The sequence below is a fragment of the Coptis chinensis genome, chromosome 1 (assembly GCF_015680905.1).
Source record: "Coptis chinensis isolate HL-2020 chromosome 1, ASM1568090v1, whole genome shotgun sequence".
NCBI lineage: Eukaryota > Viridiplantae > Streptophyta > Magnoliopsida > Ranunculales > Ranunculaceae > Coptis > Coptis chinensis.
The window spans coordinates 14,311,927-14,383,056 of record NC_141456.1 but is presented as its reverse complement, the minus strand read 5'-3'; the positions used below and the strand labels follow the sequence as shown (position 1 = coordinate 14,383,056).

The following is a 71,130-nucleotide window of genomic DNA, read 5'->3' as shown; positions in this document are numbered from 1 at the left end:
TAAGCCACAACATGTTTATACTTAACTGCGGTCTCATAGTCAAGATCGACAAGGCAGATTTGGCATATGTTTTTCCTCTCACAGCAAGGTCGGCAGGCCACCTATTTAGTCCAATTTAACAGGTAAATTGAGAACTTCCCATTGCAACTATTTTTTCTTTTCGAGAGGATAGAGGATCTGCACGATTAAAACAACAGAAGATGAATATTTTTGTTTCTTCGTCTTTTGCTACCTCGTTTGGCAATTGCTCGTAATCAGACAGGACGAAGCTGAGACATGGATTTGGTCTACAAATTCTATCACGACTTTACGATTTGCATTAAACCAATTAATACTTTTGTTGTCACCTTCGGCTCCACAAACCAATTCGTAATCGCTCAGCACATAAACGAAAACTAGGAAACAAACCTTAACCTTTCTTCGTATTCATTGTCAAACAACCTTAAATTATTGTTGGTAACAATTGCTGCAACAAGAACAAATTATGAATAAGAAGACTAGCTGAGGTACGGATCAAACGTTTTCTTTAAGGTTGTTTCGTGTCTGTTCCTCTTTATGCAGACAAAACGGTGTCAACCTCTAGGATACAACAGCCAGATAGACTCTTCTTTGTTTATTACAGATAAACCAAAGAAGAAAAGAAGAACCACAATACTGATCTTGTGAAAGCCCTCAACTTAGTATAGAAAATAGTTTTTCGCATCCTTATTAGCTGCTGCTCTAGGAATAAGAATTGGATTCTACAAGTCTTTCACATTTGTTTCCCAATCCATATCCAATTCTATTTCCAAACTTATCCGGAAACAGTTTAAGAAAAATGGTCTACCAAAAAGAAGATAAGGGATCAAAAAGAGCCCACACCCAAGCCCAAGTTCACATATTGTTTTATTCAAAATAACACAACAGATTCCCATAGTCTCGGAGATGCAACTTAGGATTTTCTATCTGTTCCTTCTGGATATGTTGTTTGCTCTAGGTGACGCTTGCTTGAGCACCGTCCAACGCCACTAGTTCGGACCTCATGTCTGCGGAGGGCTCATGCCCCCTGCTGTCTCTACTCAGCCGTGGGGCCTATTGAAGGGCAACTCGGCTTACCCCCAAGTTTGATTCGGACCTCATGTCAACGAAGGGCTCATCCCCCCCCCCCTCCCGCTGCCGCTGTCTCTACTCAGCCGTGGGGCATGTTGAGGGGCAACTTAGCTTGCCCCCAAGTTTGATTTAGACCTCATGTCCGCAGAGGGCACATCCCCCCCGCTGTCTCTACTCAACAGTGGAGTCTGTTGAGGGGCAACTCAACGATAGTAACGTTTTTACAAATGATATTTCCTTCTTAAAAGTATTGAAATATTATTTATATTGCACACAACCATGGTCTTTCTCATTAAACTTGTGTTACATTCAAGTGTAGAACCTTTTCAACAATCTCACATTCCACGGTTGGTCAATTAGTTTGCCTCCCATCGTTCGCAACTTGTAAGTGTCGGCCCCTCTTACATCCACCACAATGTACGGTCCTTCCCAGTTGGGACCCAACTTCCCATCCTTCTCTCTCTTGGTGTTAGGTGTCACTCTACGGAGTACAACATCTCCAATTCGAAACTGTCGCGATTTTACTCTTTTGTTATATTGCCTCTGCAGATGCCTGTGATACTCCTCTAATCTGATACGCGCCGCGTCTCGTTTCTCCTCCACCAAGTTTAAATCTCTTGACAGTATGCCCTAGTTCAATCCCTCTTCCACGCCCTTAGTTCTGGTTGTGGAGGCCACAATTTCAGACGGAATCATTGCCTCTGCCCCGTAAGCTAGCGAAAATGGGGTCTCCTGGGTAGACGTACGTGGAGTAGCTCGGTACACCCAAAGAACATGATTGAGTTCATCGGCCCATGCTCCTTTCTTGTCTTCCAATTTCCTTTTCAGATTGTTCATTATGGTTTTGTTGGACGCCTCTGCTTGTCCATTTCCTTCTGGGTTGTAAGGGGCGGAGAAACCCTGTTTCACCTTGTATGCTTGTAAGAAAGCTTGCACCTTAGACCGGTGAATTGTGTCCCGTTGTCCGTGATGATAGAATGAGGCAGTCTAAATCTACATATGATGTTTTCCTACAAGAATTTGATCACTTGCTCCTCTTTGACTTGCTGCAATGGTACCGCCTCTATCCACTTGGTGAAGTAATCCGTCGCGGCCAACATGAATCTTCTCTTCCCACTGGCCATTGGTAGCGGTCCAACTATATCCATAGCCCACATGGCGAACGGCCAAGGACTTGACACATTATGCAATGGTTCTGCTGGTGCAAATATCAATTGTGCAAACCTCTGGCATTTCTCGCATTTCTTGGCAAACTTAACCGCGTCTCATGGCCGAACGACCAAGGACTTGACACATTATGCAATGGTTCCGCTGGTGCAAATATCAACTGTGCAACCCTCTGGCATTTCTCGCATTTCTTGGCAAACTCAACCGCATCTCTTTTCATATGTGGCTAAAAGTATCCCTGGGTCAGAAGCCGGTGTGTTGTGGTTCTTCCTGCTGAATGACTCCCGCAGTCTCCCCCATGTAGCTCTGCTAGCACCTCCATTGCCCACTGAAGTTCTTCCTGTATAACTCTCCCGCCAGCAATGTGTACCTCCGTGACGACTGCTCCATCTTTCGACTCTCCTTCTTATCTTCCACTACTCTCCCAGACAAGAATTGTTTGATAGACCCCATCCATCCTTCCTCATCGTCCGCAGTACAGTATACCCCTTATGCTTCCTCGGTGCTCAGGACCTCTAATCTTCCCAACTTAATCGTCCTTTCCTCAAATCTAGGGATCGCAGCCGCAATATAAGCCAAAGCATCCGCATGTCGGTTCTTACCGCGCCCTAAATGCAAGAACTGAATTTTCCGAAACCTTGCGGCCCTTTTCCTTAACACCTCCAAATATCTAGCCATCCGCGGACACCGTGCCGCGAAATCGCCATTTGCTTGGCACACCACCAGGTTCAAATCTGAATATATCATAAGTTCCTCAACTCCCAAATCCTCCGCCATTCTCAAACCTGCGATCACAGCTTCATACTCCGATTCATTATTAGATGTGGGGAACCCTAACTTCATCGTTTGCTCTATTATGCTATTATATGGGGTGACCAATACCATGCCTATTCCGCTGCATGCATCGGTTGCCGACCCATCTGCAAATACTCACCACCCGTTCCTCTTATCCCATAGGTCTAGTAGATCTTGCTCCGTACTGTGTTCGGGCTCCATGACCATTTCTTCCCCCCAAGTGGGATTCTCTGCCGGGAACTCCACTAGAAACTCCACCATAGCTTGCGCCTTTTTCACCATTCTAATTTGATACTGGATTTCATAGGAACTGAGCATGACCGCCCATTTTAGCATTCTCCCAGACTTCTCCGCCTTTAGTGCTTGTTTGAGGGGTAGATTCATTACCACCACTACCGCATGTGATTTGAAGTATGGCTTCAACTTTAGAGCCGAGAAGATCATAGCCAAGGCATACTTCTCCAATCTACTGTAACGGGACTCCGCATCTAGCAAGGTTTTGCTCTGGAAATACACAGGTCTTTCTACTCTGTTGACAACTCGGACGAAAACTGAGGTAACTGCATATTCGGTAACCCCAGATACATATACAATTTCCCTCCTTGCTCTAGCCGTGACAACAACGAAGCCCTGCCTAAGTAACTCTTCAGTTTCTGGAATGCCTCTTTGCATTCCGTGGTCCATACGAAATCTACAGTATTCCTCAGCAATCGATACAGCGGCCTGCACTTATCCGATGAGTTTGAGATGAACCTGTTTAGCACCGCGATCCTTCCCGCAAGTCGTTGTACCTCTTTAACATTTTGGGGGGAAGGCATTTCCACCAAAGATCTTATCTGTTCGGGATTTGCCTCTATTCCGCGGTGAGTCACAATATACCCCAGAAACTTTCCAGTGGTTACATCGAATGTACACTTCTCTGAATTGAGCTTCAAATTATGTGCCTGCAGTATGCTGAATGTCTCCCTCAAACCTTCCATGTGTTCTTCCTCAGACATACTCTTTTCTACCATGTCGTCGATGTAGATTTCAATTCCCTTTCGAATTTTTCCCTCGAACATCTTTTCCCCCAATCGTTGAAAGGTGGCCCCGGCATTCTTTAAACCAAAGGGCATCTTCATGTAACAATAAGTGTCACGCCTTCTACCACGAAGGTCGTCCTCTCCTGATCTGGCCCACAACCTGGTTATATCCCATAAAAGCATCCATGAAAGAAAATATTTTGAATCCCGCCGTTCTATCCACTAACTCATCTACTCGCGGCATGGGATAATTGTCTTTCGGACACTCTAGGTTGACGTCGGTAAAGTCGACACACATACGAACCTTCCCATTTTTCTTTGGTATCGCGACGACATTCGACATCCAGTCTGTGAATTCAACCTCTTGAATTATTCCCACCCCTTTTAGCTTTGCTACCTACTCACGAATCCCCTCCGCATATTTTGGCCTAACGCTTCTCATCTTTTGCCTCACAGGTTTCGCGTCCACCTTCATGTGTAAGTGGTGACACGCAGAGTCCAGATCTAAACCGGTAATGTCCTCAATTACCCATGCAAAAGCATCTTTGTTTTCTGACAAAAATTGCACCAGTTTACTCTTCCACTCATCCGGTAAATTGGACCCTATTAAAGTAAATTTCTCTTCGTCTCCCATCCCCAGGTTTACTATTTCGATCTCATTCATTGTCTTCGGACCCATCTCCTGCCCCGCCTCCTCCTCCTTCGGGGTGCTCTGTAGTTGCTAGGCGGACCTCTTCCTGGTGTCTGATATCTCTCCCTTACTTCCGCGGACCATACCCTTCACCATACCTTGATAACTATTCTTAGCCGCCACTTGCTCACCGCAGACTTTGCACGTTCCCGTCAGGGTTGGGAATCGAATAACTTGATAGTAAGTGGATGGTACCGCCTTCATCTCCTGGATCCACCGCCTCCCCAAAATGGCATTGTGTTGTGAATCTGAATCCACTACCTTGAACCGAGAGAACACTGTCACTGGTCCCGTTGTTACAAGGAGCAGAAGCTCTCTCAGAAGCTCAGTCATGCTTCCATTTAATCCATACAAATTTGTCCGCGAAGGTCTTAACTGTTTCTTATCTATCTTCATTTCCTCCATTGCCCCCCTGAACAACAAGTCCACAGTGCTGCCGCAGTCAATTAGCACCCTTTTTATCATGTAGTTACCCATTGCCACTGTGATGACCAATGCGTCCTCGTGCGGGAAATTGACAGCCTTGAGGTCTGAGTCAGTGAATACTATGCTCCCCATTCCATTCGCAGACCATGGAGTTGGCTGCGAAGGTCCTGATACCTCATTGACTTGCTGGATACTTGCAGTTCGCCTTATCTTATCTCGGTGAGCATTGTGACTCAAAACCTCTCCACTGAAGATCACGTTGATTGTTCCCAGTATCCTCCCCTGATTCGATACCTGCTCATCTTTCTTATCCCCCGTTACAAACTCTTTCAGCAATCCCTTCCCTATCATCCTATGAATCAATCAGTTCAGAGCGTAGCAGTCATTAGTCTCATAGTTCTGATAAGATAAGGCGAACTGCAAGTTCGGAGTAGACCATCGATCACCATCATCTCCATCCAATACCGGACTTCACTATCATCATCATCATCCATGACTCCTTGACCTACGACACCTTCATCATCAACAGGTCCATCCAATACTACCACATCTTCATCATCATCAGGTCCATCCAATACTACCACATCTTCTTCTTCTATTTGAACATCATGTAGTATTTCAACTTCATCTCCATCACCCACAATCTCATCAATAGTTCCATTGGTGGCAATTCTATATTCGTCAGGAACGAGCACTGCAACTCCATACGGATTTTGGCTATCAAAGTCATCATAATTAGGTTGATCAAGATCTCCAACACCAGTTTAACCAAAGTCCGCATTGGATTTCACTGTAATATATTAGTGAAGAATATATCAGCAACAAGACTATATGATACTTGAAACATAGAAACCACGTACCTTCAAACAAACCAGGAATTATAGTTGCTTCTATTCTATCTGAAAAGGTTTCCGGTTAAATTCCCGCTTCAGTTGACACTTCCTCAGGCCAAAAATCTATGTTTCAACCAACACTCAGTAAGTACACATACCAATATCAGCAATATGTTCCTTAAGCACATGAGGACTGTAACGCCCGTATTTTTAAATACGTATTTTTCTATTTATTAATTAATTAAATTATTTATTTTAAAAATTCGTCGGATTGGACTCGGGATACGTGGGCCTGGTTTTTGGGCCCGAGTCGGTGTTGGGCTTGGGTTTCGGACCCAAGATATAAAACACATTTTTTCTGAAAATAGGGTTCAGAGAAAAATAAAATAATGAAAATGGAGGCAGAGATGAAAGCTGGATTTCTGGAGGGTGGAGCGCGACGGCTCGGACTCGGAGAAATTCGTAGGAGCTGTTCATACAGGTGAGTAGCTATTTTGCTATTTCACCGAACTTATGGTTTTATGTGTATTGATACTGTTCATTATCCGTTGTATTGGACTTCGTGCCATCCGTTTTATTAAACTTTATTGAATTTCGGATTTGAATTTAACTGTTAAACTGTTGAAACTCGGAAAACTGAGATGAAACTGTCAAAGTTTGATTTGGGCCCGTTAATGGGGCGTGAGCCCAAACAAACAGTGGTCGTCCATGGCTTGAATGCTGTTAAAGGCTTGAATGCTGTTAAACTGTTGGGTATGTTGTTATGGGATTGATTGATGGAGGTGGGGATATCGATTTAAGCTTGTGTTGTCGGGGCTGTTGAGGCTGGAATCCGGCATCAATGGCGTCGCATGAGCTGTTTTTTTTATTGAACCGTTATGTTTTTGATGTGTTAACTGTTTTTATGGGTTGATTTGTGTGGTGGATGGATGATTGGTTGTTGGGGTATTGGTGGACTGATGAGGGCTGTCGATTGAAGCTCGAAGCTCCATCAATGGTGGCCGAAATTTATTTTAGATCTAGATTTGGAGGAGATGGTGGAGTTAAGAGTTGGGATTTTTGGCTTTGTTAATGTTGGTGGGTTTTCGATTTGTGGCATAACCGATTTGATGAAGTGAGGAGTGGTGGCCGATTGTGGTGGTCGGTTTTGGTGGTGGAGTTGCTGGAGGAAGAAGATGACACTGTTCATCTTAGTTGGGCCTTTTTGTTGGGCCTTTGTTAGTTTAGTTCTATGGGCCAAAACTAAGTTTCTAATATTTTTGTTTGGGCCCGATTTCATTAAGTTATTTGGGCCGAAAGCTAACTAGTTCATTTGGGCCGGTTTGGATTAAGTTGTGGACCAGTTTTGGTTTAGATTGGGCCCAGTTTAAGTTAAGTTTTGGGACAGTTCTCTTTGTTTTATTTTGGGCTGAACCCACTTGTATTTTTTTGACCAGTTCTATTTTGTTTTGATTGGGCTGGTTTCAGTTCAATTTTTGGACCGAACCACTTAACTGTTTTGGGCCAGTTTCTAATATTGCTTGGGCCAGTCCATATAATTTAATATAGATCCCATTTGGGTCGGGTAGAATTAATAAGTTGGTTTTTAGATTTTCGGGTTCCAAGGTTTGAAATTTTACGCCACCTTAGGTCCGAACACATTTAACCTTGAACTACTTAACCGACCCATGAACCAACCACGGCTTTTGCCTTACTGGCGAAACACTTTAAACGAATAACTTGACTTCGAGCACGATTTAATTGACTTTGACAATGATGAATTGACTTTGACCATGACACATTGACTTTGGCCACTTTTGACTTTGACCATGACAGTTTGACTTTGACTATGACATGTTGAGTTTGACCTTGACCATGATGTGTTGACCTTTTGACTTTGATTTTGACCGTTGACTTTGACCGATTGGTGAATGTTGACTTTTCCAATTTTTCACATTTGATTATATGGATAAATATATAGTAATAAAATATTGTTGAGATTGTATAACTTGGTTTGTCATTATCTAATTTAGATTTGACGTGAAGTAGTGTGTAAAGCGTATATATATTGAACTTTGATTGTGATTTGCGATTTGTTTATTTGTCTTCACGCTTTTATGTGTATATTATATGGACACATATAGTAATAAAATCTTTGTGGAAGCTAAGATATATTTGGTTGTCATTATCTATTCAAGAAAAGATTTGACATCGATGTTGTGTATTTTTTTACGGCGTGACGATATTGAGGTGTTAGGAGACATTATATTTCTAATATGTTATAATAAAGATGTATCGCGATACGTTGAAGCTTGTGACATGATATAATATCTTTGGGATAGTTATATTAATCAATATCTTGGAAAATGTATATACACATCCATTATTTTATATGTGAGATCTTAATATAAGATCGGTGAATATTTGCCCACCTGGATTGTGGCGAAGTGTAATAATATATTGGCACGTGAAAGAATGAAAGTGACTATGAGATATAATTGAGATATTTCTATATATTGTGGCATAGTGCAATAAGGTAATTGACCGCACGTGATATAGTAGATATGATTATGAGTTATTAATGTATTTACACCGAATAAATTACGAACGAAAATCCTGTAACCCGACTACCACAACTCATGTGATTGGCCCTTCCGGCGTTCGGTTAATATATGAATGGCGCTTCGCGGCCCTTCCGGCGTTCATTTAATCCGAATGGCCTTCGGCCCTCATCAGAAATTTAATAAATAGTTGGTTTTGATTATTCCGTTTCGCAAAATAGAACGATGATCGCATAATATTTTATGCCGAATAGTGGCATTACTTACATAATTGCTTCCGTGTGAGGATTTACGGTGTCGCGCATCCCGCCGGGGTGGTTTCGCATGCGAGTGGTTCATTATGTAAGCGGAGGCATGTGGATGTACATGTTCGGTTGGGTAGCGATTGTGGTAGCCGGGAAACTAGGTAAGACATAGATCTGACGTGATTTTAGGGACGCACAAAGAAAGCCTAAACTAATATAATTATGGTAATATGTTGGTAAATGATATATCTCTAGATAGATGATTTGTATATGGTTATTTGGTTATAGTTTAGTTAGAACCTAAAAAAACCGATGGAGGAACTACATGCCTTATTTATTATGAGTATAGTTTGTTGTTGTGGTTAGTGGGAAGTTAAAGGCCTCGATGGAGGAACTACCGCCTAGATTATTATACTTAAGAATGTTGTATTAGTCGTTGAAAGTTAAAAGGCCTTGGAGGAACTAACTGCCATTATGGTTTGTGTATATATATATGTATAGTATATGTTGTATTTTAGGGCTTACTCACACCAAAGATTTTTATAATCTTCAACCGATTTGCATGTTTGCTTATCGGGTGTGTTCATTAAATGAACATAGTTGATAAGTCTTGACAGTTTAGTGTTGAAGAAGATCGGTTCTTTGGTTGTGGTTTTAGTTAGCGTTGCATCTCGGGATAAGTTTTGTTTTCCTCGAGGTGATATAGATTTTCAACAGATAAGATTATTTGCATTTTCATTTGTAAATTGTTTTTGGTAATGAAGATGACTGTTGTTTAAGTTAAAAAATTTATTGGTTTTTAATTATCCACATATTTTAAACTGTTTATGGGTTTTTGGGAGTGGAGAGTGCGTCACACCTCGGAGATCGAAGAGTCGGGAACAAATAATGTTTTTTCGAATTCTGTCGAAATTCGGGGTGTGACAAGGACCAAGTCTCACCTGCCATGATCTTTTTGAATGTTGACAAGCTGTGAGGTTCAGCAACTTCATGAATCTCATCATATTCCACTTGATGAACACCACTTGTCTATTGCTCAAGGGGATTATCTAGTGAGCATAACATGGTCAACAGAACATTCAGTTCATAACTATCAACAAGCATGTCCTTTACTATCACTAAGTATAATATAAAAAAATAGAATTACGAACCAATTGCTTCGTCCACAAGTTGTAATGGTTTGGCATAGGTTTTCGTACGAGCTAACATCTTTTCTTTCAAAACAGTTTGTTTTTGCGGAGAAGGGCCTGTAGGAATCTCTTTCCTTTCATATGAAATATTTTTATTCATAGCTTCTCTCTGGGAAACACTTGTAGGGATCTGTTCTTTAAACAACCGAATAGCTACTTATTTCTTTTTCATACTCGGTGAACCAGGAGTAGATGTTGTAGCTCTTCGTGGTCCTCGAGAAGGTGGTGTTACAACACACGCTTCCTTGATAAGCCACACTCGCATAGCTTTGGTCGGGTTCTTCTTCTGTCTCGTAATCATGTTGGCATAGTCAGTTTGTTCATCGATTCTACAAGGGCACTTGTTCATCAGGTACCGCAAAGAAAAACTCGACCACCTACTCAAACTTACAGCTTCCACAAAACTAATGAATCTTTCATAAGAAATGTCGTCATCACACACTCTCAATTTCACCTCACCTTCGACATACTTCATCACCCCATGTTTGTCTGCTTTCAATTCGTCTCACCATCATAATGAACAAGAACATCGAAGGAAGCACCTGTAAAAGTTATCGCATTTAATACTGTTACACTTTTATGACAATAATATTCTATAAAAACCTTAACAACAACGAAATAATCAATATGCATATGGAAACCCGAGAACCATTGAAATCAATAATATAATATTTACTTGAAAATAATGATAGAACTTCAACACTACATTGAAACAACCCTAAACAAAACCCAACAAACCAAACTCTACAACCCAACATCCAAGACGAGATATATAAATTTTAACTTTAAAGGGTAAGTTAAAACAAAACCTTTTTTATGTGAATGTGTGATGTTCTCTTCCATTTCAAACAGGAGGGAGGAAGAAAAAAACCAAGAAAACCTTAAACAAAAGTGATACTTGTCAAAACTTTTGAAGGTTGGACTGAATATCGAGGTTCGTGTTAGGGTACTATTCCCATTTTTCTGAAACTAAAATAAGTAATGGGTATAAGTAATGTTGCTGATAGTAGTTATAACAATTGCTACATAATATATCTAACTTAGCTTTGACTACTTCATTTATATTTTGATCCAAATCCGTGGCGACACATATCACTAGGATAATCGAATGGCAAATTTGTTGTGGTTAGTCACAATCACCAAGTACACACAGAGAGAGATTATAGAGATTGCATGTCCCAAAATTCGTTGTGGTCGAGAGAGAGAGAGAGAGAGTAGCAGTTCCACGTCGGTTTTGTCCCAAAATGCAACAAAGTGCAAAATAGTCAAAAAAACCTTTGAATAAGTCAAAATGTGTGGGTGTGGTCTAATTGAGAAGAAATTGACATTATCGTGGTCTAATTGAGAAATTATCCTAAGATATATGTTGGTAAGATATAACTTCGTAATTTTATTTATTTTTTCCAATAAGGACCGTGTCCAATTTCTAGCCCTGGGATATTCCGGAAATACACGAAATTGGCATAAAAATCCTATTTCTTTTCTGGCACCATACCCCAAGATTATATGAAACACATTCACACAATGAGTTTTTTTTTGAGATGACATCTTTAGTAGGCATTCACGATAAATAACCCTGCAACCGACACAAGGTTATATAAATTGCAATATTATGAAACCCGTGTTTAGCCAAAGCCAAAATTTATGATAGAGTAGAGTGGTCTTTTCTTAACAATATTTTTGAAAAACTAGGCTTTAGTGAAAAATGAAGAACTTTTATAAATCAATGTTCATCTTCTGTCTCTTTCAAAGTGTTACTAAATGGATCTCCTTTGGACCAATTCTTCCCCAGAGACCATTATCTCCTTATTTGTTTATTCTTATCTATGAGGCTTTGTCTAGGATAGTAAATAAAGCTGAAAATGAAAATAAGATACATGGTATTAAGATTAGAAGATATGCTCCACCTATTGCTCATTTATTGTATACTGATGATTTTTTTTTTTTTCTAAAGCTTCTCTTAGGCTCTGTTTGGCAGCAAGAGATATTGTATTTACTTAACTATGATTAGGAGATACAAGTCATGAGATGAACTACTTGTTCGTCTGCCCCTTATCCTGTCACATGTTTTACTTGACTACTGTTTAGTTGACATTCACACCTATATACTCATTTTTAATATCATACAAAAGAAAAACTAAAAAAAAAAATCATAAACAAAATTTGCAAATAAAAACTTAGGGCCTGCTTGATAACCCATTTTCCCACTAACAAATCGATATTTTCCCACTTAAACACATATTTGCCGCTGTTTGTTGCGATATATGGGTCTGGCAAAAATAAAACCAATTTGCCGGCAAAACACTCACGTGACCATCTTTTCCCACTGGAAGCAGTAAAAATTTATCCATGTGGAGACGGATATATTTTGCCACAAGAAAATTGACCAAAATTTTTCCACTCCATTTTCTTGTTTCGATCAACCACCCTAGTCTGCGACAAACCCATTTGCTTCTCTCCTCTCTCTCTCAAGGTAAACTCTGCAACTCTCTCCCTCCCTCTCTCTCTAATTTGATTTTATTAAAAAAAATCAATTTTAATTGGTTAACTGTTATTTCAATTTCAATTCAGATTTTGGGATAAAGTTTATTGTGATTGTTCAGAAAGGAAAACAAATGCATGCCCAATTCTTTAAATTGAGAGAAATACTACATTATGGTGAAACTATGTTGAGTTTATCTTTATGGAGGTTTTTATTTTGATCAGGTGTGGAGACAAACGATACGAACATCATTAGAAGTGGTTTGTTCCCGGAAATTTTGAAGGAAGAAGCAGTATCCAGGCTTCAGGAGTTAGGGAAGGTAATATCGAAAGTATTTACAACTAATTTCATGTTTTGAGTAAAGTCTGCATGAGAGTGGTTTCTATAGACTAGAACACACCGATATTTTTATTATATTCTGGCAGTGTGATTAGTTGATGATTAGCATTTATCTTGTACAGGACACTGTCATTGATGCTGGAATGTTCGATGGCTCATTAGGTATAGTTTGTGCAGTGTCTGCAGTTAAGGTTTTGAAGATCGAAGGAAAGTTAGAAAATATAAGAAGACTGATAGTGGTCAGTGAAATATGATGCCACTTCGTGTTTTTGCTTAGCTGTGATGACTATGCCAGCAGTGCACTATGTTGATATATTCCATGTGAATGCTTTTGGGGGTACCTTACGTAGTTTATGAATCATAATTCAAAAGTGAGTCCTGCTTGTTAAAGAAATATATACTAACACCCGTTATAAATAGGTTTCACTTTGAGCACTGAATCGTGGTTATGTTCAGATCCGGCAGTGATTAAATACGTATAGGGAAACTAGACTACCATTTGACAAATTAGACCTTGACTTCATGCTGAGTGTTGTTTAACTTCCTATTCGTAGAGGTAGAACAAACTTACCGTCCAAAGTACTTAAGAACTGGATCACAAGAACAGAAGATATAGGCATGATACAGGTTGTTAGATAAATCTGATCTTTCCCCAGTTATTGCATACAGGTTCACATTTTGTTGAGCTAACATGCATGTCTGGGTTTATAGCTATCCATCTTCAATTTGATTGTTCCCTGACATAATGAAGAGTTGATGCATCACAATTGTTTACTATAACCTGGCTTATTGTTGCTTCACTGCTCGAAACTTGCAGGTGATTGCATTTAGTGATGAAGAGGGTGTTAGATTTCAGACAACTTTTTTAGGAAGTGCTGCTTTAGTTGGAACTCTACCAGTCTCAGCATTGCTAATATCTGATAAGAGGTTTAACTGACTCACTCAATTTATACATGGAATAATGCTTCTCTTTTTCACCTTGAGTTTGATGGATAAAACCTCATTCAGTGGTGCAACAGTCCAACATGCTCTCAAAGAGAACTCATTTGAGGGTACTGAGGAAAGTCTTCTTCAACTCAAGTATAAGGAAGGATCAGTCTGGGGTTATATTGAGGTACTACTGCATATGCTGGCACTCTCACTGCCTATCACCAGATATATGTATATTCCTATCGTTCTCAAAGTCTTTTTGATTTTTGTCTCTTTTTTCCAAAGGTTCACATTGAACAAGGCCCTGTACTGGAATCACTTGGTCTTCCTCTTGGAGTAGTCAACGGCATAGCTGGACAAACACGATTAAAGGTATGTAACATGTTACCTTGTTTTATCTGTTAAATTATTGTTTTAGTAGGTAGCTTCCAAGCTTTGGACTACCTTCGTACTTATCGTTCTGGTACTTATTCTTCTTGGGGAACTACATCCTTTTTGGACTCATTATGGGTTTTTGGAGAAGGTGTTAACCAAAACTGGTCCGTGACACCCATTCATTCCTCACACTTGCAGTCTGCTGATTACTTGTATCTTTTCAGTTCTCCATCCCCAGTGCAAGTCGTGGTGCCTTGTTGGTTTTGTGTGTTGGAAATGGTGATGTTGAAGGTTCGGAGACTTGTTTGGAAGTGAATAGATTGTTTAGTTGTGTTTGTTTAGTTGTAGTGTAACTGTGTGAGAGTGCTTTTAGTTGTGTTGTTATGTTCCAAGTTAAATTTTGCAGGCGGAGTGGAGTGTGTGTTGTGCAGGTGTGTGGGTGCTGCTGCTGCTGACAAGTGTTGCTGCTGTTGACAAGTGATGCTGCCAGGTGATGGTGAGTGGTGCTACGGTGTTGCAGGTGTTGGTGGGTGGTGCTAAGGTGTTGCAGGTAGTGAGTGAGTGGTGCTCCTGAGAAATGCGTAAAAGTTTCACAAAGCTCCTGAGAAATTGTTCGAGTATAAACTGCAACTAGGTGACTTTGTTTTGTTCATGCTTGTATTTTGTAGTAGCTGCACTCTTGAACCCAACACTGTGAAGTGTTTTTATCAATCTTTTTAATCAACAGAACAAAGATGGGTGCAAAGTAAGAAATGTAATTTTCCTTCATGAGATCACAAGTCAATGTAAAAATATTCAGGGGTTCTTACTTGTAGACACGTTACAATTTAACTTCCAATGATATATCACTCTTTCTATCCATATGAACATGAATAATTTAAAGACATGCACTAGTTGTTATGTGTTTTATCTTTTTAAAATGTATGAACCATTTTAAATACAAAATAATAAACTTTAAAATTTATTTGCCAGTGGAAAATTTTGTGTTATCAAGCACCGGCAAAACTGTCAAATGATATTTGCCAGCATTTGCCAGTTGATGCAAATTGTGCAAACAAGCAATGGCAAAACAAAATTTTCCCACTAGGTATTTGTCTGACAAATTTTTAAGTGGGGAATTATTTTCCTATTATTTATTTGCCCAACAAGTGGGAAAATTTATTAAGCAGGCCCTTAAAAACAAATAAAAACTCATAAACAAATAAAAGGAAAAAACTATAATTAAATATTGAATATATACGTACCTAATTGATTTATACAAAAAACATTAAAAAAAAAAAAAAAAAATCCCAATTTGATGAATAATGTGAAGATTTAAACACCACTTTTTAGGAGAAAAAAATGTTTTAATGTGAGAAAATAAATAAGACGGAGAGAGAGAAAATACATAAGGTTTATGGTTCCATTACTAAGATTCCCACATGAAGGAAAGAGAGAGAGAAAGAGAGGTTTATAGTTCTATTACTAGGATTCCCACATAAAAGAGAGAGAGAGGTGGAAAACGACGAACAAAATAAAATTTGAGACACATACTGTGATTGCAAGATTCATAGAAAAAGTTCGCATAGCGAAGTGGATATCGCGTTAGATTCCGAATCTAAATATCGTGGGTTTGATTCCCACTGCGATCATCTTCCTGTTTTTTTAGGTCCGTTCCAGTTCCATGGTGCTCAGTTAGATATCATCACCATGTAGCAATATCTCATACTGTTATTCATTACATTTTTCTATTAAAAAAAAAAAAAAAAATCTACCACCCAACGGACTAAAGTAACTTATACCAAGGTGAGGGATCTTCCCGCCAAATTTTAAGAGAAACTAAATGCCTACATCAAATGTAGTTCCCCAGTACAATAGCTTCAGAAGCAAAATATAAACGCGTTATTGGAGTGAAGAATTGCACACAACTTTCGGTAAATAGTCATGCCATCTCAGTAAAGATCAGAGGGGCCCTTTTTCATTGTGCCCGTCAATGGGCATGATATTTTTAATACCTGACACTGTTATCCTCGCCATTAATTTTCCTGAGTAGCAGAGAGATCCCAAATTTTTGAGACTCACTAAAGTATATAAAAAGAATAAATGGCTGGACATAGAAGCAGTCATGGGCATCAACACAATAGAAGTTCCATCAGCACATTAAAGTCTCGTACATACACATTCCTTTGCCTGTTTCTGTAAGAGCCTCACTAATCACTATGCACATAGTTCACTGTCAGCTTGCAGATGTCTAAATTACAACAAACTTCTGAAAACCACGGATCCAATATGTCAAGATGGTAATGTTGACCAAGCTAGCTACATGGTTGCCCAGGAGCAAAGTATGATGGAAGCCATCCATCTTCCTTTTCAAAAACCTCCACATTGTAATAGTTCACAGTATTTTGCATCTGTCATGTTCCAACAGGAATACTAACGAAGGCTTGAATCCATACATACGCCGTAATTAAATCGTCACAATGAACTAACACCAGCTTGAGTAAAGAAAGTTTCAGCACTTAATCCAGGCCTTACAATAAGTTTCCCAGCTACACAAATCATGTATCATGTTGTTGTATTCCATTTTTACAATACATCCTACCACAAGTTAAATAGGATACCTAGTAAAACAGTTTTCTGATACCAAACCAAACAAAGTTCAGGAATATGAAAGTAGTGGGAAAATCCTTCCACATCCTTTTCAGTTTTAGTTCTTAACTAACTTGACTTTGCATTAAAAGGACTAACTGATTAAGGACCAGGAAACATAAATTTGAACAAGAAAAATGAAAGAGATTCTTGCTGTAATGCTTCTATCAGTTTCCAAAACCCCTCTTTGTGTTACCGGAAGAGGGTTGGAAAAAGGGATAAACAGGATCCTATTAGATGATTGAGCCTCACATTTAAAACACAAAAACAAAACAAATACCTTACTCCTCATCCTTAATATTCCCAGCAGATCCTGCAGAAGTCACATTACTCCGAAGTTGTTCTACTGAATCCTGAGTACCATTCATGGACCCTATCAGTTGTCTTCCATGCTTTTTCTTGATACGCCTGGATGATTCCCTAGTTTCAAGCAATGTACTCCTTTGCTTGCTACTACGTGAAGGACTCGCTGTAAACTGCGATAATCCACTCGAATTTCTTTGCCTACTACCATGTGTCAAAGACCCAGATCTGTGGGAAAAGTCCCTGGAAGAAGTCCCCATAGATCTTTGATAAAATTGACCAGAATGGTTGGTACTAGTTTTGTCCAGCTCACTAGGTTCCGCATAATGGACCAAACTGACCCGGCGTGAAATTTTTCCAACTGCACAAAGAAAGAATATAATCGTTTTTTTCTTTTTTCTTTTATCAGTATGAAGGAATATAATCATATGAAAGAACTATTTTGACCATATACACAATACTGTTGACGATGGCAAAAAGCATAATATTTCCATGGTAAAATTTTCCATTTTGAAGGACTATTCTCTTACAATTTTATACATTCAAGTGTGATTAAAGTTCTTTACTATTCAGGCATTTCTGATCTTTTCCTTGCTTGAATCTTTATACAAGATTAAAAATCATGGGGCAAAAACTTTCAGGTCTTTTGGGTTGCAAATGAGGGAATTTGCCACTACTCATTAGTAAATGAAAAACATGAAATATATCATCTGAATAAAAATCTTATCAAGGGGGAAAGGGCAATATTCTAAATATTACAAGCAAGGTTTTAGAAAATTTTCGTCTTCGTATAAAAGCCAAGAGAGAAAAACTGAGATTGGTAAACTAAATTAGAAAAGAAACAAGGTATAGAATCAAGGACTCAAAGAGAATTATAGTAGATCTCTTCTTATCATAGGAGAGTGTGGATGCCCGACCTTGAAGGTAACTTTAAGGTCAAGTCTGCTCTGGAGGTGATTAGAATGAAGACACAAAAGGTTGGATGGTACCGATACCTATGGAATTCCTATATCCACCCTAGAGTTGCTGGAAATGTGTGGAAACTTCTTCATAAGTGTGCTGCAACTGATGATGTGGTACAAAAGAATGGAGTCAAACTAGTTTCAAGATGTTACATATGCCACAACACGACTGAAGACTTCAACCATCTGCTATGGGATTGCCCATTGGTGCAGGAACTATGGAACTGATTCGAGGGCGTTTTTTTCTGCAACAAAAATTTCAACAATCTCTCAAGCGGTGCTGAAATGATGAAGGGTTGCAACCCTTTGATCAGAAACTTATGGATAGCTGCTTTAATAGGTGGCATGATGGCATTATGGTAAAATCGAAACAAGGTGCTTTTTGAGGATGTCATGTCTTCGATTGTTTTCTGCAAACAGATTGTAAGAGCGGAGGTGCATCACACTTCAGTACTTTCAAAGGGATACATATACTCTAGTGCACAGGAGAGTGACATCTTAACAACTTGGCAGGTTGCTACAAGACTAAGAAGGGCTCTGAGACTTCATGATTGTAAATGCTAACACGCCCCCCCCCCCGAAGCATTCTCAAGCTGAACACTGACGGCTCTTCTCTCGGAAACCCAGGACCAGGCCATTGGAGGTGTTTTTAGAAATTCAGCAAACGAAGTAGTGTTTAGCAGAAACATTGGAGTAGAAACAAGCTATATGGCTGAATGCAAGGCAATTGTGGAGGGTGTGGAAATAGCAGTGGAAAGGAGCTGGAATCAACTATGGATTGAGTCAGATTCAACCTCTGCTGTGCTTTCAAAGCTAATTCCTTACTGTGGCAGCTTCAGTCAAGATGTAACTTCTGCAAGGAAAAGATAGGTAACATCGCAATGACCACTACTTGTAGGGAAACTAATTTTGCAGCCGACACCATGGCCAAGTATGGGGTTACTTTAGTGACAACTAAGATATGGTTGTATGAAGGAAAACCCTCATTCATATATAAATGGGAGGATCCTATGGTGACCTATTTTAGATTTGAAGCATAGCCACGTTTTTGTAAAGGGAAGCTCATAGGCAGCTTTCCTCGTGGCTCATTGTACCCTGTACATTCTTTCCCAATTTCTAATACATTTTTAGCTGACCTAGCAAAAAAAAAAACATTTTGTCGATATCCATTATAATATTATACAGACATATGCTGTCAAACACAGTAGTACCTAACACAATCTAGTCTAGGAGATTAATAGTCTAATTTCATTCAAATTTAGGGGTGTATCTACGCCGCATTGACCAACACAGTAGTACCATCCCCAGTTGCTTGTTATTGGATATTAGGTCGTTACGTTGGGGGGGGGAGAGAGAGAGAGAGAGAGAGAGATTATTTAGGGTGTATCTACACCGCATGGCCCAACATAGTAGTACCATTTGCAGTTGCTTGTTATTGGATATTAGGTCGTGGCGTGGCGAAAGAAATAGATGAACGAGTCTCGCAATAAAAAGAGCCTAAATTAAAGGAAAAGTAGTCAAAATCTATTCCTCTCTCACAGCTTCACATCACTTCGTTTGATGATATAACTGTGCAGTCCCATGCGGATAGCATAGCCTTAAATTTCATAAAGGTATTGAACTTTGTCTCGCAAATTCAATGAACAGCCCTAAATTAAGAGGTCAAATTATGTTCTAGCACTGTAGCACATATATGATCCACCAAGCGGTTTGATCCATCTTGCATATCAGGCCTACCTTCACAGATATTAAGTATTCCCATGAATGCTTCACGTGCTCGACTTACAGCTGTTGACAAATTCAAATTTAAGTGTCCTGCGTGTGACTGAGTTCCTCCACCAAAGAAAACTCTCCAACCACCACTGCAGCAGTACCCACTGGACTTCTACTATTGCTGGAAGAAGATTGTAAAGCCCTGTCATCACCACCAACCTCCCCTCTTTCATCAGATTATGTTGTCTTACTTCTTCCCTAACTATTACAGCTTCTGGTATGTTTTCCGTGTCCACTGACTGACCATCAAGACCAAGAACGTAATATTTCCTCTATCTTGCCGACAGCCAAACCCCATCTTCATCTATCATCACCTTTTTTCTCCGATCAGACCCTCTTCCTTTCTCTTTCAACATCATCTCCTTGCAAAATTTGATTTTCTCTATCACACTCAACTAAACTAGATTGTCACTAACCACCCTCACCTGTCACCTGCACTTCAGCTATGATCGGTTCTTCATTTTCCCCACCCTTCTGGCTGTTTCTCTTACTCCTCCCTTCTGTATAAACTTCTCCCGCCTCACCCTCACCCTCCAATCTACTATTCTCTTCCAATAACTTGTTCACACCCACCCACCCCCCCCAAAAAAAATATCCTGTTTGCCATTGTTTCACAGCTTGAGACCTTCTTTCCTTGCTGGTTTCAGACCTTTGACTGTGATGTAAAGCCACTGTAGAACCTTCAGCAAATTCTTCAAAGGAATGTTGCAATTTTTTTCCATCCTTCACCATTCTTTCCTTCCGGCACACAGAGAAAGACGGTATGACCGTTGCTGGAACACGGGCTGATAGAAATCTGCACATGCTTACTACCATTATTGTTGGTTCTTATTCCCATGTTCTCTACAAACTGACCATCCCTTTTCCTGTTAGTGCAAACATCATCCGTATTCTCATTTGCAGCAAAGGACTGAAAGCTGTTAGCAACCCACAAAGCTGTCTCCTTTGTTAGAATCTCTTTGGTTCTGTAACATGCTCTACTCTCAGTAATTCCAATCAAGCTTTTTCCACTTATACCAGTCCACCCTACCTCAAATCTCTTACCCTAAATAAAGATCATCATCCTCTTTATATGACAATAGCCTATGGACTTCGATTCCTTGGCGGGAGAAAAACTTCTGAGAGAGCACTCTACCGGATGGACAGGAGTAATTCTTACTCGCTGGATCTACAACGATTGCAATTGAGAATTCAAGAGAACACTTTCTAAACGGTAGAAGAACACTTTCAAAAAGGCAGAAGAGAATCAATCAACACTATTTTGAAAAGTAAAGTCCTCTTAAGTCACAATGATTCCTTCTCTTCTGAAACTTCACTGGCAACTATCTAAAACTATCCATCTAAACTGCACATCTATCTAACAAAATTGGGAAGTGTGGGGCCCAAAAGACCCCATCCAATGGTAGATAATCATTCTCACCAAAATATGACTTGGCAGATCCAAAGTTTGAAAGGTTTGTGCAATTTTGTTAAGTGCAATCAATACCATGGGATCTATTAAAAATCAGCCAAAAATCAACAATTGCGGCTGGGCTTATAAACTGTTAGGCCTCCAAATTTGATATGGTACTGCACAATTGGCTGGCCCAATTGATGCTATGGATCAATTGGGCTTATGGATAATGGGCAATTGGGCTGGCCTTCGGCGCGACGTGTTGTTTTGCGCCGAAGGCGCGATGAGTTGTCGTGGTAGCGCCACAAACGCGTCAAGGTCTCGCGGGCCGTAGGCACGGGCATACCTTAGTATAAATATAACCAAGAATTCCTCTTAACCAAGATCCGAAAGAATACAATAACCAAACCTCAGTACGGATTTTCAATTCTCAACCAGTAACCTCAGTACGGTTTTCCTTAAAATTATGCTTTAAGTGCGAGGCTCGTTTCTCTTTCTACCACCGCATCAGGGCCCAATAGCCAATAACAAGCGACTTCTGATGATATAACTGTGCAGTTCCATGCGGGGCAGCGTATCCTTAAATTTCATAAAGGTACTGAACTTTGTCTCGCCAAGTCAATGAACATTCCTAAATTAAGAGGTTAAACTACATTCTAGCACATGTCCTACTGTAGAGTTTGAAAAAGAAAAGTTTATGGTTTTCAAAGAGTTTCCATCAATCTCAACTAGTAGGGCTCCAAAAAACTGCACCGATGGCTAGAATGGCTAGAGAGTTCGTCGTGGCAGAAAGTGAACGGTTTGCAGCGGAGAACTCGGGCAATGGGAAAGTGAAGATATGGGAAAGCAAAGCGGGGAAGACTTTCTGGGCAGTTCTATCACTCAACAGTCATAAAGTTTGGGGAATGGCTAGTGAATACTGCTTTGACGGGTGAAAGAAGATCATCATTTTTCCAGAGTAGGGAGGGGGTTTCACTTCAGTTGCAGTGGTGAAAAAGAATAGAGGAGGTTCATTTGCGTCAATCACTATCGTGCATGCCAACAGGGCCAAATCTTTGTTCATTCCTGCTGGGAGGGACAGAGAAGGATGGAGGAAAGTGGGTACATATTTGGTGGACTTTGGAAAATCAGTGGTGAATGGAGCTACTCCTCGTAGGAATCAAGGTGGTCGACAACCCAACACTCTTTACACGAGGAGCACCGAAATCACTCGAACTTGGAGAGGAGGGACCACAACATTCATCTTCAAGGGGGACCACCATGGATCTGTTCTCAAAACAAACATAGAATATTAATGGGCTATTCTTTAGTTCGTGTTGAAGATGGGGAACCTATAATTATAGCTATCAGATCCAGAGGTGGGTTGGAAACTTTCTCAGTTCTGTCCTCTCAAGAAATTTTATGCTTGATGGATTCAAGGGAAATTGCAACTACTGTCTTGGCGACGGATATTTTGGAGGTCGGGCAATTCTCTATTTCTCTCCACTCATGGGGGTTGGAGGAGGGGATCTCAAGAATTGCAGCTCCATCGCATAAAGAGTTGTGGATCAAATTTTTGGGTTTCCCTTCGCATCTGAAAAAGTTGCAAAATTTCAGACGAATAGCTGACAAGTGTGGAGGGTTAATGGAGGTGGATCAGAGGAGTCTCAATCTTCACCATCATTGGATTCGCTTGAAATGTTATGTTGAAGATCTTGCTCTTCTCCCCAGAGCTGTTACTCTAGAAGAGAAGGAGATAAAATTCAAAATCGTGATTGAACCTGAAATAGAGCTTTTCCCCAGTAGGGTTCAGGTGGTGCCGGGGCTCAGGGAGCGTGGTGGTTCAGGACACCGGAGATCCTGGCGTGATGTGGTTCAACAGCCAGGCAATTTGGCGGGTGGTTTTGAATTTGAATTTCAAACAAATCCTTCTGACAGACACCCAAGGCTTTCTCCTGATAATGCAGTTGGGAGGGGATTGAGCTGCAAACATATGGTATCAACAGAGAGATAGGGACAGTTGAGTCAGGGGGTGGGGACCAGCGGGAGGCAGGTGGCATCCACAGAGAAATAGAGACTTCTGAGTTAGGTGATGTGGATGCAAGTGGCATCAACACAAAGATAGAGACTATTGAGCTGTGTTGCATGGGTACGGGACGGAGTGTCTGGTTTGGACACGGGTACGACGATTTGGACACGGCGAGATCTGAGAATTAGGGTCTGTTTTGCTTGTGTCCGGGTGTCCGTACCAGTGTCCACAGGACACGGGTACGCGATACAGAGGAAATTAGGGCGTACCCATGCAACAGAGCTATTGAGTTAGGTGAGGGGGACCATATGGACACAGGTGGTATTACCAGAGAGATGGAGACTAATGAGTCACGTGATGGGGATCAGCTGGATACAGGTGGCATCGACACAGAGATGAAAAATAATGTGTCACGTGAAGGGGACCATCTAGATGCAGCTTCGAGGTCAGGAGTGGATAATGGGCTTCACTTAGTGGGTGAGGCTGTGAGAAGATCTGAATCATGCACGGTGGTCCCTAATCCTAGTGAGAATCTTGGGCCTGTAATGACCAGTCCAGTCGCTATCACACCAGATCCAATCTGTGATGAGGAAAACCCAAATGCACTTAATGGGGCTCTTTGTGTGGAAGCAATACCTCTTGGGCCAATACAAGAGACTTTGGTGAGGGCCCGTCCTAGCAGATCTTTTAATCCAGAAAGGGGTAATAGAAGATTGATTGCACAAACTGGCACAGTACTATCGAAAAGAATTCTATATGGAGGTGCTTTCTCTCTCCTGCGAAGAACAAGATCAGAGGACGGTAGGCAGTCTACAAATCTCGGTCGTAATTTATATGAGGAAGAAGATGTTTCTAGTCCCCTTAGACATACAACAACTCTAGCTCCAGGTTTGGTGACATTGTCAGTAAACAATTCTGACTCATCAGAGGAGAATCATGTCAGTGCAAGTGATTCTACTGAAGTCTTGCTAAAAGGGATTTGCAATTGTGAGACAACACTCGATATCGGGATTTGGCTTCAAAAAATCGTGTTACCTCTAGCTGGGCAGTTTGGTTTGGATACCTCAATCAGTCGACCAGTCATGGAGGCCTTGATCGGTAGATTACATGCCGGGAATGTGGAATTAGCCAAAAAAGCGTCGAAGATGCAAATTATAGATGCTTGTGAAGTGGATTATGAGAACGAAGAGATAGTCGAGACAGAGGCAGGTGTTCTTGAGGGTGAACAAGATATGGCTGAGACAGCAGGCAGTATTGAGGGTGCACAAGCAGTGTCGGCAACAGAGGCCAGTGGTATTGAGGGTGCACAAGTGGTGGTTGAGGCAGATATATGTGGTATGGAGGGCGTACAAGTTGCTAATGTTGACTAAATTTCTGACATGGAATGCAAGGGGAATGGGGAATGAAGCAACCTGCACGAGTCTTAGGAAGCTTATTCTCAAAACGAAGCCTGATATTTTTTGTGTTCAAGAAACTAGAATAGAAGACCTAGCTTACTTTGTGGAAATGCGAATTTGGACCGACAATTGGCAGTGGATTGAACTCCCTTCTTGGGGTCAATCAGGGGGAATGATTCTTGCTTGGGATACAGATAAGGTGATAGTCGATGACCACTTAGTAGGCGCTTATTCAATTACTATCACTGGTTCTTTGATAAGTGACAACTTTAAGTGGATGACTACTGGTGTGTATAGTCCTAATCAGAACAACAAAGATCTGAGGGACGATTTCTGGCTTGAATTAGATGATACACGTGCTTGGTGTGAGTACCCTTGGTGTGTAGGTGGAGATTTCAATGTGATCAGAGAAGGGGCTGAAAGATATGGAGGCAGTAGACGCACCAAGAAAATGGTAGTTTTTGGGGAATTTATAGACCGCAATCAGTTAATTGGGTTCCCACTACAAGGTGCGATGTTCACCTGGTCAAAGAATCAGGCGCGAACCACTTTGAGCAGGTTGGATCGTTTTCTGGTTTCTCCAGAATGGGAGGGCCACTTTCGAAATGCTAAAGAAATTGCACTACCGAGGTATTCCTCAGACCATAAAGTTGTGTTATTGGACTGCACTGTCAAAGAATCAAGCCCAAGGCCGTTTAAATTTGAATTGATGTGGTTTGATGACAAAGATATTCTGGGGAAGATGGAAGAATGGTCGAACTCTTTTGTGTTCAGTGGGTCTCCGAGTATTATTTGGTGGAGAAAATTAAAAGCACTCAAACAGAAACTTATTGTTTGGAACAAAGAGGTGTTCGGGCGTGTGGATGTTCTTATTGATACACAAGTCAGTATCATTGATGATTTTGACAAGTTAGAAGAGGAAAGGGGTCTTAACCAGGAGGAATTCATAACTAAAATTGAGGCCAATGCAAAGCTCCAAACTCTTTTGAAGAGGGAGGAGGTTTCATGGAGGGTGAAATCAAAAACGCTGTGGGCAAAGGATGGTGACGGATGCACTAAGTACTTCCATACAATGGCCAACATGAAGAATAGGATCAAGGACATCTCTAAAATCCGGGTGGGCAGTAGAATGGTGTCAGATAAAGCAGAAATCAACAATCATAGTGGGGTATTACACTTCTCTCTATACAGAAAAGGAAGACTTTCGTCCAACTTTAGAGGGCCTACATTTTGAGACAATTTCAGAAGAAAGGAAACAGTGGCTAGAGAGGGATTTTAGCATTGAAGAAGTAGAGGACGTGGTTAAGGGTTTCGAAGGAGACAAGTCTCCAGGACCGGACGGCTTTCATGTGGAATTTTACCGCAAATGCTGGCACTTTATTAAGGATGATGCGATGGCTGTTCTGAAAATGTTTCAAGATTCAGCTTTCATTGACTGGCGACCTAGCGTAACAATTCCACGTACATCACTCTTATTCCGAAGCATGAGGGGGCAATTGATATGTCAGATTTCAGACCTATTAGTTTAATTGGGGGCATATATAAAATCATCTCCAAGGTCTTGGCTGTTCGCTTGAAGGTAGTATTGACAGACATAATCTCTAGATACCAAGGTGCTTTCATAGAGGGGCGGGCAAATTCTTGATGGGGTATTGATAGCCAATGAGTGTATTGACTCGAGACTTCGTCAGAATACACTATGTATCATATGCAAGGTTGATATCACGGAAGCGTTCGATTATGTGAACTGGAGCTTTCTTAGATATATGTTATGCAAATTCGGATTTGGAGATAAGTGGAATGAGTGGATTATGACGTGTATCGACAGCATCTTTCTCAATGATGATCGATAGGACTCCCATGGGTAATTTCAAGAGCAATAGAGGCTTACGTCAGGGTGATCCTCTCTCTCCTTTTTTGTTTGATATAGTGATGGAAGCCCTCCAAAAAATGATTCAAAAGGCGGTGCAAGGAGGGTGGCTAGCTGACTTTTCTGTTGGTAACAATAGTCCCGTCATCCCCATGTTACAATTTGCAGATGACACCATCTTTCTTCTAGATGCTTCAGTAGCTCAAGTCTTGGTGCTTAAAGCTGGTCTTCTTTGGTTTGAGGCTGTTTCTGGCTTAAAAACCAATCTAGCCAAAACCTCTATTATAAGAGTGGGGGAGGTGCAAAATTTGGAGCTACTTGCCAATGCTATGGGGTGTGCAAAGGGCCAACTTCCTTGTAAGTACCTTGGGTTGCCAGTGGGTGCAGGTTACAAAAACAAGCAAGTATGGGATCCTGTACTAGAAAAGTGCGCCAAGAGGCTTAGCGGTTGGAAAAGAAAGATGTTGTCTAAGGTAGGTCGACTCACACTCATCAAAAGCACACTTGCTGCCATCCCTATCTATCACCTCTCGCTTCTCACCATTCCAATGAGCGTAGCTAAGAAATTGGAGAGAATCATGAGATTTTCTATGGGGCTCTTCGGCAGAGAGTAGAAAGTACCATCTGGTGGCATGGGAGAATGTTTGTAAGCCTAAGGAGATGGGGGGTTTGAACATCAAAAATATACACTTGACCAACATGTCCCTCTTGGGTAAATGGGTGTGGAGATACGGCAGAGGTGAATCAGAATTATGGAAGGAGATCATTCAGGACAAATTTGGTGCTCCAGAGGTGGGGGGCTGGCCACCCGATGTTTCTAGTTCCTATGGGTGCAGTTTGTGGCGTGGCATTCTCGCTACCAAAGGAAAGCTTAAAGAAAATGTCACATACCAGGTGGGGCAGGGTGACAAAGCAAAATTTTGAAAGGATGCTTGGTGCACAGATAAACCTTTCCAAGAGGATTTTGAAGAGCTTTTCCGAGATGCAAGTGACAAGGATGGGCAGGTAAAAGATCATACGGTTTGGGAGAACAATGGGTTGACTTGGAACTTCAAATTGAGGCATAGTGTAAGGGAGTGGCACATAGACGGTGTCATTCGCATGTTGGATGCTCTTGCAGGGCTAACCCCTTCGGTGGAAGAGGATAAATGGGTATGGAAGTAGTCTAGCAACAGTAATTTCAGTTCTCGATCATATTACAATCTATTGGCCAGCAGTATTCCCTACCCACCACAACCTATAACTCTGAAGCTCTTATCGATGGCGTGGCGCAGTGGTGTACCTCCTAAAGTGCAGTTCTTCCTTTGGTGTTTACTACAAGGAAAGATACTGACAACGGATCAACTGCGCAAAAGGGGTAAAGAGGTGGAGGCAGAGTGTGTTGTGCACTCAAGTTGATGAAACTGCAGACCACCTTATGCTACAATCAGAGCTTCAAAAAGGCGTGGCAAAACATACTACAACCGTCGCATTTGATATTAACCGTGCTATCCGCCTCATTCAAGAATCTCTTGCCTTCATAGTTGGGAGTCGCCAAATACTACGGCCTATGGGAAATGCATTTGGCCTTTAGTTCCTTATGCCACGTGGTGGGCTATCTGGAGAACAAGGAACGATGTCATCTTTAACAGCAAGCCCGCATCTATTGAAACCACTATTCGTAACATTAAAGCAAACTTGTGGCTTTAGACATCGATGCTTTCGGAGAGAAGGGGCTACTGTTTTGGGAACTTAATGTTCGAGTGGGGATCTGTTATTTCAGGTGTTTCTTAGCTAGGATTTTCCACTTCTATGTTTTTTTGTTAAACACCTCTTGGTATTGGTGAGTCTCTTACTCACTTTTTTCTTTCTTTCTTCTCATATGAATAAGATGCATATTTATTAAAAAAAAAAAGTTCTACATATGCATTGATGCATACCAATAACTGTAACACTGTGTTTTACTTGATCAAAAGAAAAATAATATAAAAAATCTATAACATTGTCTTTGTCATGAATCATGAAAAACTAACAAATCGAGAAGGGTTATAAAAGGTCTATAAAAATAATTGACCTCAGAAGAAGGGCTTGTCAGGTGGTTAGAATGGTGATTATGGTCGAGACACTCAATTTTTTCGAATTTCCTATAAGAATGATTGCAATGATACATGACATTATGTTTACTTCAAAGTATTGCTTATTTATTTTCTAAAACGATACCTCAAAAAGAGAAGAGGTATTATACAATGATACCTTAGGCACGCACACTATACACCAGCCTAGAACTACTTTCATTAAAAATTACCGCACACCCATCTTCTATTATACAAAATAGCTCAGTTTTTTATTGTAAGTTGACAAGGCTTAAATGTTGGTCTCGATTTTCTCGAGATCTATGACTTTCCTAAATAATAGAAATTCTTAGCCGAATTTTTAGCAATATTCTCGAATTTAGGAGACTAAATAGACAGAAGAATATTGAGTTTTTACTCTCTTTCGTTAGTTAATAGAATTCAATTAACGATCAAGTATTAGGTAAATAACAACGTAATGGTGATCAAGTAGTGTTCAATGTGTTTTAAACACTACGAACGTTAACTAATCCAAGACATTATCCAAAGGAATTGAAGAATTCAATCTTCTCACAATCAAACACATCTATGATAATAGCAATTCACAATCAAGTATTAGGTAAAGGCTTGCAGCCATATCCACTATAATAGCTTTGATTTGCATGTTGTCCTTTAACTTTATTATAGTTGTCCTTTTACATACTTTTATTACAGTTGCAATATTAATGCAGAATCTCATGTCCATCTATTTAATTAATCAATGGAACCTTTGTTTTAACTCTATGTGGATCTGTTTCTATCCAGAACTCTTAGACAACTCTTATGTCTTTCTATTATGCTGTTAAAACTAACGCAACTTTATGGAAGAATAAGCTATGCTTGGGTTGATACAATTATCATATGAGGTGATTACCATAAAAAATATATTATCATATACGGTGTACCCAATGCTAGATGCAGAGGGGTAAAACAGTAGCATACCAACTTTTGTGTCCGACTCTAAAGATTGAAACACCGTAGCATCCGGTACTTGAGAAGCAAAGCTGACCAACTCATAAGACTTCCCTGCCATTATTCTCAAGTTAAAACCATAGCTAGTAAATTCGTGGACGGCAAAAGTTCGATACGGAAATTATTTGTCTAAGATTCGAAATGTTTAACAATAATACTTTTAAATATTCGGTCCAATAAAATGCTAACGGCAAAAATACAATATACGTGTTTTAAACGGGTATAATACAAATGCATTTCTTTAAAATTCAGCTATATATTTTACATTTAAAACAGTGATATATAAGTATATAATGTTTTTATTTTTATTTTTACAATTTTATTCATGAAAAAATAATACAAATGTCAAATTTTTAGTTCTACTTACTATTACTAATACAGACAAAATTAAAAACGTACAACTAACACATCCATTCCTAGTAAACAAGATTACTTTTGAGTTTTGATCTTCAAAGCTATGGCTTCAAGAACTAAAAAATGGTGGAATCTATTTTCTAGCTATGGCTTAAAGCCTTCAAGAACTAAACACATGCTTTTCTTATTCTTTAGCCTAAGCATTTAGGGGTTCTTTAAACTTTACTTTTTTAGTCAGTTGAGTTTTTCTAAGTATTAAAGTACGAGAGTTTCCATTTCCAGTTTTCAACTTTTACAATAAAAGCCCCGTTTTTTTTAATTCCAATAATTCAAACCATTATAACTCGGCAATAATAAGCCCAGCCCAAGAAATTCGCGTATTAAACCGCATTTTTCAAATATTCGCCGTCTTGTTCGTTTTATACGGGAATCCTTGTAATACGTGAATAATTCACGAATTAAACGGTGAATTACTAGCTATGGTTAAAACCCACAAAAAAAAACACAACAAACGATATAATCTTACCCGATAAACTCTCAAAGCTAGCAAAACTTCCATTCCTTTGCAACTTAAGTGTTACCTCTTGCCCATCAAAATCAGGAGTCTGAAAAAAAACATACCAATTAGTTTAAAAAAAAAGAAAAGAAATGGGAGAATTAATAAGTGGGAAGACATAATTACTTGATTAACTGGCCATTGAATAAGCCAGAGTTCCTTATTATAACCCATTGAAGATATATCTAAAAGTGGGTCTTTATTATTCTCTTCAAATTTCGGTACATCCGATTTTTTTGCCATTTTATCTACAGACTAGTATCCCGCAAGCGAAGGTTCAGACCTGTAAATACATTCCAATTATTAAACTGAGTTTGATTACAAACACAACTTTAAAATGTGATCAAAGCCTAATCCTCAAATAAACAAAATAGAATAACCCTCAATCCAATCCCATACTAGCCCAACACAATAAAACACTAACTACAACAGTGTCCAATGAACTAGCTCCAGCTCCAAACTACAAATCAACTCTTCAAGTTAAAGTGATTCTACAAGCTCTATTCTATTTAAGTCTTCTAACTACACGCGAAAACTCGCAACACAGACACGAATAATGAGTCGAAAAACAAGCACAAACATGTAAAGACTATAACTTTAACTCTAAAACCAACTTATTAACAAAAACAACATGCCCATCACTTGGGGAATATATATATATATATATATACCTTTTGAAGGGGTGAACGAAACCGTTTACGAGCTAATAAAGGAGATGGGTTTTTGAGGAAGGGGATTTGTAAGAAGTAGAAATGTCACTTTCACACACTTCTAAAACCTCTGCAAAATAATTAACATTTCAGTTTAACCTACTACACATTCAGGCACAGTCTTCTTTAAATAGCAATTGCGGAAAATTACAAGATATATCTTGTGGTTAATTGGGTTGGCCCAATGTGGCCCTCAAAACTCATAACTATTACAAACTAGTGAATGCCCGTGCTAGTCGGCACTCTAAACACATTACTTTTGAACAACACCCTAAGAGACCATCTCTATGGTAGCATTGGATCGATGATATAACCATTTCCAACAGTTTTATACTTTATAATCATTTCATAAGCATACTCAAGTGAGTTTAATTATTGCAATTCTATGCATTTCATTTCTCACAAACCAACTCATTACACATACTTTTATACATTCATTAATTCAGTACATATCAGAATGTGAATGAGGAAAATAATGGGAGAGTCTTCAATTAAGAGCATCATCATTTTTTTTTAAAAGAAATAAAAAAATCCAACAGTCTCTTTTGTATTTTCAACATTTCAAAACCCAAATCCTATCATAATCTGGAAATCAAACAATACAATTCTCATAGATCAATCATACCAAGATATATTACTTCATATTTATATATAACACAAATTACTTCTAAACCTAAAAGACAACTCATTAAACATTAAAGAAGACTTTGCATAATTTTTCACCTGGGGCTAATTCTAGTAACGAAATGAAAAAATAAAATAAAATAAATACTCCACGCCCACTGATCGAGTTCCTCATTTCTCTCATTCTCCCCTCTATGCATACTGTTCACATCATTCTGCTACCATATGGATAAATACGCCATGAAACAATGAATGTAATCGTGTCGCTCTTTCACATATTGACATATTTAAAAGTGATATATCTAATCTGATCCAAATCTCAACACCCATTCAACAACAACAAAAACAAAGAAACTGATGTTTTCAAATGCAAAACATCATCACATCAATACAGTGATATATACTTGGGACTATGTTCAAGTGATATTTAAAAGTGGTTGACACAAAGTAAAATCCCATAATAGTATTTCATACTGTTGCAATCTGCTCTTTTACAGCCCAAATTCGCTCTTTCACCATAATTGCCTAGGAAGGAAATTATGCATAAAGTTAAATGGTATCATAACCTGGGCAGTTAAATCACTACTCGGTGGAGGTGCGAGTAGCGAGTAGGTTTACTTAGTCGGGAATTAATCGGGATTACTCGGGCGATTTTTTAAACCGCTACTCGGTGGAGGAGCGAGTAGCGAGTAAGTCTACTCGGTCGGGGATTAATCGGGATTACTCGGGTGATTTTTTAAAACACTATATTTCTTTACAAATACATGTTACATATAAATTAACATTGAAATACCAATATGATAACTGGTAATTGACCACTAGAATTTATATAAAATTTTGTGAACTTGTGCAGCCAATATGGGGTGAAGCAGAAGAAGGGTCAAATGAATTCTATAGTAGCAGCAGTCTTAGAAACAAAGAAAGCTTACAAACAAAAATAAAAGGGCAATGCGATCAGTAAACATATCACAGTAGATACCAAATAGTGTTTGGTGTGGTCGTGCTCTCTTTTTGTTCTTTACTCTCTGATTTAGTTTTTAATTAATCTGAGTGACCCAAATTATGACCACAGCGGCACAGCTGCAATTAGAAACAATCCAGCTCTATATCTCCAACAGTCCAACCCATTTTCATAACTAAACCAATCACAATGTCACATAATCTATACGCAATACGAAGTTTCAACTCATAAGGCAGATCTAAAATAATTCCAACACAGAAATTTTGACTACTTCAAACAGACTTTAGGTGGGTCAATAGGTTAAGCTAGGAGACCAAATGACCAACCAATAATAAAGCTTTCGAAATCATTAATCATTTAATCTTGGCTGTGATTTTTTTTTATTTATTACAATCAATTTTTTTTTATTTATTACAAGAAAAGGGATGAGAAGTGAGGAGAAGTGATGAGAAGTGAGAGAAGAAGAAGAAAAAAAAAATGGAGAAGAACTGTGCTAGCGTACCTGTGGTGGAGAAGACGAACTTGTGCTGCTGGAGAATTTTGATTTCGCGAGCCCTAATTTTTTTTGCTTTGGACCTTTTTTTTTTTTTTTTTTTTTGTTTCGCGGGCTAAAAAAAGGCCCGATTTCACACTATTAACTCGCCCGGCCCGAATACTCATAAATTGAAATTTCTTAGCCAACGCCCTCTTCATCTCTTTCCTTTCCATTTCCATTGTTACCACAGTTCAACTGCCACCAGCCATTTGAAGCTTGTTATTCTCGTCTCTCTCTCTCTTCTCTCGCACAAACAAAACTATGCAAAACTTCATTCTCCGCAGCCGCAATCAAATAAAGGTATTTAACTAATTCTCATTAATCTATCTTCCTGAAGAAATTACTTTTTTAATTGTGTTCCTGAAAGGTATTGTCACTACTTACTGCATCGGTTTTCTCATTATTAACTGTCAAGTTTTTAGTAACAAACACCAAATGTAAATGGAAACGAAAATAGATTGAATTGCTTATTTGCTTGTGGTCCAAGCTAGTAATGTAGAAACCAAAAGAAACTGATCAAATACTCATTCTGCCTGATACTATTATCCTGAAAAAATATGCTTAGCTAATATTACCATGTGTTTGCTGAATGACTAACATTTTTAAGAAGCCTCCCAACATGCTTTGCTCCTGTGTCCTTCACTATTATTCAACTTGAGAAATACCTATATCTAATTGCTTATTCGACAACGTGCACTCATTTGTTTTTTAAATCCAAGTATAATGTTGGTCTTGTATTTGGACCTTTTGTGAAAAATCTTGAACAAGTTCTCATTAGAGTCACCACATGATCTGAATATGTCCAATGATATTCTTTTGCTTGAATCAGGTAGAGGATGAATTGCCAATCAAAATAAAAAAGTAGAGAGGACTCGCCTGCCAGAGAAATCTATGAGAAGCTTCTTAAGGCCGTGCAACCTTGAAGACCACACATTTTCTACGGCTGTAGTGTTCAGGTATACTTGTTTTGACTCAAGCTCTTTTACATGTTGTAGCTAGTACATTTTTATTTCCAAAAACTTCTACAACATAACTGAAGATGGCAGTTCTTAATCTTGTTCTGAAAAATGAAAGTTTACCCTGGATTTTATGTATTTACTTATAATTGAAAAATATAATAAGAGAATCCCAACTTATAATTGTTATTGTAGTTCAGTAGTTGTAGTTGTTGATAGGGTAAGGACAATCCCAACTTGGTGCCTTTGATCATTTAAGTAGACTAAGTTTGTCCTCAGCTAGTAATTGAAACAACCTGCATGCTCTTCTCTACTTCATGAGTTGGCCTTCCCCCCCCCCCCCCCGCACCTTTTCTTCTTCTTTCGTGACATACACAAGAGAAATCAATATTGTATTTTCAGGCTAATTCCCAGCCTTGTTAAAGTATTGAGGTCCTGAGGTGTATTATATATAGTCCCAGTCGCAACCTTTCTTGAATCTGATATTTCATTCCTCACTGCAAATTGAACTTGAGAATGAATATATGCTTATATGCTTATCTTTAATCTATTTTAAATCTTGTTTTCCAATTTTCAACCACTAGACGACTTACAGCTGCCGGCTATAGTCTTTTTAACAATTGAGCTTGCTCTCCTTGATGCATGAAGAATGTCTTTCAAATTGTATCAATAGCATCTGAAGTTGAAGAGGTTATGCAGCCACTCCCTTTGTTCCATTTATCTTGGGCAACACCACATGAATTCAGAAGTTTTAGCTTAATTCTCACAAAACAGGCATCTAGTACTCTTGTAGCAAGAATCCCAATTTTTTGTATACCATCTTCAGTAGAAACTGCCTTGTGAAGCCGTTTTATTGCTGAACCAACAATGAGTGCTTTAGCCAAATAACCTTGCTCCACCAAACTTTGTCTCTTTTCCTTCTTATGCAAATGAAAGCAAATGACAGTCAATTTTGCCTACCGTATCACTTTATCAAGCTTTCAAATTCTTGCATCTTCTTCTTCCTATTTCTGAAGTCATAGGTGTCCTGTTCTAAGAGACACTCAAGGTACATACTTATAGGTGTGCCGCGCTAATGTGGTGCCAGCCTATTTCCACTTGCATTGTAGGTTGCTTTCATGGTGTTCATGCCTTTGTGTGCCTTCTTGTATCAATTTGTTCCGAAGGATTCATTTCCACTGCCCAATTCATTATTACATACTTCTCGATTGAATTATTTGCAGGCTAATGAGACAAGTTGCATTTGTTATCTCAAATAAATGAACTTACCTTGAATTTGTCCCAGAGTTTTTAAATAGGTAGCTCATTAGACTTTGCTACTGACACATCAAGTTCTAACTGATGTATTTGAGAAAGTGGGCAACTCAAATGATTCTTTGTTTGTTTTAACTGACTTCATAATAGTATGGAAAGCTTATGTTCATTCATGTTGAAAAAAAATGTGTACCTAGTTTGTGTTAGTTTTAGCTGCAAATTATTACTAATATCATTTTGTAAATAAGCTAACATTATATTCATTAAAAAAAATTGTGTGACCTTTTGGGTTGTAGGTAACATTAGATTCCCTGATTCTGAATTTCGTGGTACATCCTACTACCACCAGATCCACCAGAAGAACAAGCTGGTCCAAGTAGACGTAAGCGTGTTAAGGCTCCTACTACTCCCAACGAATTCTTCCAAGAGAAATGTAACATGGTATAATAATTTTCTTCAATATTCAATTTTATTGACTGTAATTAGGGTTTTTAGTGTTTCTCTTGGAAATGTGAGACATTTCAGATTCACAAATACCCACGTTTTTATATTGAAATTCATCTAATCGAAGTCTCGGTTTTCATTTTGCAGGAAGATTTATGGAGAGCTGTTTTCCCTGTTGGAACTGAGGTTCGCTTTTGTTTCGTTAAATTTTTCGTATGTTTATTTATTATTACAGCGAAAAACCTGTTATTATGTAATTTTAATGCAGTGGGATCAGTTTGATATGGTCTATCGGTTCAATTGGAACTTTTCAAATTTAGAAGTGAGTATGAAAATTCCTTATATATATTTTTGTTGGATTAGTTTCTATTATTTATTTTGCCTTAATAACTTAACGCTAATAAAAACATATTTTGTTCAGGATGCCTTTGAAGAGAATGGAGTGCTTCATGGCAACAAAGTTTATCTTTTCAGTTGTACTGAGTGTAAGTTTTCATATGTCTTTCCGGAACTACTTAGGTTATGTCTCAATCTATATGCATTTTTAATATGCACATCGATATCTATCTATCGTAAAAACCTTCATTATTATATCATACTAATGGTCTCCCGTTTCTGTTTTTCAGCTCAATTGGTACCTGTGAACGGTGAAAATAAAGTAATATGCATCCCCGTGGTGGTGGCAGTAAGTTCCCTTTGCAAACATTCTTTTTATGGACATCATTGAGTTAACTCCTCGTTTTGAAACTGTGTGAATGTTTTATAGGACAATTGCTGTTTGCGGTTTTCTCTTTTGTTGCTTATAATAGACTTTCGGAAATTGTGATGGGACTGGTATTACTTGGGGTCAAATTTGGATAAGATCATTGCGGAATTACTAGTGAAACGCTTATAATTTCTAATACAAATGGGTAAACTTATAATAGTAAAGATGCGCTTAAAATAGTATTATGTGTTTCTTTTTTGGCATTAAAGAACAACTCAAATGATTTTTGATAATGAATATGGAAATAAATTGTTGAATGGGGAAATAAATCAGGCAACTTGATATCTGCTTATGAATAAACTTATAAGTCCGGAGATGATTTAATCGTTATTATGTAGCTTGTAAGTATTAGCATACCCATAAATGCATTTATAAGACCTAAAATGAAAAAAGAGGGAGGTGGCATTTACTGATAAGTATTGGCCTTTTTACTTATAAAGACTGGAATATATTTTGTCTTCAAAATTCCAATGTCTGTTTTCTTGTTTGTTTTGACGTTAGATCTCTATAGCTTAAGCAAGCTGAAGTAGAAGCTTGCAAAATGACTTATCTGCAGGATCACTTCAGTACCATTTCTAACTTGGAACTGTAGACATTTAAGAGCATTAATCGCAGAACTTCCTATTGCACAATAACTCTTGTGAGCACAAGAAGCTTGTGTGCTGCTCTGCTGGACAGTCATATAGACAATAACCGTAGCTGATAACTGTTATCTTTTAACATACACTGGTTTTACATGTTCCACTCATTCAATAAATATGTAGTAGTGACGTAGTGTAGGATCACATAAAAAAGTGTTCTAGCTAATATACGTTTTGTATCTCATGCAATGCTTCATTTACCTCTATTTGACAGATTGTGTCTCCTTTCCCGCCTTCCGATAAGATCGGTATTAATTCGGTTCAAAGGGAGGCCGAGGAAATACTTCCCCTGAAGAAAATGAAAATGGATTGGGTTCCATACATCCCACTAGCATATGGGTATTCTCTCCTAACATTTTGTTGTTTTATTAGACCTTAATTATCATTTTTTGAAATTGCTATTCTATCTCTTAGCTGTTTCTGAATTGATGCGAGTTTACAATACTCTATAGTCTATCCTTCCAGTACATATATTTATATGTTGTTTCAATTGATTTTTCATACAGGGATAGCCAAGTGGATAGATTGAAGTCTCAGATTTTTATCTTAAGCTGCACTCAAAGAAGGTACTACGGTCTTCATTTTTCCCAGCCATGGATTTTGTATTCCTGTGCTATCAGTTATCAATTTAGTAATGTACATATGATTAAGATCAAGTAAGTTGACTATTTCTTGTGATATTTTATCGCTCATATGCCTCATATTTCCTAAAGTTTATTATTTGTGTTTTAAGTTCATAATCTGGTGAAGAGATAATGCTGATTTTATTGGCAAGACTGAATACTATCATAGATTGTAGTCAATGGTGTGTAGACATTAATTAATGGTTTCAGGGGTCAGAAAGAGAATTTTTTCCCAACGTAGAAGAAGACTTAAATGTGTCAAACATGGATACGATACCTTCTACAACTATCATTAAGCAATTGGCAACAGCAATTGAGTAAGTGTTTCTCCCTCTTTAGACGTCAAGTCATGTGTCCGTTTAATTATATGTAGGAGATTTTGCATTGTGTCTTATTGTATGTTCTGGTGTAAAGTATACTATGCTGCCTTGGTACTGATCTCTATCAAGAAAAGAAAAGAGGGTGTCTCTGAGATCTGCTGATTCTGTAAGTTAATAGTTTCATTTTTTCCGTTTCTGTTTGTTTGACAGATCTGCAAAGTCTAATTCAATGAAAGATCTCCTGGCATCATCTAGAAATTCTTCACCTGTCAGAGAGAGGGCAGGGTTAAGTTTTTCTGCAGTGAAATCTCTAGTGCTTCGTGAGAGTCAACATCTGACTTTCGTGATGATGACAAGCTCCTGCTGTTAAACCAGTCTTTATTTGATCCTGGTAAAGATATACTTAATGACTTTGTACAACTCCTTCAGTTTCCCTCTGTTGATTTTCTCATCTAGTATCTGCATAATCCCTTGGTGATCTTTCACTTTCATTGTAGTATCTGCAAGATATTCGCAGAGGGACCTTTTCCCAGAAGGAAGAATGTTTCTGGTTCAATGATGGCATCTCTTCCAAGAGAAATTGGTGGTGCCCCTCCAGATAGTTTTGTTGTTAGACTGTCTGAAATAATAGGAAGCTTCAAGACCCTTCGAAAAATGGCATTATTTTGGTGCAGAGTCATCACAGAAGTAAGTAAATTGGTAGGAATTTAACAATCAATATCATTTACACAAGACCATCTTGTTCATAGAATGATGTATCAAAATAATAAAAATAAATCCAGCGTAAAGTCGTAAACTCTTTGAATCGTAATAACCCAGAGAAATGTAGACATCTGGTGCTGTCTCATTAACCAAAAGATATGAATTGTCGTCGCGTCGCTGATAGTCCTTTATCAATTAAGATTTGTGATGTAATTGTTATGAATTCTTGTTTTCAGTGTTGATGTTTGTCTAATGAAAATTAGAATCATATACTGTTAGATATTGGTGCTGCAAGTTAATAAATTAGGGGAGTGGTGGTGAATCGAATTCTATAGAAAGACCACTCTATGTCACACTAGACATTCCATCACATTCAACTGTTGGACTTCAATTGTTCAGTTTTCATCACTTGTTAATATATGCTGATTTTGATTTAAGTATTGGTGATGATAGGATTAATTTAGCATTGTAAATCTGTTGGAATGCATTGATACTGTTGTATTACTAAATCTTTAATCAGAGACTATATGAAAAACATGGAAAAGTAATTGATGAATCCTTAAAATATGCAGTTGAGAAGACTATGGTCTGATGGACAGCCAGTACCTCACGTGCCACTAGATGAAAGTCCATATCTCAATACCTGTCTTTTGCATCAGCAATTGCAGGTTATTAATTGTTGTATTTCCAGGAAGACTTCGTCGTTCCATGGCCTCTGATTCACTACAGTCTATAACGAGAGAAGCTGGTCCAGACACTGAAGCAGCAGTGGTTTCTCTTGGCTCAAGCTCTGCACTTTATGCTAGAGTTAGCACTGGGGATCTTGTTCTTCGACGTGGAGCTCATCAACCATCTGGAAACCTAACCATGTAGGTCGAGGAGGTGTATGAGTACAAAGAAAAAAGAGCATAAAAAATAAGCAAAACAACCCGAGATACAACTGTCACCCGCTCTCTAAAAAAATGCAAGCAGTCCTGCCTTGTTTTTTCTTTCTTTTTCTTTTGCCCGGTGATATTGAACTTTTAGTGTTTGAATGCAGTGAAGAGATAACTGATTCATCAAAGGGGGTCTGAATTTTTTACCTGCCCTAGCATAAATATTATCGTCATGCTGTACTTTTTTTTTCTTCAATAACCAATCCCCATATTTGAATTCTCAGTTGTGGTGCTGGATGTTCTCAACTCCTCTCTGACATGCAAGCTTTCAAGGTGAAGTACAAGTGCAGTGAACCTTTTCTTTATTTTGGGCGTCCTAGGGTGCTTAGTTGCCTTGATGCTAGTTTGTGTATTTGTATAATGATAGCAATATCTAAACTCACATGTTTTAAATATTGTGTGTTAGGCTGCAAACCCTGGGTGCATCTTAGAAGATTTTGTAAGATGGCATTCTCCTCCAGACTGGTCGAGAAGTGATCCAAAAGATGAAGCTCAAGATTCCTGCAATCTTCAGGATTCAACATCTAAAATAGGTGAACTAAGTAGTCGGATGCAGAAGGAAGGTGAGGTGCTATCCTTTCCAGATGCATACATCTTAGCTCTTTTGTTCATTATTTATCACTGAAATGAATACTTACATCCTTCCTAGTTTTACTTTCTTAGCAGTATATCTAAAATTATATGTGCTCACTAACTCAAAAAGGATCTAGTTTAAACCTATGTAACATGGACACATCATATTTCAAAAATAATCCATGTCGGATACGTATCCACGTGTCTGTGTGTCGCCATGTTGAACACATATTGTATGGGATATACCTCAATTTTTTATATTTCCCATGTCAAACACTTTGTATTCGTGTCGGATACGGAGACACTTGTCCGTGTCAGTGTAACTTAGATTTAAACTAGTGTAAAAGAGAAGGGGCATGTTATGGAAGGGTTGGGTAGAAGAGAAGGGACATGTTTTATGTTTAGTAGACCTTGACTGTCTTTAGTGTAAAATATATCAGAACTAAACTATCTCTCGTTACATTTTAAAGTAGAAGTCTGTCTAAACTCTTTTGTTACCATCTTTAACTATTTGTAGTTCTTTACTATTTAAGTCACGATAAGATCACGCATTTCTGATGAAATCAAAACTGCATGTTAGTATGGTTGAGTTTGTTGCTAGTGGAATAACTGGTTTAGTCTTTTACTTCTCTTTTGGTGTTTGCATGAACTTAAATTTTACTTGTGTTTTAAAAATGTGTTAGGCTCATTATCCAAGAATTTAAAATTTTCATATATTTGCTACACTTTAACTTTAAAGTTGGCATTTGCATATATTTGTGCTTTTCCACATTTTTTTTACTGCACTAATCTTTTTTTATTAATTTGTGAATTCCAAGACTACCTTGAGCAAGATGATACAGAAGCTGAACTCGCTTAGTATAGATCTTTTACTTTCATATGTTAATTAGTTAAATGTGCGGGAGATGCATTTGTATATTATTTAATTTAATAAGAAATAAAATTTATCCATTTGAATCATGCTTTATGAATGGATTTTGGTATATTATGTTCTTTGTATTCTTTATATCGTGTACATCTAATAGTGGAACAGATTGCAGCTGCGTGTAGCACTGCAACCTTTCGTGTAGTTTCTATATGTAATAGAACAATGTTATGTTTTTTTATGTAATTTATGGAGGTTGACTTATTTGAGTACATGAAGGTACCACACTCGATAGATTGTATGGCAAGCTCTTATGGTTTCTTTGCTTTTGTTGGATTTATTGGAAAATGATTGAATTTGGTTGAGAATGCATTATGACAGGTTTCACACGTAAAAGCGTTAAAAATACAGAGGATGCTGTGTCAAAATTAAATTTTGAATGGAATGATTTGTGTTGAGATGTAGTATTCGTTTTAATATGATTTGTATCGAGATACTTTCCAATTGGGGTTTTATCCCGTTTAGTGAGAAGTCTTTACTTTCCATTGATTCTTCCTTCCTCATAAAATTCTCGTCCAATTATAACCTAGCATGAAACTTAACAAGTGAATGGGCCGAGTCATCATCAATGAATTAGCATTATGTTATGTTTTATAAGGTGTCTAATAGAAATATTCACTAAGTAATCCCTTACCAATAGAAGTTTGAAAGTGGATCTTGCCTTCTCATTGCATCTGAACCAAAGATGATTAAGGATTTCTTCAGCCTAATAATTATTTTGTGGTGGTGCGTGGTATATAGGTTTATCATTACAACCAGTGGTTTTTCTTTCAAATATGTGATTATATTAGTATTTATACATTAATTGATTTTATTATTAATCATATTTTAACATATTAATTGCATCATATTAGCAATATAATTTGGTAAAATTTCATCACATGGGAAATTGTCATACGATCTAAGAAAAGAGAGCGATGGATTGTCATGTATGTGTATGTAGAATTGTAGAGGGAGAATAAAAATGATGAATTGTCTTTGCACTCAAGGTTTTGTTGGTGATTATATAGATTGAAGAGATGAAGAATCTCAACATGGCAATATAACCAAATAGTGGTAATGGAGTTGTCATTGCAACGAGCAAATAATTTTTTATATGCAAATCAAATGTTTGATTTGGTTCAAAAGAAAATACTTAGGTATGAAAAAACACGAGTATATATATTTCCAAATTGGGTTAAATGCATATATGGGTAACAAACTATACATGAAATCAAACATTGGTATATAAACTTTGTTTTGAGCAATCTTGGGTAACAAAGTGTACCACGTTTTGCAACGTTGGGTTATGTTTCACTTCCATCCAATTTTTTCTTACGTGTAAGATTGCCACTAGATCGCCACATAGGAAAATAAGTGTAATGCCCATATTTAAAATTTAGTTATTTATTTATTTATTTATTTATTTATTTAAAATTTGTTGGATTGAATTTGGAATACGTGGGCCTGATTTTTGGGCCCGAGTCTGTGTTGGGCTTAAGTTTCAAACCCAAGTATATATACATATTTTTCCAGAGGATAGGGTTTGGAGATAAAAATATAATAAAAATAGAGGCAAAGATAAAAACTCGATTGCTAGAGGGTTGGAGCGCGACGATTCGGACTAGGAGAGATTCGTAGAGCTTTTAATACAAGTGAATAGAGTTTATCTCTCACTGACTACTAAAACTATGATTTTCGTCTATTTAGAATTTACAAATTTATTGTCCAAAATATATAAGTTTTGTTCATTCTTCTGGTTCATTCTGTTCGATGCCAAAATATTCTGCCGACTGTTGAAACCAAGTTATACTGATAAAAATGGAGGCGACTACAAATTAATTTTTATTATTTATCCATATAAACTGTTATTGTGAGTATTGTGTAGTTGGTTGAAGTGGGGAGATAGTGTTACTGGAGGCGCGAGCCCCAGACATCCTCCTCTGTCCGGTATGCGTTGGAACTGTGATACTGTGGGGGGGTTGATATTTTGTTTTGAACTGTTATTTTGTGTTGGTTGATATCGGGGGTTAAGTATTTGATGTTGGTTTGGTTGATTGAGTATTGGAGATGGGTGATGTCGAAGCTTGGAGGTCGTTAATGGCGGACGACCCAGTGTGGATGAAGGGTTATCGATATTCATTATGTTGATTGTTTTGGTGGGTGATGTTGATGTTGTATTAAGGTTTTGATTGTTAGGTTGGTGCTGGAGCGTGGGGAGGTGTTGTTGAAGCTTGAGTGTTCATTAATGGAGGTCGGATCCATGATTAGGGAAGTGATTTCGAAACTAAGAATTTGGGGATTCTTGGTGAAGTAAAGTTGTGGGGTTTTTCACCCTAACAAATTTCAGTTGGTTCTTTTTGGGTGGTGTGTGAAGGTTTGTGGTGGCTAGAAACTAGCTGCTGGTGTTGGGAAGGAGATGACTATGAGAGAGATCCAGTGCTCCCAGTCTCACCTAGTCTAACTCTAATTCGCTTGGGCTTGGGCCGGACCAATTTGGTTTAGTTCAATGGGGCAGTTTATTTTGTTTTGTTTGGGCCTTAGATTGTTTAGTTGTTGGGCCGAAATCTTAGTTTGTTTCTTTGGGCCGAAATCTATTAGTTTGGGTTGGGCTAGTTTCTATTTTGTTTTTGGGTCATACCACATTAGTTTTCTTTGGGCCAGTTTCAAGTTTGTTTTGGGGCCGGTCCATATAACTTAATATAGATCCAAATGGGGTTTTTAAATATTTAGACTGTTGGGTTTTGGTTGTGGGCTATGATTGTGATCAGTTTGACTTGACTTGTGATTTGGACTCGAATAATTATGCGTGATATTTGGATTTGAGTTGTTCTTTCTTTTTAAAGTCGTTTCATTTTGACATTTGGTAGAATGGACATATATTTTGATTATTTATATTGTGCACAAATGGAAATAATGCGTGTCTTGGATGGTGAATTGAGTTCACATAAATATATTGAACGAATACGTTACATGATTGATTGCTATTATGAGCTATTACTTAAATGAATTGTATTTAAATGAATTGTAGTATGTTTGAAGGCTTGAGATATTTCATATGGTGTAGTGCAATATATGATTGGCACGTGAAATAATAAGTTTTGAGATTTGATATAAAGATGCTTGGATATCGTGTAATGAATAGTATTGGCACGTGATAATGTGGATTTTATTATAACGAGAAACGTTGAGCTTCAGTACAATTAAATATGTTGGCATGAGATAGAACAAGAATTATTATGAGATATAAATGTATGACACTTGAATAAATTACGTAACGAAAATCCTAGAACCTAGCTACCACAACTCATGTGATTTGGCCCTTGTGATGGGCGTATGTGAATCTAAATGGCCCTTCTGGCGTTTCAGTGAATCTAAATGGCCTTTCTGGCGTAAGTAATGTGATTGGCCCTTCTGGCGTTTCAGTGAATCTGAATGGCCCTTCTGGCGCAACCGAATAGTGGCTTGATTATTTCGTTCGCAAAATTAGAACGAGACGCGCGATATTTTATGTCGAATAGTGGCAGTACTCACATAATAGCTTTCATGTGAGGGTTACCTGGTATGCGATATCCCGCTTAGGGTAGCTACGCACGAAGTGGTTCATTATGGGAGGGGAGGCATATGGATGTACATGTTCAGCGTTGGATAGCGATTGTGGTAGGCAGGGAAACTAAGTAAGACATAGAGACAACGTGATTCTAGAGACACTTAAATAAACTCCAAACAATAATTGTGATGATATAACAAAGTGTACGTTAAAGCTCTAATAAATGATTTATTATAAGTTATGTTGCATTCACAATGGTTTTGCAGAAGGGTGGGTAGAATTTATTATTCATGTAGGTGTTACCCACTCTGTGATTTGGCTTACACCAGTGTAAGTATATAGTAAGTTTTAGTTTGGTTATTCTATTAGTACGGTTTGAAGCGAAGGCGCCTCAGTGGAGGAACTACCTGCCTTAATTATGATATTTAAGAATGTTGTATTTGTCGTTGGAAGTTAAGGCGCCTCGGTAGAGGAACTAACTGCCTTATGGATTGTGTATATATATGTATTAGTATGATTTGTATTTTAGGGCTACTCACACCAGCATTGTTTATAATGCTGACCCGATTTGCATGTTTGCTTATCGAGTGTATTCATTAAATAAACATAGTTAATAAGTCTTGACAGGTTTAGTGTTGAAAAAGGTTGGTTGCTGCTTGTGGTTTGCGTTAGCGTCGCATTTCGAATATGTTTTGTTTTCCCTTTAGGTGAAATATATTTTCAATTTATACAATGTTGTTTTGTATTTTCAGTTGTAATTATAATTAAAGAGTTGTTGAAAGGATTTGTAATTTCATCATATTTGTGAGTTTTTGGAAATGAAGAGGACTTTTGTTTATTAAGAAATTTTTATTGGTTTTTAATTATCCGCGTATTTAAACTGATTATTGGTTTTTGGGAGTTGAGAGTGCATCACACCTCGAAAATCGAAGAGTCGGGAACAAATATTGTTTTTCCGATTTTGTCGAAATTCGGGGTGTGACAATAAAAAACAAAAAAAATTAAAAAAAAAAAAAAAAAAAAAACTTACACGTGAAAAAAAATGGACGGAAGTGAACTAGAACCCAACATTGCAAAACGTGGTACACTTTGTTACCCAAATTTGATAAAAAAATTATACACCAATGTTTGATTTAGGTGTATAGTTAGATTTACTGCATTTTTTTTCTTCTAATGGTCAACTCAGGTTACATAACCACCCATCAATAAACTCGAACACTTTCCATATGTGGAACATGCGTTACCATTGTTTATTTGTAAGTATTAATAAATACAATAAATTGGTCCCAAGGCCCATTTTCGAGTGAAAATCACTTTCAAAATAAGCGATTTTTTTTAATCGCTCTCAGAGACAAATTTCGGGTGAAAATAACCTAGAAAACCAATTTTCGAGTGAAAATAACCCTTAAGGACAAATAGCCCAAATTTGAAATAAATATTTTCCAATTTTACCTGTTATGTCGTTTTGCTATGAACAATGAGTGTTCATACCTTATGCTGATGTATAAGCAATGATTATTCATACCCAAATAGGTGAACGTACCTCATACAATATATTGATGTATAAACAATGATTGTCCATACTCTAATAGGTGTTTTATTGATCATACATTATGTTGAGATATGAACATTGATTGTTCATACCCCCAAATAGGTATAAATAATGATTGTTCATAGCTCATGTAGATGTATGAACAATGATTGTTCATATCCCAAATAGTTCATACAGTAACGTACCCCATATATGAACAATGATTGTTCATAACTCATGTTGAGGTATAAACAATGATATATTATTGTTTATACTCCAATAGGTGTTTTTACTAATCATACATTATGTTGAGGTACGAACAATGATTGTTTATACTCCAAATAGATATGAACAATTAACAATGATTGTTCATATGAACAATTAATGTTTATAACTCATGTTAAGGTATGAATAGTGATTGTCTATACCCATAAATCAGGTCATTTCAGTTGGGCCGGCCGTTTATTATTTTGTACCTAGGGGTATACTTGACCTTTAATCTACCCGAGCCATTTTCAATTTCGCGTCAATGGTATACTTGACCTTTTATCTACATGGTCCTTGTGAGTGATTTTAAAAAAATGTGTCATTTAGAGTTATTTTTTCCCCCGATTTGTCCTAAGAGTCACACCCTATAACAAATACAGCTAATAGGAGATAGTGTGCTTATCAAGAGTTTCAAGTATTGTAATTGTTAAGCCAGTAAGCTTAGTAAAGTAGAATGAAATTAATATTACAATAATTGACCAATTTATTTGAATGAGTATAATGTTGAATGCAATCGAGTGTTTAATTTGGATAAAACATATATAGTCGTGGCTTCAAAAGTGGTAAAAGTTGCCTACTCACCTAATAGGTAGGGATCAAAATTAAGCCAAGTAGTTATGGTTCTCCTATTTATAGGTGATTGTTGAGGCATGACTATTGATTGTTGACAGCAACACCAGTTCTGTGTATGTAATGTGAGTTATTGTATTTGACTTGACGTTTGAGCATCTCTAGAGAAATACTGCTTAGCTAATCTCCATGTTTTACATATTTTATACTAGGAGATTCAGAATTCAAAGAAGGCATCAATGCAAAAGTCAACGCCAATGTTGCACTAATTAAACTCTGTGATGGGCACTACTAGGGATGGAAATGGGTCGGGTTCGGGTGGGTTGGATCATTGTATATCCTGGCTACAACCTTTGGGAGCTATGGGCAATATCTGTGTGTTTTCAATTTAGGTTTTGGTTTTTCGCCACGGTCATGTTTCTTTCTCTATGAACTGTAGATATTGACCAGTGTTTTTATATCCGTTAGATTTCTTGAAAAGTAAAGGAGCGCGAAATGAAAAGTAAGGATCGCGAAATGAAAAGTTAGACAACGAGATATTCTACCTAGAATTACGGTAACCATCTTTCTTGTTAATTCAAAATCCAAAATTTAGAGTACTCTAGAAGCTTTAAATTCAAAATCCTTTTTTTATCGGAAAAAAAAAAACGGTAACCATCTTTCTCTTTCTCTCTCTCCTGGTTTTCTTCCCCCCTCTCTCTCTGAACACCACCACACAGACTCGAAGAGAAGAGCGGCTGTCTCAACTCACTCCCTCACTTCTTTAGCTCATCTCACTTCCTCACAGGTGCGTTTTTTCCCCATCTCTTGTTTGGCTTGGGTTATGGAAATAATTTCATTTATTATTGTTGTCCGTGTTAGACTTTTCTGATTACACAATTTTTGGTCTAAAGTAGTTTTCTTTTGAATCCGGTTTGTCTTGCACTTTCAAGACCTAACCAGTCCTCTTGGATTCGTATTGGGTTCTATTCCGACTCAACCATCTCAAGGAGAACGTTGGGGAAGAACAAACTAGTTAATTTTACCGACAAGGTTTGTTTTTTTTGTTGGTGATGGTTTTGAAAGCACGAGGTAGATGATGTCCAAAAATTTCATAAAATTGAAAACTTTTTGCAAAATTGATCCGTTTGGGTTAAAATTTGTATTCTTAAATATCCAACCGAGTTTTCTAATTGATGGACAGGATTGTTTTAGGATTTTAGACAGTAATTTCAAATGAAAAAAACTTTAATTTTCTTTTTAGACGTGGAGAATCAGGTGCATGTTGGTCTTTTGTGATTTGGAGCTACAAAGTAGTGTACGTTTTCTCTTTATGTTGCCATACTTTGCTTTCATGTATGTCAATACTATTTTTTGTATTGCTTTGTGGTTACTATTAGTGTTGTATCGGTGTATTCTTTGTTGTATGCTTTGGTTGAAGCTTTTATAAACTATGTTGCAAGAAATGTGCGTGATAGAACCAGGAAGCAGTAATCTGATAGCTTTATATTCCTCACACATTCCATGTTCTAGAAATAGGCGCAACTGTTTTCAATGCTCGCTGGGAAGGGTGCAAATGCTTTCAGGTTGATATATGAATGCAGGGATGGATTATTCTATATGTTTCTAGATTACCATATGCATATTACCGAGTTCTTACGTTGAATAATCCATGTCCTTTGTTATATCATGTCTTATGTACTGTTTGCCCGATTTGATCATGAGTACGTCTGAAGTCCTGTCTTTTCTTGTTTTATAACAAGTGTTGCAGTGACCTTAGGTGATGGTTTTAGAATGAATATATAATACCTTGAATTTTTACACAATGGTATTTCGGTAAATTTAACATACCATTTTAAGTGATGCTAGTGGAGTCAGTGTTATTGTGAGCTTGGTCATTAAAATGATTTAATTTCGAGTATTGGTTAGTGAATTTGTGTCCTTGATATTATTTACTGGGCCGAAATACGTTTTACATGCTTTCTAGTTAGATTGTGTTCCTGAGTTTTGTCACGCATGCTGGAAATTTTAAGGATTGAAAGCGAGTCAATTGTTTCATTAAGCACATATATATACTAGGGAAGTACTACCAAGTACCAATTCATCTAGTTTTATAACAATTAATAGGATTTAATTTAACAATGTTAGTTAATTTCATGGGTGCAATTTACTATATATGAACTTGGGAGCACTATATACCAATATAATTAGTTAAATCATATGCATATGTATTTAGAGTATTATTAGTTGTAGCTAAGGGTTGAGTGGTTGACCGTGACAAAGAATACCAAGAGTTGGTCATTAGTCTGCATTGCATGGTTGCTGAGTACATCATGTAAACACCTCAGCTCCTACTTGAGTTTAATTAAGAGTTGGTGTGGTTCACCACTTTATTGCTGTTTTGGCTGATCTTAGTTAGGGGACACCTCCTTCGGGAAAGGCACAAGAGCTTATCATCTAAATTAGCTAAGAGTGAGAAAAGGGACGCCTCTTCACCTGGCCTTAAATGAATTATCACCATTATAAGCTTGGAAGGCTACAACCATGAACTCAATATCTCCTGCTAGTTACTAATAGAAAGAGGAGCTGGAATCAAGTAAGTAGCACTTTGGTAAGGGAGCTTAAAAGCCATATATTGTTAGAGGTAGGAAAAAGAAAAGAGATAAGGATGACCAGAAAATGAAACAACAAGAAACAAAATATGGAGGAAGCTAAGCTTGTATAGGAAGAGGAAAAAAGAGAACTCTATTTCTCCTTATTTTAGTGTTGATAAAAGCTGGTTTCTCACTAGTTTAAGGGTTGGGTATATGGATCGTTCAAGGTGGTTAAAAATATTGAATTTGAACATTTAATTGGTATGTTTGATGGTGTGGAGATTTCAATATGCAATTGAGGACATAAAAGGGGATAGACTATTGGATATCATTGTTTTAGTTTTGGAGTGGCACTTCTTTTAATTGATCATTATACTTTCTAGCTTGGTGAATCAAAAGGAGATCAGGACCTTAAGCTAGCTTGGTGGGAAAAGGACAACACCAAGTCATGTGATTCCAATCTCCACAGTATATGCATACAAGGTACAAGGTAAGTCAAAGTACCAGTGTGACAATGAATCCAAATAAGTGCACTTTAGTGGTGGTGGGTGAAATTGTCAAAGTTCAGTCTTGATGGTGGTAATATCCTAACAATCTCTTGTATGGTTTTTAACAAATTCACTAAGTTGGTAGTTCAAACACCAGATAAGTAGAAATTCTACTATGTTTAGTCATTGCTTCCATATTGTAGACTAGAGGTTTAAGAATACTTGTGCCGCTATCGCCTGAGGAAGATACCGGACCGACTTCGGTTTTGTCGTGAAGTTAGAGTTGGAGTTAGGTTTCATTGACCTAGGACGATGCCGCCCCGAGTGTTGGAGTTATCCCTCACATGAGGAGAGAAACCGAGTCGGATAGAAACGGGCAAACTCGACATCGCGAAGAAGTCGAGGCCTCCCAGATAGCCGACTTCGGCCCGAGTTCCAAGAATATAGGGCTTACCCGCTGCCAAAGCCAAGCCACCACCAAATTTCCAGTCTTCAAGCTGAACTTCGCCAGAGTAAATCTTGAAGGCCAGCATAATTTTTGTGGGCCTTGCTACAGTACCCGCGAAATTTGGTTTTTGGAGATAAAACCAAAAATCAAGGTTTTGGAAAACCTAACCAAACAAGTCAGAAGGATTGGAATCCAGACTAAAACAAAGAGAGAGAGATAACCTTTACAGAGATACAACCCTGTAAAGAGATAAGAGTGATCTAGTAAGGTGAGAGACTGAAAAGGAGAGATTGTAATCTTCCTTCTCACTTTATTAAGAACTGGCTCTTGTGGAAGTAGGCATCATTGGCCGAACCACGGTAAATCTTTGTGTTGTGGTTTGCTTTACCGCTTTACATTATTATCCGTTGTTAATAGTTGTTTAGCGAAGTTGGGCATGTTAGTATAGGCAGCTTTGTGATATATTTGAGATTTATCCGAGTTGAATTGTGTTCATACAAGTTATCCGCGGTAGTGGGGAACCGATTGGTATTGGTGTAATCCCCAACAAGTGGTATCGAGCCTTGGTTAGAATAGCCTTTCGGGTGTTATCCGAATCTTGGTCGGGCGGTGTTTGGACAAAATTCCCCGAGAGAAGATTTGAGGTTAAATAACTTGTAGAGATGGACCATTCCGCGAACACTGTGATGATGAGTCCGAATAGGAAGAACTACACCATCCGAAAGCCAAGATGGAAGACTTGCTATAATCGCAAGGACTTGGCACTTCCCATTGAGAATGAGGGAGTAAAACCGTAAAGACCGATGAGGCCGAAGTGGAAAAAGCTTGACGTAAAAAGCCGATTGGATACATTCGACAAGTGGATTGACGATGTTGTCTTTCACCATGTGGCCCAAGAGACTACATCCTTCAGCCTATGGAAGAAACTCAAGACCTTTATGAGAGGAAGTCGGGTGGAAACAAAGTGCTAGTCGTTAAAGTTTGCGCATTAACGGCACCAAGAAGGTTCTTCAATGTCCGAAAGCATCTTAATGAAGTACGTAATATCATCAATCGATGCATTTGATGAAGATCAATTTGGGAGACGGTTGGTGCTTTGTTTCTATTAGGCTCTCTACCCAAAGTTGGGAGACATTAGCGCTTCTCTACATGGAGCAGCCCAAGGATGGAATTGTTACCATGGAGATGGCTACCACGCCTTTGTTGAATGAGGAGACTAGAAGGAGTGCAAGAAGCAGCTCTTCTAACCTCGCAGGTCCTTTTCACGAGAAACGGGGAGAGGTCGGGCGAAAACCATCTCGCTCTGTGAGGTGATGACGTATAAATCTAGGGGTGAAGCTAGAACTCCTAAGCGCGTAGAGGCAATGTTACTATTGTGCCACCAAAGGCCACTTCCCAGATATGAGTCGCAATAATCAAGAGGGATGAGAAGAATAACCGCGGTACATGAAGACATGGTGCGCAGGAACGGAAACACGTGCAGAGATACTACCGCATCTAGTCGATCGACCTAGTGGAATCAGGTCGATCAGGTGTGTGTTCGCCTTAGTACCTCATGTCGATACGAGCGGGTGATAGATACAGAGCATCCTATCACGCCACAATCGCGATTGGGGATTCTTCACTACCTACACCGCGGTGAATATGGTGAAGTAAGGATGGGTAAATGCTGGAGTCTCAAGATTATAGGCATTGAGATGTTCATGTAGAAACCAATGTCGGCTACACCTTGACACTCAAGGATGTAAGACATGTCCCCGACATACGGCTAAGCCTAATTTCGGGCCGGAAATTAGATGATGATGGCTTTGTAAACTCGCTTTGGTAACGGGTATGGAAACCGACCAAAGGTTCCATCAGAAGAGCCGAGGAAAGAAAAACTTGCTCTCTTTTACAAAACACGCTAGTTTGTGTAAAGCGTAGTTTAATGCGCGCGGAAGAAGCTTCATCCGAACCGGCACCACAAGAGACCGTGGTCACATGGGCATAAAAGGGATGGAAGTTCTTGCTAAGCAAAAGGCCATGCCGCACATTAAAGGTACACATTTAAATACATGTACTCATTGTTTGGTAGGAAAGCAACACAAGGTGTCTTTCCAAAGATTCCCGCCTTCACGTAAAGCGACACCGCCCTCGAGCTAGTGCAATACGCACTTATGTGGTCCTATGAGAGTGAAGTCCCACCAGTGGAGTTTCGTTACTTTGACATTCATTGATGATGCGTCAAGAAAGATATGGGCCTATAGTCCGCAAGACCAAGGATGAAGTACTTTGGCGTGTTTGAGAAATTCCACAAAGATGGTGGAAAGAGAGACCGGAAGTTGTTGGAAGTGTATTCGCCGATAATGGGGGTGAGTACATTGGGCCATTTGAAGAGTATTGCCGCAGTCATGGGATTCGGCATGAGCGCATCGCTCCCAAGACACCGCAAATGTAATGGAATAGCAGCAGAGAATGAACCGCACCATTGTAGAGAGGGATGAGATGCATGCTATCTCACTCTAAGCTACCTAGAAGCTACCGGGTAGAAGCAATGCGCATACCGCATGTGATCAACCCGTCACCAAAGAAAGCCTCCTGAATAGTGATTATCCGCAGAGAGGTATGGTCAGCGCTGTTGATTATGGATACTGGTGGTATTTGGGTGCGTGGCATTTTGTGCATATTCCGGCGATGAGAGATCCAAGCTTGATGACAAAGCCAAGCAAAGCATTTTTCCTCGGTTATGGAGATGAAAAGTTTGGTTACAAACTCTATGATCCGATTAACAAGAAGGTAATCCGGTCGAGATGTCAGGTTCTTAGAAGACCAAAACCATAGCAGAGATTTGAGGAGGGGTGAGAAGCTACGCTTTCACCAATGATCTTGTTGATTCGTAACCAAAAGTTCCTACTATGGAACGCGCGTAAGGCATTGAGAATGCAGAGAACCATGAGTTTGAAACTCATGATGAGAATCCTATCGCTTCATGACGGGATAGAACCTATCGGGTATAGAAGATGCAAATGAGATGCATGAACCACCACCGAGCAAGCGTGCATGCATCCTCCCGGTGCACCACCAGACAGATGGAGGTCCCGACAGAGAGACTAGCTTCAACTGTATCCACCACATAATGCGACGCGGCGCTACTATCCGATGGTGGAGAACCTATGTACTATCAAGAGGCACTTGAAGCGTACGCATAAAGAAAATGGTTGTCAAGGCCATGCATGACGAGATGGATTCTTTGCATAAGAATCACACTTACGAAGTTAGTTGAGAAACCCACAGGAGAAAAGTTCTCAAGAATAAGTGGATATACAAAGTCAAGCATGAGAGAACAATCCTCACCCAAGGCACAAAGCTCGCCTTTGTTGTGGAAGCGGATTCGGCCAAAGGAAAGGATTGACTTTGATGAGATTTTTCTCCTCAGAGTGAAGATGACTTCTATCCGGGTGGTATTGGGTATGACCGCAAAGTATGAACCTAGAGGTTGAGCAGCTAGATGTTAAGACAGCTTTTCTTCATGGAGACCTTGAAGAAGATGTCTACATGGACCACCCGGGTTTTTGAGGTCAAAGGCAAGGAGCACCTAGTATGCAAGCCGATAAAGAGCTTGTATGGGTTGGTCAAGCAAGCACCGAGATGCTGGGTACATAAAGTTTGATTCCTTTATGGCTAAAGCAAGGATACAAGAAGTCCGCTCCGATCATTGTGGTGTTTGTTCGTTTTCCGTGATGGGGATTTCATCAGGCTATTCATTGTGATGTGGATGATATGTTGATAGTTGGCCCAAACATCAACAAGATATCCAAGTCAAGAAAGACTTGAAAAGTCCTTTGAGATGAAGGATTTGGGTCAAGCAAAGCAGATACTGGGATAATGGATCACCGTGACGTAAAGAGTGGAAGTCAGTGGCTTTCTCAAGAAAGCTACATCGGTAAGGTGTCAAGATTCAACATGGATCAAGCCGGCCGGCGCTTGTCCGCTTTGGTGGCCAGCCCGCATGACCAAAGAGATGTGTCCTAAGGTGAGCATGAGCAGAGTCGATGGAAAAGATTCCTTATGCATCCGCAGCGGGCGCTTTGATGTATGCCATGGTGTGTACTAGACCGGATATTGCTTTCGCGCCAGGTGGTAAGCGATTTCACAAATCGGGTAAAGAGCATTGGGAAGGTGTTAAGTGGATATTGAGATATCTCAAAGGCACTTCCAAATCGTGGTTTGTGTTTTGGTGGAAGTAAGCCCTTACTTGAAGCGCTACACCGATGCGCATACATGGCAGTGATGTCGACTGATGAAGTCCACCTCCGGTTATCCGTTACTTTTGCGGGGGGAGCAGCAGCTTGGCAATCTAAGTTGCAAAAGTGTGTTGCCCTTCCACCACTACGTAGAGCATATTGCAGCCAATCGAAAGTGTTGCAAAAGAGTTGCTATGGATGAAGAGGTTCTTCGACGAAATAGGGCTAAAGCGTAAACAATTTGTAGTTCTATGTGATACCGAAAGCCATCCACTTGAGCAAGAATCCGAAGTTTTCATTCTAGATCCAAGCACATACACGCATGCTATCATTGATTAGAGAAGTACTTTAAGACAAGCATTTGGTATCGAGAAGATCCATACCGACAAGAACGGGTCGGATATGATTTACCAAAGTCTTACCGAAAGGTAAGTTTGATGTTTGTTGTGCTATTGCCGAATGGCAAAGACACTCCCCCGGCTGATTTGGCAATTGCATGGAGGTAGCCCCCACCGCTCGAGGGGGAGATTGTTGAGTTATCCCTCACATGAGGAGAGAAACCGAGCCGACGTAAACGGCAAACTCGACATCGCAGAGAAGTCGAAGAGGCCAGATAGGCGCGCTCACTTCCGCCGAGTTCCAAGAATATAGGGCTTAATACACCGGCCAGCGAAGTGAATACCCACCCAAATCTTCCAGTCTTCAGCGACTTCGCTGAGCCAGAGTGAGCGCCAGGCCAGCATAATTTTTGGGGCCTTGCTACAAGATTCGCAAATTTGGTTTTGGAGATAAAACCAAAAATCAAGGTTTTGGAAAACCTAACCAAACAAACAACAAGGATTGGAATCCGTACTAAAACAAAAGAGAGAGATAACCTTTACGAGATACAACCCTCAGAAAGAGATAAGAGTGATCTAGTAAGGGAGAGACCAAAAGGAGAGATTGTAATCTTCCTTCTCACTTTATTAAGAACCGCTCTTGTGGAAGTAGGCATCATTGGCCTTCAACCACGGTAAATTTTGTGTTGTGGTTTGCTTTTACCGCTTTACATTATTATCCGTTGTTAATAGTTGTTTAGCGAAGTCAAGCATGTTAGTATAGGCAGTTTGTGATATTTGAGATTTATCCGAGTTGAATTGTGTTCATACAAGTTATCTGTGTAGTGGGGAACCGATTGGTATTGGTGTAATCCCCAACACTGAGGCAAAGCCACATAAGCAAGCGCTTTGGGCCCCCATATTTTGGCAAAGTAAGGGGCCACCAGTCCACCACTAGAGTCCACTAAAACAGTTTAACACACCTTGCAATATACACTTACTAATAATAACAATATAATTATAGGCTTAATTGTAGCTTATATATGGCTAATGAAATTATTAAATCCACTTGCTATTTCATATATTACGAAGTCAAAAGATGCATAAAATCTTATTTGTCACATAAAACAAAAAGGAATTCGACTAAAAAGAGGAGATAACAAATAATAATGCAAGGCAAAAAATGCATCGATTTTTGTTTTTGACATGTGAATTTACACATATAGGCCCACATTTTAAGAGTTGGCTTCGGGCCACCAGAAACTCAGGGTCGGCACTGCCTAGGGAGAAAAGTTAGTTCTCTGTGTCTAGTTTCTAATGGTTCCAGTTTCACTGTATTTGGATAACTGAGTTGGGAGTTGTGTTTTGAAAGGTCGATTGTTCCAACTCAATTTCGTGCACCTCTTACACATATTTATTGCAATCTAATCGCTACCATGGACTGGTTTGATCTTTTCTTGCTTTCTTTACATCTTTGGATGTTCAAGGGTCAAGTAAGTAGTTACTCAAATATATCTATAGTCATGGTTTTCTACTTGTATGATTGTTAGAAGGTTGAACACGTGTTGTAGTCTGCCATAGGAAGCTGCACTGGTCTGATTTTGAGCTCACTTTTGACATAGTTTGAGTCAAATTTAGGCTTCAGTTACCTAGACATAAAAGATAGAGCTATATGTCAATTTTCAAATGAACCAAGTTTCATTTGATTTGGACATCTATACAAGGAGTTATGAATTAGGAAAGATAGGCAGTTACAACTTTATTTTTATACTCATTTTACTTTCAATTATATTTTATCGTGTAGGTGGCACATAAAGTTGTCAATATGCGTGTTTATATTATTGTCGTATCCTTGCTTTTGACGTAAGTTTTAGAGGACATTTCACCTTGGAAAAAAAATATTTAGGGATTCCAGTGAGAGAAATAATAAGATAGAACCAAAAGAGAGACTAATAATCAACACTTGTGGCCTTCCTAATCGGAATGAGCAACCTTACACATTATTTAATTTGAGTATATTGTGTAGACTTAGCTAGAACTTGTTAATTTGTCAATATTGTAAGCCTCGAAATTAATACTAACTTGGACATATAGACTTGGAAGATATGGGAACCGAAAGTTGGGAAATTTGTTTGAATTGTTGTGTTGTTGAATTGGAAATAAGGAAATTTGCTTAAATTGTAAAATTGTTGCATTGGAAATAGGGATATTTTCATCAAGTTTGTGTTTAGCTTGATACATGGTCATGAAATAAACGCTTTAATTGGAATGATGTATTATGTCAAACATTGTTAGATCTAAATTTAAGCTCTATTGACATAGCATTTACTTGTCAAACTGATTAAATTGTTATTGATGTAATCCTCTTGCTATTGTTTCTAATTTAGGTTCTTGAGAACTTATATTGGATTATGGCGCCGAAGTGAAAGAGACTTTCTCAGTCCATTGGTAATAGGGCCCCGACTATGAAAAGTTGTGAGGTTTCTCATCAAGATTTCGTATCTATATTGGCTTATGCAACATACATGGACAAGATTTGTAATAATAGACCGTTGGCTTTGGAAAGCGAGGTTTTTCTCAACGAGATCGGTGACGATATTATTACCAAATGGATCAAGAGGATCAACTGGCAAAACTTGATGAAAATAAAAGGAGTGGCATACCCCCATTTGGTCAAGTTATTTTACGCAAATATTCATGGAGTGGAAATGAAAAAACTCATTTTCAAAACAAAAGTCTGTGGGAAAGATATTGTAGTTACTCTTGCAAGCATCACGTCAACCCTTAAGGTTTCTCGAGGAGATGTTCATCTTCTTTATCCATTGAAGGCCAATTTTCAACATCGTCACAAAGATTTTATTGCCAATCTGCCATCGACTAGGATAAAACCGCGGTTTCGTATTCTCCATCGGATATTATTTTCAACTGCCCTGCCAAAATGTGGTCATTTTAACCACATCAACGACTTTGGGCTTTATCTGATCAATGCAATGCGAAAAGGGGATAAACTCGACTTGGGAACTATAATCTGGCATAACATTGTGGAGCATTCTGGTAAAAGCAAAAAGAATATATGTATGCCTCATGGCATTCTTATCAGCAAAATCATCACAGGTGCTGGTGTTCCTCCCCATTGCATGTGTATTCAGCAGGATTCCCCCATTAGCCGACTTAGTGTTTCAAGGATGACAAGTAGAACTGTATACGAACAAGATAGTGATAACCACTCCCCAATAGCCCCTGTTGCTGCCAAAACAAAAGACTTATACCGGCTAATGGTGAGTACAAAATCCCAACTGGACTTAGTGCTAGAATACTTGAGGAAGACATGTCCAAACTTTCCGTCCTCCTTGGAACTCGGTACAGACAGTTACTTTTCACGAACTAGATAGTGATAACGACTACCCAATAGTCCCTGGTGTTGTCAAAACAAAATACTTTTACCTGCTAGCGCTGAGTAACAGATCCCGACTGGACTTAGTGGTAGAATACTTGAGGAAGACATGCCCAAACTTTCCGTCCTCCTCCTTGGAACTCAATACAGTCAGTTCCTTTGGATCACATTTAGACTGTATCCCATCTGATTATGAGGGTCCTGAGGAAGAAGAGGGAAAGAAGAGGATCCCATTAGATATCAATATGGAGGAAAATGCTAATGACAGTGGAAGTTGAGGCGGAAGCAGATGGTGACAGTGAGGAAGTTGAGGCGGAAGAAGATGGTGATAGTGAGGAAGATGAGGAAGTTGAGATGGAAGCGGATGGTGATAGTGAGGAAGTTGAGGTGGAAGCAGATGGTGACGAGGAATAGTTTGAATGCGTTGTTAATCAAGTATTCCATCATGTTCTCGTCGGCCGCTTTATCTTATTTATTTTGACAATAGAGCATGTTTTTGGATTTAGTTCTCCCGTTGACTAATTTTTATTTAATTGTTCAGGTGAATTGCAACGAACAATGAAAGAGAGGATGGGTTGCATTTAAAGGGAAACAAGTATCTTCTACTATTGAATCTAGGGTTATGTACATTAAATGAAATTCACCCCTCTTGTTGTAATCCCCTAACTCTATTCCAAGATGATTTACTCGGTAGCACACTTTTTATCTTGTTTTATGATGGTTTGGCACTTCGGTTGATTATATGGGCATTTTAAATAAAATATTTGGCAATTGCATTTCTATTACAGTTTTATTTTATCATTAATACATACAACTCAGTTGTTTACTTCTAATCAATTATGAATTGCTATTAAATATAAATATATTTTTTACAGTACTTTATGAGGTAGGATGGAACTATGACGTTTTTCGTTAGGGCTTTAAAGATTGCTAAACAACAGCTCACTTATACATCTGTTTTTGTCATCTGCAAGTGAATTTCCAAGGTCTGATTGAAGGTTAGTAAATCTTACTGAAGGCTAGATATTTGCTGCAAGGGTACTTCTTGTTTTAATTGTTTATTTTGTCTTCTTGGCCTTACAAAAATGAATATTTAGATTGTTGGTTCACTTGTATGAATGCTTAACAGGCCCTTAACACCATGCAGAAACATACCCCGATCAACTGCTCCTTGTTCGTGTACTTCTGAAGCAGCTTGAATTGGTGACAGGCAGCTTGAATCAGTGTGGGAGGTGAGTTCCTTGAATCAGTCTGGGTGGACAAGAACTTTGGTTCAGTGGCTGGTCATTAGGTAGCAGTAGAAGGTCCAAAACTCATGTACTTAGAACTTTCCTTGTGTTTAAAAGTGACAGATCCTTATGCATATTCAGTCTTATGATCGTTACTTAGTTAACGCAGCATAACCACGGCCAAAGTGAAAGAAAGAAAGAATATATGATTTGATTGGATGTGTAAAGTAGGTATGCCCAAATGATAAGTATTCTTCTATGCTTTAAGGACCACCAGTGCAGCAACAATATCCACCACTCCAGCAAGGAGGTGGTCGTGGTGCAGGGCAACAGGGTGGAAGAGGTTGGGGACCTTCTCAACCTCAACAGGGGGGCCGAGGAGGATACAGTGGTGGCCCTCAGGGAGGACCTCAGCAAGGAAGCCGAGGACGATATGTTGGTGGCATCTGTTGGTCCAATGAATTTTGGCTGTTGGTCTGTGCTGTAGAATCAGATCAGATTACCCAATAAGCACTCACACGGTGGCTGGTCTCATCTATTTACTATGGTTTTCTAGTTTCTAGAAATTTCTAGCCACTTGATCTGTGTTGGCTGTGATACTGGTGTAAAGTGATTTCTTTAGTTGATTACGCTTTACTAGGCTCTGTGTTGAAACTGATGTTTGGTACAATATTAGCTGGGAGTGATTCATTGCCAAGTGGTGATTTCCTTTTGTGACTAATAGCCTATCCTTGATCCAAGCCGAGTTATGCATTCCTTATCTTGAGATTTGGCTGGTGAAGAGAAGTAGTGATCATTTGTTTTTCTAATCTTTTTGTGGTGGTCTGGTGGACAACGAATAAATTCATTTTCTGGCAAATAAATGAGTAATACAAACATGGTTGGGAGGAAAAAACATGATGGTAGGGAATGAAATATGGGAGTCAAAATAATATGGGGGTAATGAACAAACTTGGGGGTGGTTAATGATTTAGAATATGTGCAAAATAACTTGGGTAAGCTAATTTAGTACGGTAATGATTTACATCTGTACGGTGTATTGTTAATGCTTTTGTCCGGCATTGACTGTGCAATCAGGCGAGGCAAACAGCTTTTTTCAGTTATTATATTGTATTGTATTATATATTGCTTTTGTCCGGCGCTCATTGACAAAGTTTTTATTCAATATGCAGGCGACTTTAAACAAAAAATTTCTCTTTTCAGCTACACGGTGACTTTTAAATAGGTATGTAGATGTTATTTTTTCAATATTACGGTGATCCAAATAGCGTGTAAAATATCTTCAGATATATCGGTTTATAGTGGAACCAATCTAAAGAGATATATCAGCATCTAACCCCTCTCCCCTGCCCCCCAGAGTAAGCCTTGACGCCCAATAGATTGAATGATATTTTTGATAAATTAGCGGTACATATTGATTTTATTGGGTGGATCGAACATAGCAATTAATATGGAAATTTGAAGACATTATCCATGATCATTTCTCATTATCCCCATATTGGACTTGTGGTTTCCATTACATTATGTAGGTTGAAGATTTGGCACGTTTGTCATTTCAAACAACTCCAGTGTATATTGATGTAGATTATGGAAGATCAAAGGTACATAAATAATATATAGTGTTTACAAAAGTATTGTCATTGTTCTTTGTGCTGACAAGGTGCTTGGCAATGTAGGTTACTGTAGAAGGTTTGCAACAAGGTTACTGTGTTGCGCCAAGTGACGAGATTTCTTCTTCTATATTCATTCTTGAAAAGGAATTTATCAAAGAAAGTGATGGTTTTCTTTTCTTCATGTAATTCGGTCAAGTATCATTCGGAACTTCTCAAATACATTCAAGTGGATTGTTCTGATATACATGGAAAGCAGAAGCAGCAAAAACGTACATCCACTTTTTTTTTACTTCTGTAAGGCAGAGAAGGGCATCTTATTATGTACCGACGTTGCTGCTCGTGGGCTTGATATTCCTGCCGTGGTATGCTTCCTCAACGTGTTCCTTTGATTTCGATGATATTCATTTTATAGTTTTTGAATGAGTCTGAGTACTCACATAATATTTCTTTTTTTTTCAAATTCTTCCTAATGCATAGGACTGGATTGTGCAGCATGACCCTCCAGATGAACCTAAGGTGCCACTCGTTCCCACTGTATTGTGAATTTCGAGTCTCGTGGATAGACTTGATCTTAAGTGATTTTTGGTTGTTATTTTCATCAGGAGTACGTTCATCGCGTTGGTCAGACAGCTCGTGGAGAAGGCGGAAAAGGACATGCTCTACTCTTCCTTCTACCTGAAGAGTTGAAATTTCTTAGCTATCTAAAGGTCGCATATTCTTGTGATCAATAGCAGCTCTTTTCTGCCTATCTGATGAAAATAAGAAAATAGCAAAAGAAGAGGGCGAGCAGCCCTTTTCTGTTGCTTGACAAAGAAAACATATCATTCAAATCCTTTCTCTTTTGGCTAATAGTTTTCATGTTGTTTCACTATCTACTGGCAGGCAGCCAAAGTACCTCTTAAAGAGTATGAGTTTGATCAGACGAAGCTGGCAAATGTGCAATCCCACTTGGTATTTTTTTTTTATTATTCAAAGTTTAGTTTCATGTTTTCTTTTTCTCTCTTTTTCTCAATTGATGGGGTTAAGGGGCAACAACATGGTTGCTATGTAATCCTAAAAGGTTAGGCTCGTTTAAAGCAGGAATTGGCCCTAAAAGAGTGAAGATTCTATGTGACCAGTTCAAAACAGATAACCTATTGCATCCGTGCTTGTGTATGCAAGTCTGAGCCAGCGTGTTCGTAAATAATGTAGATAGGTGCATTGAGGGTGACAGGTTGACTTCATTTAACTTAACTGAATATTAGATAAACAAACGTAACTGAATATGAGTTTGTAGGTCTTTGGAAAGGATGGAAGGGGTCGAGTGCTAGGCTTGGGTAGTGGTGTCTCCAAGACCACTCTTATGGCTGCATCTCCTTATAAAAGGAAAGCCAAAGAAGTGGTGAGATCAAAGTTGGAATTCCAAAGCCAAATAGATGATTTGAAACAGAAGGTGATTGATGGGAAAAATACACAAATGGAGATACAGTCACAAGTGAATGCAATGCTCACAATGCAAGGAATTAATCAGGGAGCACCAACGCGAATCTCTACAAACTCTCCATCTGATTAGGTATTTGGTTAAAATTAGTGTACCCTTTTAACTTGTAAATTGCAAATTGCAAATCATAAATATACTATCACTACATAATCCCACTCTGAAATACTTAAGAACACATACTCTAATCAATTCTTTCCGAGCTTCACCATTGGCCCTTTTATCAATAATAAAAATAAATAAATCATAGGTTGTTACATTCTCACTCTCACTGGGAAGTAACTCTATCTAACTAGCTGTGGAAAAATACGAGCTAAAGTTTAGCTAGTTGACATGTTTGTTATATTGAGATTTTCTTATTACTTCGTATCTTGTTCGTCGCAGACAACTGATCATTTATTTTCTAGGCGACCAATGGTATCACGTTCTGCACAAACGTGTGAGCTGCAAAGCATGGGGGAAGAGTGGTTGCCATTGGAAGAATGTTTGGTGATCGAAAGGATGTACCTGAGAATGCATATCGGATTATAGTGGACGAGATCCTGGAATTTAACGCTGAGTTGTTTGGTGTTAGAGGAAAACTCTTTAGTGACATGTGGGATCTTCTATTACATGGCCTAAAGCCTTTACTAATTAATGTAATCTAAACTATTTTCTTAAGTTATACACTTTATTGGCATAGTATACAATGTACTATACATGTTTTTGCACTTTGGATACTATACAATTTTCTAGGCATTAAACTACATTGTACTATCAAAAAATTATCACTTTGAGACTTGGAAGTATTTTCAATCAATTTTTGCTGATGTGGCCATCGTCCTATGCCACGTGTCCGGTCATCTAGACATGTGGCATTTTTTGAAATACACATGACCTGGTACCTCAATTTGAAAACTTGAAACACTAACTCTCAATTGCGAGTTTAACCTTCTTCCTCCCTTTGAAAACCCTAACTCTCAATTTGAAACCCTAACTCTCAATTTGAATAGTTCAAAATGTCATCCACCTCTATCAATTCGAATCATTCATGCTTTTGTGGAGAGCCATCTCCTTTGGTAATGTCAAAGATTGTTGGAAATTTGGGAAGAAGATTTTTTGGTTGTACAAATTACAAAACTCACGATTGTGGCTACTTTGATTGGGAGGACAAAGTTCCAAAATCAACAAAGCAAAGGTTCATTGATTTGTACAAAGAGGTTGATGGATTGAAAGAAAGTTTGGAGGAAGCTAACATGAAAAAGGTGGAGTTGCAAGGAAAATTGAATGTAATTGTTCACTCTGCAGAGAAGAAGAAGAGAACAGAGTTGAAGAAAAAGGTGACAGCTTTGGAATGCCAGAATTATCAGATGAAGAAAACTTGTTTGATTTTGGTTGTTGTATTCTTGCTTTACAAGTATTTGTTTGGTTAATAAGTGATGTGCATTGTGTTTCTGTAATGTTCTGTAACTTGGTTTTTGTAATGTAATGAGTTGAATGAAAATGAAAATGGAATGAAATTGTAGAGTTCTCTGATTTCTGTGTTTCTGTCACTGTATGTATGTAATGAAAAATGCATTTGATAATTTAACATAACAAAAGCAAACATTAAACATCACTACACTACATCAGGAATTGATAATTTAACATAGAACAAGACAACCAAGCTAAAAAAACATCAAAACATAGAAACAAGACATAAGACACAAGACACTGCCTAGATAAACCTAACAAACACACTTCAAACATCAGTTCACTTCAACACATACACCAAGACATCACTTCTTAGACTTAGACTTCTTAGACTTCTTGGACTTCATACAAAGCCTAGGATAAGCTGCAGCAGCAGCAAGACCCAGGATAACCTCTTGAACTTGCTGCTTGGATAGTGTTGGTGCTGATTCCCTCACTGCTGCTTCATTTGCAACTGCTGCTTCATTTACTGCTGCTGCTGGTAACCTAGGAGATTTCTTGAGCTTATGTTCGAATCCAGGTGGAACTTCTGGACTTGGTTCTCTAGGTCGACTTGCCTCTCCTTCTTCCAACAGCTCAATGATGCACACTCTTCCACAGTCATCACAAGGTATAACAACCCCAATTTTTAAACAACATAAATTAAATTATTTGATTGAAAATAACTATTATATTATGAAGTCTAGCTTATTCTAGAATTTGTTTAGCTATTGTTGATTTTCAAAAAAAAAAGTTAATGTTTTTACTTGAATTGTTTGTTAGAACTTATGTGGGTATTTTATAATCATTTTGGGCTTGAAAACATTGTTAAAATGTACCCATTCATATAGGTATGGACCTTGGGTGTTTTAGACCCATTGGAGGCCCATAGGTTACCTTAAACGGACTTTAAAACATGGAATAAATAAAGAGCTGCGAATTTTCTCTGTAAAAATATGATTATTCAAAATCAAAACCCTAGCCTCCAATAAAAAGAAGGGGAAGAGGAAGAAAAAGAGAAAAAGGGGCCTAAAAGTATTGGGCTCACCCACTATTGATATTCATAGTTGTTTACATCTTGTAGACTTAATAAGGTGAGTTATATTTATTTCTTTGATTGTTTCCATAGAAATAGGATATGTTGTTTGTTATGTGTGATCATATGGATTGTATATTGGGAGGATAAAGCCATTAATAAATTGTATAGAGTTTTGTGAAGAAGATGAACAGTTAACAGTAAACACCATTCTAGAAAAGTTGTCTGCGCAGTCTTTTAATTCTGTTCAGATGGAGATCTTTCCGCAAACGGATGTCTCTCAAATTTAATCCATAGTTTTCTGACACATTGTAGTCTGACATAATAAAATTTTAGACAGATCCAACGGTTGGATTTCTGTCGAGGCGCGCATAAGTGTGACACGTCGTAGTGTTTCTACACCAGAAAAACTGCAGTGTGCAGTCTTTTGTTTCTGCTTAGATGGTGTCATGTCCATTCTCGGATTTGTATGAAATTTAATCCATAGTTTCCTGACACATTGTAGTCTGACATATTAAAATTTTAGACAGATCCAACGGTTGGATTTCTGTCGAGGTGCGCATAAGCATGACAGGTCCTAGTGTTTCTACACCAGAAAAACTGCAGTGTGCAGTCATTTGTTTCTTCTTAGATGGTGACCTTTCCGTACTCGGATTTGTATGAAATTTAATCTATAGTTTCCTGACACATTTTAGTCTTCCATATTAGATTTTTAGATTTATCCAATGGCTTGATATCTGTCGAGGCTTCCATTAGTGGGACTAGTCGTAGTAGAAACTACACCAGAAAACTGATGGGTGCAGTCCTTTGTTTCTGTTTAGATGGAGGTCTTATCGGATTGACCTCAAATTTAATCCATAGATTCTTGATATCCAGTTAAATGACATATACAAATTTTAGGTAGATCCAATGGTGGGTTGTCTGTCAAGGCACGGATTAACAAGGTTGTTAGAATTAGCTCAAGTTTAAAATAGATATAGTTGGGTGGTTACATGATGGCATTAGATGGTCAGTTCGTGGTTATTATACTTTCGATATATTTTTACTATCGTGAAAATATTGGTGTGGAATGAAAATATATCTATATGTTTTATTTTATCGTGATTATTAAAATATTTGGAGAATTGGTTAAAGAGCTACGTAAGGCTTGATTCTAATCTTAAAAGATTGGATCACATTAAGCACCTTATGTGACAGTCGATCACTATATCTATAATATATATATTAGTTTGTGTGATAACTATGTGATTGTGTTAGAAAGTAATCTTGTTGTTTTGATACTACATAAATATATATGTGTGAGATAGAAGTTGTATATGAATATAGACTTTAGTATATGTAGATCTGTTTTGGACATTAGTGTGTGTGGACTTGAATTTGGGTTAATGAACTATTTGTTTACAATATTGTATATATGAGTGTGGTTATGTAAATTGTATTTGTTTGATTATAAGTCTGTTTACATTAAATGATGCTTAAGTGCTTGATTTGCCTTGACACGTGAAATGACTCTACATGTGTGTGTTCTGTTTGACATGAGTAATGCTAGTATAATTATAAGTGATAATAATGTTTTAAAGTGTAAGCCCACATCTTTAGAACTCTCCATGCCTCGATTTGGTAATGAGATATTATGACTTGTGATGTCATGTGATAGATGGGTATTCATTGAATGTGCCATGAATGACCCAATAGTTTGGGGCGCCCTAGAGAGGAACTAAGGTATTAAGCCTTGGGTTGGTCGTATTCCTTGAATGTACGGGAATGTAGGTTTGGGTATTCCTTGAATGTGGCGGGAATGACTCGGGGCATTCATTGAATGTGCCATGAATGGCCCGTTAGTGTTATGATGGGTATTCCTTGAATGTGGCGGGGAATGACCATTCATTCATTGAATGTGCCATGAATGACTGATATTTTGTTATGCCCAAAGGAGGCTTTGTGATTATGTGTATGGAAAGCCCAGAGATGGCTGTGACTCACAAGTTACGAGTTTACAAGATAAAAATATGTTTCCTGGAGGCGATATCCCGCTTGGGACATATGTCTTGTAGTGGTACTCGGTGTGAGTGAGGCACACGGACATATGCCATTATCCTCATCAGTATCTGGACTTTCATAATCACTTGAATCTATATAGTCACTATTAACATCCCCATGGTCAACTTCATCATCACTAATAAACACATTGTTGGCTTCATCAACATAAAGCCCATCCACTGCTACAGCACCAGTACTGGCATTCATTGCCATTCATTGCTTCAACATCATCATCACCTTCAGCATTCATTGCTTGCTCAGCTCCAGTACCATTCACTTCAGGTTCATGATCACCCTCATCCCAAATTGATTTCATTCTTTCAAGTCTTTTTCGTTTTTTCCTTTCTTCTATCATTTTCCTAACTTCAATAAGCTCCTCATCATTATCAGACAATTCAGGCAAATCCTCAAACCTAAAATCTTCCTCATCTGACTCATTATCATCTGAAATACAAACCTTATCACTCTGTAACTGAGTTTGTATCTCAATGTCTTCTCCATTCTCTAACTCAACTACTTCAATATCATGCACAACACTTTGTTCACTTGAATCCACCTCAACATCATGTTCAATGTATACCTCAATTCTATTCCCAGCCCTAGCTTCTTGCAGCATTTTCATAATACTAGTATCATCAAAAATTAACATATAACCCTGACTGCTGGCTTGACCATAGTGCATTTTACTCACATTATAAACCCCAACTCCTCCACCATTGATTTTAAATCAAAATACCCAAACCTATCTGGATCAATATTGTCCAAGCACTCTATCTTACCACCAAGGTAATGAAGGTCTGGACTAGTAACAAATGAACCCCCATGATGGAGATTAATTACAACTGTTTCCACTGCAGTAATTTAGCAACAATATATCAATAATATAACAACAATCATAGTATAATATTCATGTATAATAGCCGACAACAATATGACAAAAAATAATATAAAAAACATTAACTTAAGAATAAAAAACATTAACTTACTTTAATCTGGACCAGATTCCTATGGATTAGTGTTTTATATAGGTTAGGGTTTGTGTGAATTAGGCAATTTAATCTTAAAGACAACGAATTTTGGTCAATTCTGATGAAATCCCCAATTTTTGGGCGCTGATCAAAAGAGAGGGAAAAGTTGGAGAGGAAAAATGCGGGAAATGACATTCAACTTGTTGGCTATTCAGCTTGTGTGGCAAATGTCAACACATGTTTTTATGATAAATAAAATGACATGTCTCCACGTAAGATTATAAAACCTCCAAATTTGGCCACGTCAGCACATTTTGGCCAGAATATTTGCCCAGGTCGCAACCTGAATTTTTTTTTATAGTACAATGTAGTTTAGTGCCTAGAAAATTGTATCCAATTATGTTTCAGCAATAAACTGCTTCAACACAACGAGCAATGGTAAAGAACGCGCTAAGAAACAGAGGAATTTGATGTTGGGGAGATGGCCCGAACCAAATAATGGCTGCCTCGTTACCCAAGATCTATTCTCTAGGGATCAAGTTTCCACGTAGTTCCTTATGAAAAATAGTTTGGTATTTATAGAGGTAGAGTAGAGAGTCCTTGTAGCTCAAGTAATCTTGTTGCTTGAGTAATTGTGATAGAATATAACTGTCAACCGATAATTATCTTTTTGATAAGAAATGAATCACGGACATAAATCAATGTATATTAGTGGCAAGCCATGTGGCTAAGGTTCACCTTAGACACATGAGTTAATAGGGCACTACATTGATCCATGATATTCTTGAATTGGGTTTTAGCCACTGTTGATTAAATGAATAAAATAGAGACCCCTACTAATGGGCGTTTGCCCGTAGGTGGGGGTCGAAACATCTTCCCCTCTATGTCATGCGAACAAAGTTCACATGGCAAAAAAAGAAAGAAAAATCAAGAAAAACTTGGAATAAGAAAAGAGTAAAAGCGGAATGTATAACAAAGTGTCGGTGTGAGCGTAAACGATAGGAAAATGGACATTCGGAAAAAATTAAGTGAATTATCGGAAACGAACTAATGTCAAATAAATGTAGGCGGGACCAATGACGTAGTTAAAGAAAAGATGGCCAAAAATGTACGAGAAAAAATAAAAATGCACATAAATAAAATTGCAAAAAGAAATTGATTGGCGAAAATCACGAGCAACGTCACGTGATAACGCGAAATCTGAATTCGACGAAGTGTGCCAACGGAATAGCGATATTTGGATTATACCGTTGAAAATTAAACGTAGGGGGCAGTATAGTAATAATAATAATAAAAGGAAGTTAAACGATGAATGGACTCAAAGTGTTCGGATGAGATAAAATTGAGAGTAGAGATGAAGTCAGAGTTGGAGAAGAATTCCACCAGCACTGGAAAACCCGCGCATAATCCTATATAAGTGCTGGGGCCGCATATCCCACTCCATAAAAAACACTTTACACAGACGTAAGGAAGAGAAGTTTAGATGAAGAAAAGTTACGGGTTTTGAAGAAAAGGTTAGTATGGTGTTTGTTTAGTTAGGATAACTAAAAAATCAAAATGTTAGAATATATTGACATCAATGTCAAGCTCAAACCCGGCATTACCATATTCGGGCCGTGATGTATCACTTTGTACTGTACTCTAACTTTATCCATAAGGTCCTGATTATTTTCTTAATTGATGAAGATAAAATTTTAATGGATGGATGTTTGGTCGTCCTTGAATTGCTGAATGCCCAGAAGATGAGTGTCACCCAAGAATAAGCTGGTCCCATTGGGAAGGGCAGTCACGTGTGAATTATTATCATATAAGATTATGAGATTTTGGTACTGTTAATTACACCGGATCTTGTGAACCCGATTTTTGAGCTAGCTGACTCGGTTTTTGACCCATCTGACCCGTTTTTCTTGTTTTTTCAGGTAGTAACTACCGGTACTATCTGGCGAAAAATACTTTCGAGAAGAAAACTCAATGACGATCGCAAACTTGGTGAGGTGGAAAGAAGGTGGCAGATCTGGCCGACTACACGGAACCGCGTCGATGGTCGCATAAGGAAATAAAAAAAATAAAAAATAAGAAAAAAATACTAGGACTCGAGAAATTTGAAATGGAGGAAGTGTATGAATTTGAAACGAAAATCGAAGAAGATGAAGTAATAACGGCTTACTCACAATTAAGTTGCGGGAGTACAATTTAATCAAAGAAACTGAGCAATTATTGAGTTACTTTGAGTGCCCGAAGAAGAGGAGAAAAGTTCGGAGAATATGACAAAGCGGTGGCAAAAAAATTCGGCAAAGATGAAACGGTATGTCGATTTTTTATTTTTTCGGTTTAGCTTCAAATTTTGGTTAAGTCCGAGAAAGACTAACGAAAAAATTTGTATTTCGTCGTCCCAGAGGTTGAAACGGGCGAATTACGAGCAAAAGATATTGAAAAAGTTTGAGCGGAAAGATCACAATGCCGTAGAAAAATAATAATAAAGAAGGCTGAATAAAGTTTTAAACTTAGAAAGTTAACGTAATCACGAATTTTTGCGACGCGGAGAAAACAAACGGTTATGCGAGCCTCGGAAAGTTTAAACTCGAAAGTTCGACTTA

General features: G+C 38.3%; 4 protein-coding genes, 1 non-coding gene and 1 pseudogene across 20 annotated transcripts; 5 read left to right on the top strand and 1 right to left on the bottom strand.

The window, feature by feature from the left end:
• The first annotated feature begins 12,234 nt into the window (after window positions 1-12,234).
• LOC147522369 (allantoate deiminase 1-like) lies at window positions 12,235-14,985 on the top strand. Of its 3 annotated transcripts, none has more exons than XM_086593131.1 (7): window positions 12,235-12,471; window positions 12,705-12,799; window positions 12,942-13,058; window positions 13,637-13,746; window positions 13,828-13,933; window positions 14,035-14,121; window positions 14,531-14,985. In XM_086593131.1, exons 1-7 carry the CDS (start codon window positions 12,348-12,350, stop codon window positions 14,603-14,605), a joined length of 714 nt encoding a protein of 237 aa, XP_086449257.1. In that variant the 5' UTR covers window positions 12,235-12,347; the 3' UTR covers window positions 14,606-14,985. The 3 variants fall into 3 exon arrangements, with proteins under 3 accessions (XP_086449257.1, XP_086449260.1, XP_086449267.1); XM_086593134.1 differs by having other exon boundaries at window positions 12,292-12,471; window positions 14,556-14,714; XM_086593141.1 differs by lacking the exon at window positions 12,942-13,058 and having other exon boundaries at window positions 12,294-12,471.
• A 697-nt stretch (window positions 14,986-15,682) lies between these two features.
• On the top strand, window positions 15,683-15,755 carry TRNAR-CCG (transfer RNA arginine (anticodon CCG)). Its single transcript has one exon. It is a non-coding gene; the product is annotated as a tRNA-Arg (tRNA).
• Window positions 15,756-16,055: 300 nt separating this feature from the next.
• LOC147522367 (mediator-associated protein 2-like) lies at window positions 16,056-33,357 on the bottom strand. Of its 6 annotated transcripts, none has more exons than XM_086593114.1 (6): window positions 33,228-33,357; window positions 30,557-30,713; window positions 30,401-30,479; window positions 29,491-29,574; window positions 17,033-17,416; window positions 16,056-16,598 (listed from the first exon to the last, which is right to left on the bottom strand). In XM_086593114.1, the coding sequence occupies exons 2-5, from the start codon at window positions 30,671-30,673 to the stop codon at window positions 17,034-17,036; spliced, it is 663 nt and encodes a 220-aa protein (XP_086449240.1). In that variant the 5' UTR covers window positions 30,674-30,713; window positions 33,228-33,357; the 3' UTR covers window positions 16,056-16,598; window position 17,033. The 6 variants fall into 6 exon arrangements, with proteins under 6 accessions (XP_086449240.1, XP_086449246.1, XP_086449236.1 ...); XM_086593120.1 differs by having other exon boundaries at window positions 16,056-16,514; XM_086593110.1 differs by lacking the exon at window positions 16,056-16,598 and adding an exon at window positions 16,600-16,701.
• A 4,224-nt stretch (window positions 33,358-37,581) lies between these two features.
• Window positions 37,582-41,611, top strand: LOC147522366 (uncharacterized; annotated as a pseudogene). Its single transcript, XR_015213001.1, has 9 exons — window positions 37,582-37,660; window positions 37,828-37,887; window positions 38,155-38,261; window positions 38,475-38,655; window positions 38,782-38,951; window positions 39,539-39,835; window positions 40,126-40,222; window positions 40,308-40,464; window positions 41,293-41,611. The product of XR_015213001.1 is annotated as an uncharacterized LOC147522366 (transcript).
• Window positions 41,612-57,151: 15,540 nt separating this feature from the next.
• LOC147522365 (uncharacterized) lies at window positions 57,152-61,065 on the top strand. 5 transcript variants are annotated; one of them, XM_086593088.1, is made up of 4 exons: window positions 57,152-59,174; window positions 59,281-59,737; window positions 59,887-59,971; window positions 61,046-61,065. In XM_086593088.1, the coding sequence occupies exon 1, from the start codon at window positions 57,811-57,813 to the stop codon at window positions 58,735-58,737; it is 927 nt and encodes a 308-aa protein (XP_086449214.1). In that variant the 5' UTR covers window positions 57,152-57,810; the 3' UTR covers window positions 58,738-59,174; window positions 59,281-59,737; window positions 59,887-59,971; window positions 61,046-61,065. The 5 variants fall into 5 exon arrangements, with proteins under 5 accessions (XP_086449214.1, XP_086449222.1, XP_086449225.1 ...); XM_086593096.1 differs by having other exon boundaries at window positions 59,869-59,971; XM_086593099.1 differs by lacking the exon at window positions 61,046-61,065 and having other exon boundaries at window positions 59,281-59,393; window positions 59,656-59,737; window positions 59,887-60,474.
• A 127-nt stretch (window positions 61,066-61,192) lies between these two features.
• Window positions 61,193-63,747, top strand: LOC147522364 (uncharacterized). 4 transcript variants are annotated; one of them, XM_086593071.1, is made up of 8 exons: window positions 61,193-61,326; window positions 61,498-61,569; window positions 61,645-61,943; window positions 62,059-62,097; window positions 62,184-62,288; window positions 62,464-62,532; window positions 62,858-63,133; window positions 63,466-63,747. In XM_086593071.1, exons 3-7 carry the CDS (start codon window positions 61,827-61,829, stop codon window positions 63,131-63,133), a joined length of 606 nt encoding a protein of 201 aa, XP_086449197.1. In that variant the 5' UTR covers window positions 61,193-61,326; window positions 61,498-61,569; window positions 61,645-61,826; the 3' UTR covers window positions 63,466-63,747. The 4 variants fall into 4 exon arrangements, with proteins under 4 accessions (XP_086449197.1, XP_086449205.1, XP_086449203.1 ...); XM_086593079.1 differs by lacking the exon at window positions 61,193-61,326 and having other exon boundaries at window positions 61,334-61,569; window positions 62,074-62,097; XM_086593077.1 differs by lacking the exon at window positions 61,193-61,326 and having other exon boundaries at window positions 61,334-61,569; window positions 63,443-63,747.
• The last annotated feature ends 7,383 nt before the right edge of the window (window positions 63,748-71,130 follow it).

Coding starts and splice junctions, on each gene's coding strand:
- LOC147522369 (XM_086593131.1), top strand. CDS start 12,348: ATGTGGAGACGGATATATTTTGCCACAAGAAAATTGACCAAAATTTTT. Junction 13,059..13,636: donor ATATAAGAAGACTGATAGTG/GTCAGTGAAATA, acceptor CGAAACTTGCAG/GTGATTGCATTTAGTGATGA. Junction 13,747..13,827: donor TTGCTAATATCTGATAAGAG/GTTTAACTGACT, acceptor AACCTCATTCAG/TGGTGCAACAGTCCAACATG.
- LOC147522367 (XM_086593114.1), bottom strand. CDS start 30,673: ATGGCAAAAAAATCGGATGTACCGAAATTTGAAGAGAATAATAAAGAC. Junction 30,480..30,556: donor TTCAATGGCCAGTTAATCAA/GTAATTATGTCT, acceptor GTTTTTTTTCAG/ACTCCTGATTTTGATGGGCA. Junction 29,575..30,400: donor TAGCTTTGAGAGTTTATCGG/GTAAGATTATAT, acceptor GAATAATGGCAG/GGAAGTCTTATGAGTTGGTC.
- LOC147522365 (XM_086593088.1), top strand. CDS start 57,811: ATGAAAAGTTGTGAGGTTTCTCATCAAGATTTCGTATCTATATTGGCT.
- LOC147522364 (XM_086593071.1), top strand. CDS start 61,827: ATGGAAAGCAGAAGCAGCAAAAACGTACATCCACTTTTTTTTTACTTC. Junction 62,098..62,183: donor ACCCTCCAGATGAACCTAAG/GTGCCACTCGTT, acceptor TATTTTCATCAG/GAGTACGTTCATCGCGTTGG. Junction 62,533..62,857: donor CAAATGTGCAATCCCACTTG/GTATTTTTTTTT, acceptor ATGAGTTTGTAG/GTCTTTGGAAAGGATGGAAG.